This window comes from Hakea prostrata, chromosome 3 (assembly GCF_041222555.1).
Source record: "Hakea prostrata isolate BN-2017 chromosome 3, UWA_Hpros_2, whole genome shotgun sequence".
Taxonomy (NCBI): Eukaryota; Viridiplantae; Streptophyta; class Magnoliopsida; order Proteales; family Proteaceae; genus Hakea; species Hakea prostrata.
In genome coordinates, this window is record NC_142602.1 from 28,257,804 (window position 1) to 28,318,751 (window position 60,948).

General features: G+C 36.7%; 2 protein-coding genes and 1 long non-coding RNA gene across 5 annotated transcripts in view; 1 reads left to right on the forward strand and 2 right to left on the reverse strand.

Moving 5' to 3' along the window:
* Nucleotides 1-3,151, reverse strand: part of LOC149021979 (uncharacterized) — an 8,699-nt gene extending 5,548 nt beyond the window's left edge. For 2 of the 3 annotated variants that reach the window (XR_016172385.1, XR_016172384.1), the window contains exon 1: nucleotides 2,829-3,151. This is a non-coding gene — a long non-coding RNA (uncharacterized LOC149021979). The remainder of the gene's footprint in view (nucleotides 1-2,828) is intronic. The other variant, XR_016172386.1, reaches the window with a different exon arrangement.
* A 26,380-nt stretch (nucleotides 3,152-29,531) lies between these two features.
* LOC149021980 (uncharacterized) lies at nucleotides 29,532-55,014 on the forward strand. Its single transcript, XM_089150188.1, has 11 exons — nucleotides 29,532-30,184; nucleotides 30,319-30,630; nucleotides 30,719-30,827; nucleotides 31,012-31,105; nucleotides 44,530-44,617; nucleotides 44,740-44,823; nucleotides 50,454-50,550; nucleotides 50,672-50,759; nucleotides 50,920-51,025; nucleotides 51,099-51,191; nucleotides 54,031-55,014. Exons 1-11 carry the CDS (start codon nucleotides 30,008-30,010, stop codon nucleotides 54,427-54,429), a joined length of 1,647 nt encoding a protein of 548 aa, XP_089006314.1. The 5' UTR covers nucleotides 29,532-30,007; the 3' UTR covers nucleotides 54,430-55,014.
* Nucleotides 55,015-55,448: 434 nt separating this feature from the next.
* Nucleotides 55,449-60,647, reverse strand: NF-YC10 (nuclear factor Y, subunit C10). The gene is made up of 4 exons (XM_089150189.1): nucleotides 60,165-60,647; nucleotides 59,523-59,607; nucleotides 56,923-56,964; nucleotides 55,449-56,342 (listed from the first exon to the last, which is right to left on the reverse strand). The coding sequence occupies exons 1-4, from the start codon at nucleotides 60,594-60,596 to the stop codon at nucleotides 56,278-56,280; spliced, it is 624 nt and encodes a 207-aa protein (XP_089006315.1). The 5' UTR covers nucleotides 60,597-60,647; the 3' UTR covers nucleotides 55,449-56,277.
* Between the last annotated feature and the right edge of the window lie 301 nt (nucleotides 60,648-60,948).

A 60,948-nucleotide genomic window follows, 5' to 3' on the forward strand; every position in this document is an offset into this window, starting at 1 on the left:
ATCCTTAAATGAAAAACACAACATTGGATTCCAAGTTTGCAACTTCAATTGTCGGATAAGGGTCGAACCAGATGCTAATACATGAAGCTCAGAAAAAGTTCCAGAGGACAAAACTGTTGAGCATCAACAAGGATACTCAGCCCCTTTAATGGAGCCTTCTTACATGCAGCCTTCTTTAGTACATATTCATTTATGATATTATTGCCTTGTAATATTCATGTTAAAGAGAAACTTAGGCAAGACAACAACAAAAAACAACAATAACCACAATCATATGTATAGTGTACGACCAATCCCACCTTGTAGTCTTCATGTTAGAAGAGAAACATGAGTAAGCCAACAACAAACTACAATCACAAGTTTTACCAACTAAATGAGGGGACCTAAAATGCATAGGAGGCCAAGACAATACTAGAAATGGATAAGACAAAATGCAAAAATGGAAAAGGAAACCAAATCAGCAAACTACTATAAGGTTCTAAATTACACATTCAAATTAGTCTAACAAGTTGTGTAAAGGAAATAGGAGTCCATTCTAGATCCATCAGAAAAATAAGGCAATATCTATTTCTTTTCCTTTACTTATAAGGATAGACCACCTAAAGAACTCCAGTAAGCTAAATTACTTAATAGCTAACACTAACATGCTGTCTTTCCTCCCCTCCCCCCCCCCCCCCAAAAAAAAAAAAAAAAAAAAAGAAAGAAGAATGCTTTAACAAAGTAAGATTTGCTGAGCAACAGTTAAAAAGGTTTATCCATCATTACAAGTAGTATCCCAAGGGAGGAAATTTGTACTTTGGAGGGGGCAGTGATGTGAACCTCGCCAAAGAATACGAGACCCGACGATCAATAAAGGACCCCAAGACCCTTTTTCAAAGGATTTGGATGTAAGACCTCAACCCTTCGCTTATAATTAAGCAAGAACCTCAGTATGTAAAGTCGCCATAATCAGTTGTGGAAGGCTAATTGATAAGTCTTGATTTGAACGCCACGAAAATCCGATAAATTCAACAAGTTTGGTCAAGAACCAAAAAGAATATAAACTCTCAGATTTGTATTAAAATTGTTGTGTCGTTTTGAGAATTCCAAGTATATTATATAGGCTGATAGCTAGGAAGATAGGAAAGAAAACCTTACCAAAAAAAGAAAAAACATGATCTACAAGAGAAAGGGAAGTAGAAATTACATAAAGGGAAATACCAAATAAAGGAAGAGACAAACAACAACTAATTGCCATATTTTGGGAAGTCAACCATAGCCAATATATCCTTCCACAACTGATTGTGGCGTCTACACATATTAAGGGTTTGCTTAATTATAAGCATCAGGTCGAGGTCTCACATCCAAATCCTTTGAAGAACGGTCTTGGGGTCCTTAATTGATCATCGGGTCTCATATTCTTTGGCGAGGTTCGCATCAAACAGTGAGAATTAAATGAAGGTAACAGATTGCCAATTGGAAGGGGGGGAAAAGAGAAAAGGAAAGCATCAAGAAAGAAAAAAGGAGAACCCAGTGCATATTATGGGGTCATTATGCACACAGCCTAATCCTTACCTTAGTATAAAGGTTGTATCTAGACTTGAACCCATGACTACTTGGTTAGATTGAAGTAATCTTACCATTGCAACGAGGCCAGCCATCCTCTTACATCCCTAGCCAAAATAAATATATCCATTCACAATCCTAATAAGGATCATTTGGGTTTATTTTTGTTAAAAACCAATTAGGAGAGAGAGCGTTAAAAGAAACAACAAAATTAAGTTGAGTAATCATGTGTTGATGTTGCTAAAGCTTGTACATGGAGAAAGACTAAAGAAGATAAGCCAAACTCAAAGCTCCAAATAAGGAGCTGCAATAGAGCCACAATGGAGGTTGGAGAGCCTCTCCCAGCAAGCTGTCCTCTTTATATTCGACGGCAGTAGACGTAGACACACCCTCCCCTCACAAGAATTTTTTTATTAGGTCATAATATTAATTACTAAAACAGTATCGACAAAGAAAATGGTCATCGGTACAGTACGGCCATGTTTAAATGGAAAAAAACATGGGGATGGTCAAAATATGGTTGAACTTCCCAAGAATATAGGGAGTGAATAAAAACTAAACACTAAAAACCGAAAACTGTTGGCGAGAAGTCAGACGGTTGCCAATGGAGAGTTAGTGTAGTGGTTGTGAACTTCACCTCTCCTCTGAGAGGTTGTGGGTTAAACCCTTGCCAGTGGCATATGTAGCATCCCATCCCCAATTTCCCTATATAAAGCGCTTTTGTTACCAAAAAAAAGAAGAGAGAAATCAGACGGTAGATTCAAACAACAGGGGACCAACAAAGGCAAAATACACACATAAACTGGGTAATAACATAGATTCCTGCACCCACAGTTTAAAACAACAATAAGTGCCAAAACAAATGAGATATTATCCACATTTCCAGTACATGGAACAACATGCAACCTAGCCCCCCTCTCACGGACAAAGAAAAATTAATACAAGAAGCACATTTTTAACTTTGCATTACCAATCAAAACTAGAGAAGATCAAGAAAAATGGCCGCAGGTCGCTATAATCCAAAAATTGATGGAACCTTTGTACGCAGAGACCGAAGTACGCTTACAGTTGTTTAATAAAATTTAATATTATTAAAAATTACAAAGTTCAGAAATGCGTGGTTTTGGATTTTCAATTTCAGATATTTTCGGTTTTTGCTTATCAATTGGCCAAAGAAAGAGAAACATGCACCATGTTCAATGAGCTATACAAAGCTAAAAAGATGAGTATGATAATGCATCGAAGAAAAACCGTCATCTATAACGGAAGTGGGAACTACAAACCTGCAGGTACCCGTATCTGTGTAGCCACACGCAGAGGGAGAGGCCTTTGAGAATTTAACAAATTTCCAGCAGACGACTACAGCTCGAAGGAATCCTAAACCTGGAAGTATTAAACCGATTGCTGCTGCTCGTAGGTAATCTGGAACCGGAAGAAGCCTTACCGCAGCTGACGCTCTGGCAGCGGGGAGAGCCGCGAGATAATCTGGAACCCAAAGAAGCCTTACCGCAGCTGCTCTGGCCTTTGCACCGGGCGTCACGCTCTGGCAGCGGGCGAGAGCCGCGAGAGCCGCGAGACCACAGCCACGGCTGCTTTAGAGTGGTTGTGTGGGGGAACAAAAGGTTGAGAAGTAAGCGTAGTTTGGATTTGGATTTATTTATTTAGAGTTTCCAGACATAATTCATTTCAAGGGTATTATTTATTAATGATGGAGGCAAAATTACCATTATACCCTTAATATAAAAATTGAAATTGCAATTGTACCTTTACCCATATTATTCAAACATTTTAATTATATCCCCACACCCAATTCTCAAAGAGCTATAAGTGGGGGAAGGAATTTAGTTCATCCATTTGTTTCCTTCACCTTGCTGGAAATCACTCTCCCTGCCGCCATAAACCATCCACCTCACATAAAAATTAAAAAAATAGACACAAAACACCATTATTGGCCTTGCAAAAACCTCTTACAAACACAACCTATAGATTTTTGTTAGTTTTGGTGATTTATAAGGGGGTGGGATGTCAAGAGATTTAGAGATCTAGGTAGGGGAAGGGATGTTACGAACGATGGCAATTAGGATCCGTGCTTCATTAATTGCATTAATTTATGAGAAGTGCCTCGAGCTTTCAAGCCAATCAAAGCAAGTCCAAACTGGTGGTGATGTCATTAATTTGATTAGTGTTGATGTAGAAAGGATTGCCATCTTCAGTTGGTACTTGCACGCCATATGGGGGGGGTGCATTTGTACAGATTGCTCTAGCATTGTTAATTTTGTATAAGAACGTTGGGATGGCTTCACTTGTAGCCTTCGTTGTCACAATGATTTTGATGTTGATCAATATTCCGCTGGGAAAATTGAAAGAGAAGTTTCAAGGGGAATTGATGGACTCAAAGGATGAAGATGACATCTGAGGCTCTAAGGAACATGAAGATTCTTAAGCTTCATACTTGGGAGATGAAGTTCTTAGATAAAATAATTGAGTTCAGAAACTTTGAAACAGGATGGTTAAAAAAGTTACTTTACACATCGGCTATGAGTACCTTTATCTATATATATGCTCCTCTATTTGTGTCTATGGTTACTTTGGATTTTTTGTGTTTTAGGAATTCCTTTAGAGTCAGGTAAGGTTTTATCTACTATTGCAACATTAGAAATATTACAAGGGCCCATTTACACTCTCCCATAGACAATCTCTGTGGTCGTTCAAGCTAAAGTTTCCCTTGATAGGATATTGTCATCCCTTTGTCTTGATGATACTGATTTGAATAATGTAAAGAAGCTTCCAAGTGACGGTGTTGAGGTTGCAGTATAGATAGTTACTGAAATAGTTCCTTTGCACGAGTAAGAAACCGATGTATTTTTACTGGTCGCCCTCGATCCATATATAAGTTCTTTTGAATTTCTTGTATCCTTTTTAGTGGATTAGCATCTCGAGGTCTTGTGATGGGCATAAAGAAATCGTCTTGGTAGCAACCACCATGAACAAGGGTTAAGGAGAATTTCTCATGGGACATTCACAATGCAGATCTGACATTAAAAGATTTTAATATCCGAGTGTACCATGGTATGAGAGTGATTGTTTGAGGGTCTATTGGTTCAGGCAAGTCAAGTCTACTTTCATACATATTGGGAGAAATGTTGAAAGTGTCTGGAAGCATTAGCGTGAATGGAATAATTGCACAATCACCTTAGATACAAAGTAGGAAGATTGTAGACAATATATTGTTTGGTAAGGAGATGGACAAGAAAATATATGAAATGATTCTTGAAGCATGTTCATTGAAGCAAGACCTAGAATTTTGTGCTTTTGGGGACTAAACTATTATTAGGGGATAGAGGGATTAATGTAAGTGGTGGCCAGAAACAAAGAATCCAAATTGCACATGTTGATATTTATCTACTTAATGATCTCTTTAGAGCAGTGGACGCTCATACATGGGCTCATTTATTTAAGGTAATAAATTTTGACATATCTTCATAGCTTTCATTGCTAAATTTTTTTTTTTTTTTTTTTTTTTTTTTTTCTTAAAAACACATTTTTTTTAAAAAAAAAAACAAAAACAAAAAACAGTTCTAAAAATAATAAAATTGTTATAAATAATATTTATTATGGATGTCCATTACCCCAAAGAGATTGTACTTCCAATTGAAGATCTCAATTACCTCAGGATGCAATATTGGTGAAGATCACAACCATCTCATTACACAATATTGGCAGTCAATATTTCCATTCTATGCACCTTCTATCTTGGGCGACAATCTATGTTTCCATATCAAGAATATCTTATTGTGTGCAAGAATCATATATTGTATTTCCATATCAGAGTAGATGCTCCTTCTACTATAAATATGTAATGCACTCAACTGAATGAATAAGTTCTGATTGAACTCATCTTGTCTTTCTTCTTTGTATCTAATATATTTTCTCTTTATTTTATAACACGTTATCAGCACGATTCCGCTCGAAGAACGAATCCGCTCGAAGTATTGCGTTTTGAGAAGAAAGACAGCAGACTATGTATCATTATGTTTTCTATTCCAAAGTGAAAAGAATGATTGACCTCCTCGCACGTTTTGTAAACAATGGAGTTTACCTTGTCCATCTTGAAATGTAAGTGCATCATGATAAAAAGGTATGTGTTTTATTGAATCTAAGAATCAATCAAATAATAAGATATTATGTTGCTTTAACAATTGTGGTTTTATTTATTGTATATAGTGGTTGCTAGCTTTGCACCACAAATATTGTTAAATGCATCTGAAGTTGCAAGATTTGAAATTGTAAATGAATACGGTTTCTGAGGCGCTCATGAAGTTGCAAGATTTGAAAGCGTAAATAAGTACGATTCTGAGATGCACTTGAAGGTGCAAGATTTGAAAGCGTAAATGAATACGATTCTGCAAGATGCACATGAAATTGCAAGATTTGAAACGTAAATAAATAAATACGGTTCTGTAGTTTTTTAAATTAATTCTCTTTTGAAATTATAAGGAGAAAATATTATTCATGAAAATATCCCAGCAAATTTTCAAGTTTCAGATTTTTTTGTTACAATAGTAATATTGTAAAATGAGTTTTAAGAAATACTTTGAATGATATCATGCCTATTTGTGGCTGAGTAAAATAATGGATTATTAATGAAAAGTCATGAAGCTCGTCTTATTGGTTCTGTTCCATTCCCTGAAGTGAATGCAACAATTCATGATATGCCTGAAAGAAGGCAAGATTAAAATTATGGTCATGACTGTGGAAGAGGATGAGACAAAAGACGGAATAATTACCGTCATTATTATGGAAATAAATAAGAGAATAATAAGGATTCTCAATATAACAATTCAAGGAGTGAATATAATATTTGTTACCAATGTAGTATGAAAGCCATTAGACATGTATCTGTCATACTCCACAATATTTAATTAAGCTTTGTCGAGCCTTAATTAAAGAAATAAAAATAATGTGGAGATAAATTAGATTTTCCAAAATCATGATACTTGAGCAATTTTTGCCTATAAAAGGAATGATTTTGATGGCCTCACAGATACTACATATCTAGATGCTGCAAACTTCTTTGAAGATAATAGTTGAAGATTTGATTATGTAATTATTTTCTTTTCAAATTTCATCTCATATGTTAGTTTATCTTAAATTTAATATTTTTCTCCTATAATTTGTTTTTATTGACTTTCTATATATTTTTTAATATATTTTGTTTCATTTTGATGAAGAATGTGAATATTCTCTTATATGCTGTGACGCATATTATACTGAGAGAAAAATATACATATTTCTCTTATTTGATGATGCGGAAGCCAATGTTCATATAAAATCGATAGTACAACATTGATTGGAAGCTCCGGAAAAGCTAATCTATTATTATCTGGGAGATAAAATTGGTTATAAATAATTCATTATTTTGTAGTAAGTCTCAAAGAAACTTATTAAGTTTCAAAGCTATTTGCCAAAATTATTATCAGATTGAGACTACAAATAATGGTATAAGTAAATATCTATACAAAGTTATTAGATATTTCTTCCAATTTGTACTACACGAATATCGCATGGTTGAAACACATGCTTGGGTAAATCAAATGAACATTGATTCCAATAATTTTATTATTTGGCATGACCGGTTGGACCATACCGGATCAAGTATGATGCGAAAAATTATTGAAAATTCAATTGTCATCCATTGAAGAACCAGAAGATTCTTCAATTAAGTGAATTTTCTTGTATTATTTGTTCCCAAGAAATATTTATTATTAAATATTCACCAGCTAAAGTTGAGATTGAACATTCTACGTTTTTTAAACGTATAGAGGGTGAAATGTATGGGCCCATTCACCCATCATGTGGACCATTCAGATAATATATGATTTTAATAGATGCATCTATAAAACGGTCACATGTATGTTCATTATGAACTCGCAATTTGGTGTTTGCGAGATTGTTTGCTCAAATAATGAGATTAAGAGCATAATTTATGAATTATAAGATAAAGACAGTTTTGTCTTGATAATGTTTGGTGAATTTATATCTCGGGCTTTATGATTATTGTATAACAAGCGAGATCACAGTTGAATAGCTTTATTACTCATGTTTATATCCAAAATGGTTTGGTAAAATTATTTATTAATTGTCTCCAATTAATTGCTAAACCATTGTTTATGAGAACAAAGCATCATTTGTACGCATCAGGCCAAAAGGTTGTCATAAATTCTCCCTATTACAATTGACTTATGGTCAGAAGCCAAATATTTCTCATCTTAAAATTTTTGGAGGTACGGCTTACGTTCCAATTGCTCCACCACAGCGCACAAAGATGAGTCCCAAAATAAAGTTGGGAATATATGTTGGATATAAATCTCCTTATATAATTCAATATATTGCTAAGGATAGGAGATTTATTTAATGCAATACTTGCTGAGTATTATTTTGATGAATTAGTTTTTCCAACATGAGGGGGAGAGAATAAATAGTTGGAAAAAGAGATTGATTGTATGCATTATCATTATCTCATTAAATCCTGCATGGCGAAACCTTTGTGAACTTGAAGTTCAAAGGATAATGCAATAAATATTATAAATCAAGCGCCAGTTGCTTTGACACTGCTAAGAGTTACTAAATCTCATATTCCAGCTGCAAATGCTCCAATTAGAATTGATGTCCCAGCAGGACAATCTATCAGTGCAAATGAAATTAAATCACGTTTAAAACGTGGAAGATCAATCGGTTCCAAGGATAAAATTCTAGAAAAGGAAAGGAGCAAATGATCAAGATGGTCATAATATGGAGACAATTGATTATGAAGATCCACGAAGACATAACTTTCTATAAAACCCCGAGAAGAGGTTCGGTACCTGAAAAATAATGAAGAGATCTCGATTAATTATGTCATTGCAGGAAAAAGATGGAACCGAGAAGATAAAGTTGTCGACAACATTTTTGCATATTATGTTATTGTTGAAATAATACATCAAGACGAGGATCTTGAATATAAATTTGTTGATGAATATAAATCAAGAAATGATTGGCCAAAATGTAGAGACGCAATTCAAGCAGAATTGAATTCGCTTAAAAATTAAAGTTTTTGGACTTGTAGTCCAACATCTGAAGGTATAAAGCCAGTGGGGTACAATTGAGTTTTCTGCGAAAAATGAAATGAGAAAAAATAATAAAATCGTGATATATAAAGCATGAATTATGGCACAAGAATTTTCGCAGATGCTTGGCATTGATTACATGGAAACATGTTCTCTTGTGGTGGATGCAATTACCTTCAGATATCTTATTAATCTGGCAGTATATGAAAATTTTGACATGCGTCTAATGGATATTATTACAGCCTATTTATATGGCTCACTCGAGTGTGAAATATATATGAAAATCCCTGAAGGATTCAAAATGACTGAAACATATAAAAATTCCTAGGAAGTTTGTTCAATAAGGCTTCAAAGATTATCAAGGCATATATGGTAATCTCCTTAGTGGATATTTACTAAATGAAAAGCACAAAATGATCCAATTTATTACTGTGCCTTTATTAAAGGATATGGATCTAATTTTAGTAAGTATATATGATGATGATTTAAATATCACCGAAACTCCTGAAGAGTTTCCAAAATCAGTAGATTATTTTAAGAAAATTGAAATGAAAATCTTGAAAAGACAATGTTTTGTCTTGATTTGTAAATTGAGCATTTGACGAATGAAATATTCGTTCATCAATCAACTTATATAGAGAATATTTTAAAGAGATTTTATTTGGATAAAATACATCCATTGAGTACCCCAATGGTTGTGAGATCGCTCAATATAAAGAAAGATTCATTTCGACCCCAAGAAAATAGTGGAGAATTTCTTGGTCCTGAAGTACCATATCTTTAAAAAAAATTAATTAATTAAGCGATGCATGTTTTGCGTAGAACCTATAGTTTGTTGTTACATATCATTAAGGGTAAAAATTTATATTAGTGTTATGATTCTTGCATTTATTTTATTTTTAAATTTTCCTAGTAGGAATGTTGGCTGGGAATTTTTTTATTTAAAAACAGTAATTTATGTTACTCACCAAGTTGAGTTTTTACCACCTGCTAACCTTATCCTGGTGAGACTATATCATCTTTGTATATTAATATTAAGTCACTTAATTTGGTTTGAGAATAATTGTTTATCTTTCTTTTATTTGGTAGTTCATAAGAGATGGAAGAATTATTCAAGTAAGAAAGTATGAAGAAGTTCTTAGCTCAAGATCTGATTTATTGAAATTGGTAGGTACACATAAAAAAGCTTTAGTAAACCTGAACTCCATCAAAGATGGGGACATTTTGGATGATTTAACTAATGGTGTGGAAGATGATGATAATATATTATATAGTGATAAGACTACTCAAGATGATGAGAAAGGGGAAACAAAAAATTACAAAATATAAAAGTTGGTTGAATCAGAAGGACAGCTTGTCCAAGAAAAAAAGAGAGAAAATGGTAAAGTTAGTCTTTCAATCTATTGGAAGTATCTTACTACTGTATATAAATGTACCTTTGTACCATTGATTTTATTGGCACAAATTGTTTTTCAGTTTCTCGTGATAGGTAGTAGTTACTAGATGATGTCTACTCCTATTTTAGAGGATGTAAGGCATCATGTTAACGGATCTACGTTTATCTCTGTTTATATTGCTTTAATCTTAGAAAGCTTCATTTGTATGTTTATATGGTCCATACTTGTTATTACCATTGGATATAAGACAACTAATCTCTTTTCAACAAGATGCACAAGTGTATGTTTCATGCCCCTTTGTCATTTTTCAATTCTGCTCCAATTGGAAGAATTTTAGATCGGGTTAGTTGCTTTATTACTTTTGGTCTTCAAATGTACATATTTGGTAACCATGAGAGTTAAAACAATTTTAAATAACTTTAATTGTATGTAAGCATTTATAGACCAAAGTGAAGTCAACTTCTTATTTCAATAATATAATTATTTGGAAGTGCTACAGCAATATCATAAGTTGCATGACATATGTTAATAATATTTATTCCATATAGTGTGAAAAATATAAATGTTTCATAGTAGAAGTGGTAATTGGTATTGTTTTTCTTGAATTTATGAAAAATATTGCATATGAGATGAATTTTTTTATCACATGCATTCATTTAAATTAGATTCTTCTTCCATGTTTGATCTGAGGATTTTAAGCTTGATAGTATCGTACATGTCATTAGCTAAATTCCACTCTAAAGTAAGTAATAAACAATAAATGTTTAATCTCTAATTTAAAGTTTTAGTAAATTACCACAAAGCTATCAATGGAGACAAGTATAAAATAAAAAAAAATGACAGCTTTTGTAATTTTAACTACTTTCTGTATCCATTTTAATCAATATTGTATCTATAAGATACTTGCTTGATTCTTTATCATACAAACTAACTCATTTATTACCATAGGTCAAATAATGGAGTTTTAAATTTCACTATTTAGAACCTTTAAATTAATGCAAAGTTCCATTTCATTAAGAAATGTTTAACTATAACATTTCATTATTTATGCCACTAAATAAGAAATGTTTAACTATAACCTTCCATTTCATTTTTTAAAGAGAAAGAATATTGGTCTTTGTTTTAGATTTATCTGAATTTAGATTTCGATGTCACAAATTTTAGTTATGTATGTTTATTAGTTGCATTTGTTAGGATTTCTCTTTTGTTTCAATGTTGGATTTGTTTAGAATGCCCCTTGCTTCTATCATTGTTGGTCAACCATATTGTATTTTTAAATTGAAAGATAGAGCCTTTTGTTTTAGATTTTGTAGTAATATATTCATTTGTCTCATTATAACAGAATAAGTTAGTATTTATGATAGTCGACTGGCTAGATTTTGATTATTAGTATGCCAGTAATTTTTCCCCACTAACCATTTTGAATCTTTTAATAGTAATGGTGGAATTCAAATGCTTGGGATCATTTTGATGCTTCTTATCCTTTATAGCTTTTACACATGCTTCTTCATAGAATTTAATTTCCAAAGTATGATAAACCTAATAAAATGTGTCTAAAATATAAGTGGAACCCATTTTTCATTGTTGCATTCTTCATTATTAAAACAACCACTAGTAGAGGTATAATTAGAGTTTTCTTTGTTTTTTTTTGAAAATTTTGTTAAAAGATGGATAGATCAAAGCTAGCAAACATTGGCGAGCCCTTAAAAACTAATAATGCTACAATGAGTGGAATACTTTGTGGAACCTAAAGAAAATACTAAGCTCCCCCATTTGAATTGAAGATGATTGATGAAGCTATACTCGATAGCATCAAAGGGCAAAATTGGGGTTATGGATATATGCTTTGTTCAACAATAAAGAGTTTATTAATGAAAAAAATCACTAGCAAAAAGGTTTAAATATCTTTATGGATTGATGGAGTTGAAAAGCTATTGGTGGTGGTGGTTAGAAAGCAACAAATCATATTTTGTAATGGTAGGAGATGCCCCATGGGTGGAGCTCCCTTAAGACCAAGGGGACCATGGCCTTGCCCCCAACTTTTAAAAATTTCATTTTGCCCCTTAAGACTTTTTTAAAATCTTTCTTGAAATATCCCTTTGGCATTCTTTTCATGTGTGAAACATCAGCACTTGGCCCCCCTAGAAAATTTTTTCTAGAAAGGTCATCGTGGTTTTTTAGCATTTTAGATGCTCTTGTTTTTGTAGAAAACTAATATTGATTTTTAATTAATACATGAATAATTATTATTTTTTAAATATTAATGATAAAAATTCTGTAATCATTATTCGGCCCTGATGTTAAATCCTGGTTCTGTCCCTGAGTTGCGTATAGAAGCAGGGACAGGAAACGATGATTATGGTGATAGGAGCAAGGAGCTAGAAGGAGGTGGTAGTAGGATGTTTTATATTTTGGTTTGGATTTGATAGAAATTGAGTTGGGAAGAGGGTATCTACTTGCCATCTCTATAAGGTCAATGATGAATGAAAGGCATATATTTCCTAACTCTATGAGGTTAGGGATGAAGGCATTTGAATTTTAAATGAAAATTGCTAACTAAGATAGTATATTTTCACTTAAATGGATATGGTTATTTTTATAAATAGCAAGATGGATATATTTCATTATCAAATTATGATGAAGAGAGGAAATTATGCATTAAGTCACATACGAGGGAAGGGATCCTTCAAATAGGTCAAGTTATATCAAACGTACTCAAAGTGACACAATTATGCTTTTAATATGCATAAATTATATTTTATATTTATATTTATGAAAATATAAGATTGTGTATTATGTTTGTTTTAGTTTTTTTTTTCATGTGAAAGTCATGCTAAATAGAAGACAATAATTGACAAAAGCCATTAAATCTCAAGTTGCTAATTTATTATGATTTTTCATCCCTAAAAGCTTAAAAGATATCAATAAAGAAATTTAAATTATTTTAAAATAATAACCAATTTTTATCACCATTTAGCATAGCTATTCCATCCTAAAGCGTTGCATTACTAATCCAAAATTTTTTGGGTTTGGACTTGCTTTAATCAGATTAATTATTGGTAGTTGCTCTACCTTTGGATTGATTATATATCAAGCTTTAGACGCAATTTGCATGTATGATCTTCTATATTTTCACTTTTAACTAAATATATTTTTTAATTGTTTAATTGCAATAGCATTGATGCATTTTAACTAATTAAGGCTCACATTTAATAAATGAATTTATGGTAATTTGGACAATTCATCTGACAAACTTTGAACCTTAATAAAATAATCATGTGACATATTTAGGTAGCAAGAGAAGCCTATTATTGATCACCTAATATTTCCGACCCCCTGCTCAACCATAAAAAATGAAATAAACAAAGCAAAGTCAATATTAGTGTTCCTCCACAAAATTAGTATGTATTATTTAGTGAATAAACGTCTATATGTTTGTACTTCCTTTATTGTTTTATTTTGTTATTATTGTTTAGTTTTTAATTCATTTTTCTCCTCCATTTATCTTTCTTTACTTAATGAAGTATGACCTTCACATTATGATAAGTATGCAAATACATTGCATTTGGTTCAAATGTAGTTTCCAAATAACACAAATTTGCAGCTTTTTTGCTAAATTGCACATTGATGTGCTTTTAGATATTTTGGAATAGTATTATAGAGTCCATTATCATTTGAAACTTTTCAATTATACAAAAAATGGACATGTATAAAATTGAATTTTGGTTTAATTTGAATTTGATAAAATTGTGAAAAATTGAATACTAAAGAGAAACATTTGTCATGAAATTAAAGATGCAATAAGGTCATATTTCACAAACTTTTAGTAGTTATAGGACAAAAGTCTTAAAGATACAATCAACATATTAGTTTTGTATATAATTGAATCGATGTTTAATAAGATAAAAAATACTAATTGATTGAAGAGAATAGTTGAATGAAGTAGATATTACCAAACATTGTTCTACGATTTCTTTAATGTTAATTTCCTAGTTTAGAGGAGTAATCTAACCTTGCTTGAGGGAATCAAAACATCTAGGATACACTTAAGAAAATCATAGGTGAAGGACATCTAGCTTACGCTAATGAACACAAATTGAGTTGGATGAAAAGCAAATATCTATGTGGTCATTGCCAATAAATCAAGCCTAGAGGACATTGTTGGGTATTTGTTAGTTAATATATTGTATATAGCTAGGAATGGATATTGCCTTAAGATTTGGATATTATATGTTTGTTCCCCTGCTTTTGTTTTATTTCTTAGTGTTGTTGTATTGACCTTTCTAGGATCCATGTTATTTACCCCTATCAAGTTGCTACAGGGCAACGATGATGCTATTATTTAACTTTTTTTTATAAAAGCTTATATCACTTCTATACATTATTTGTATGATCTAGTTTTTTTTATATTTTACGCAACTTTTGTTTTAACCTTGTGTTGTAGCAATGCTACATATCTACGGCACGAGAACTATCACGATTGGGCAAAGTATGCCAAGCTCCAATTATACAACATTTTATTGAATCGAGTTTAGGTTTAATTACAATTAGGTGCTTTGATCAATAAGAGACATTTATGGAAACAAACTTCAAACTGGTGGATGGGTTTTCTCGGCTCAAATTTCATTTTTCTGGTGCAATTGAATGGTTATGCTTCCGCATGGATATGTTGGCATATATAATATATGCCATTTGTTTGGCTTTTTGATCTCATTATCAAAAGGAGAACTAAGTCCTGGTAAAAAGTTGAACTTGAAATTCCATGAAGTTACCCCTTAAGATAAGTATGATTAACTACTTATATGATAAAACAATGTTGAGTTTAATTGGTTTTCATTCTCTTTTGAAGGTGTTATGGGTTTAATAGTCACATATGGGCTGAATTTCAATTTGCATGGTGTCATTTGGGATATTAGTAGTATTGAAAATAAAATAATATCCATTGAGAGAATATTGTAGTACACTTGCATCAATGGTGAACCCCCTTTGTTGGTCGAAGAAAATATGCCAAGTTCTGATTGACCATCACAAGGAAAAATTAATTTGATTGACCTCCAAATAATCTTCAATCTAGATTCTTCAAGTTGCTATTCCATGCTTTTATTTGTTTCATGGAACGAACAATCTAAAGCCTAGTGTCCTTATATACTTTAGTGTGTAGAATTCAATTGAGTTATATGTTTTTATTATATAATATTTATGTAGGTTTAGTATGCTCCACACCTTCCTCTTGTCTTGCGAGGTATTACATGCACTTTTTCAGAAGAGATGAATATTGGAATTGTTGGTCGAACTGGAAGCGGTAAATCAACTTTGGTACATACTTTCTTTCGCATGCTTGAGCCTACAACTGGTCAGATATGGATAGATAATGTCAATATCTTCAAGATAGGTCATCATGATTTGTGATCAAAGTTAAGTATCATATCTCAAGACCCAATAGTGTTTGAGGGAACGCTAAGAACCAATCTTGACCCACTTGAAGAGTACAGTGATGAACAAATTTGGGAGGTGAGGGTTTTTATTTATTTCTTCAATTGATGAATAAACGTTAATTATTGCCCAATAAAGTATTCTATCTTTTGCTTAATAATGATTTATGCAAATAACGAACATACTGTATTTGTTTGGTTGGGATATGCATCTCTTTATGCAATTGAAAATATTTTTCTTCTTAGTTTCATTACAAACAACAACAACAACAACAACAATAAGCCTCGTCTCAACTAAATGGGGTCTGCTACGTGGATTCTTGTCTTCCAATCAGTTTTGACTGAGGTCATGTTAGATATAAGACATAAGCTATGCATATCATTTCTTACCATTCCTCCTCTTAAAGTTATCTTAGGTTTATCCCTAGCTCTTTTAATTCCTTCAATCTAGATTATATCACTTCTTCGTACATGGGCATTTATAGGTCTCCATTGAACATGACCGTACCACCTCAAACGACTTTCCCAAAGTTTATCACTGTCGGGAGCAACTCTCAGGCCAATCATAATATGATCATTCTTTATCTTATCCTTATTTTTGTTGGTTTTATTATTTACCGTTAATGATCATTCAATATTTAAGAAAGGTTGATTGTTAACATGGATTTTTCTTTTTGTCTTAGGCTTTGGATAGATAATGACTTGGTGATGAAGTTAGAAAGAAGGAAGGGAAACTTAATTTTAGAGGTTTCCCCTCCTTTCAAATTCATTTAATGCTAAAGTTACTTAACATCAATTTTGATTGAAAAGAAAAAAATGAAAATAATATCTTGGACAAGTCATCTATTGTTATATAATGTTTATCACAGTGACTGAAAAATGGAGCAAATTAGAGCATGGGTAAAAAACAACTAGTTTGCTTAGGTAGGGTACTATTCAAGAAGAATAGAGTGTTGATACTTGATGAAGCCACTGCATTAGTGGATACTGCTACTGATTATCTAATTCAACAAATGCTTAAGGAAAACTTCTCGGATTCTATGATCATCACAATCACACATAGAATAACGTCCATCTTTGACATCAATATGGTCCTCCTTCTCGACAATGGTTAGTATATAGTAGCTAGTGAATGGTAGAATTATATATATCTTTGTATTTTGTTCCTCCCCCCCCCCCCCTTTTTTTCTTTCCTTTGTTTAATCAAATCAATATGTTTTCTTGTCATAAGCAAGCCTTATATTGGAGTATGATTCTTCAACTAAATTGCTCAAAAACCAATCCTCATCATTTGCAAAGCTTGTTAATGATTATACTCGAAGGTCGATATCTTAGATTTTTTTTTGTTTTTACAAAGCAATTGGCAAGGGTGGAATTAATATTCAGCGACTTTCCTAATTTGCATTGCTATTGGCATATAGTTCAGGAATAGAGAAAGATTGCCAGATGGTTGGGAGAGGACAATGTATTTATCATTTTACGTGTCTATAAATCTTTAGAGAACTTTTTGTAATCGACTGGCATTGTTAGAATTCAATGACATTTATTGTGTAATATATTATATTATCCTGAAATTTTATGAAAAATAATTAGAATCCAATTTTTTTTTTCTTTAAAAAAGGGGAGAAGGTAATTAATAAGATGTTCAAACTTAAGACCTTAGAGTGAATAGAAGCTTAAGAATAGATGGATTAAGCCAAATGATGAAAGTAGGCTTGGAAAAATATAAATTTGTACAAAGCAAAGTTATAGCTGAAATAAAAGTGAATATATTAATATGTGGGATAATATGTCTTTTAAGGACCCCAAGTGTTCACATATAAAAGACTTTGACATTTTCTTAATATCTAGATAATCAAAGTTATAGTATCCTCTTCCAATGTGTCGAAATTCAATGTCAATCTTGATATACATTCTAAACCTTGCCATAACTTTTTTTCTTTCTTTCTTTAAATGTCATATGTATAGCTTTAACAAAGATAGAAAATCGCTATAGGTAACTTCTACGGTTTTCCTCCTTTTTGTAGAGTTTCTGTATAAATATTCAGCCATATATATACTAGTAAACTTGCACTTGAAAATGCTCATGTAGTCATAAATTAGAGTACAAAAGAGATATTAGACTAGGAGGGTCAATGGGGATTGAAGTGGAAGAAAAAAGGTTTAGCTTAAAAATTGAAAATTTTGAAACACTGAGACCAATTGATGCATAGGACTCAACTATGTAGATTGAGATAGTTGTCGCACCAATTGCAACCATTGAAGCAATCACTCCATGAGGTGTTTTTATTTTATTTTATTTAATCTTTTTAATTTTAATTTAGAATGTACAACATAGATAATGAGTAAAATAATTATGATTCATGGGTTTGATTAGAAGCAATGTATGTTTTAGGAAGTGGATCGTCATATACATTTGAATTTTCAACATTGAGTGCCCTACCACTTGGGTTTGTTTTTTTCTAATTGAGAATATTAGATTTCATTACAACATTGACAAAGTCCAAAGAAGTAATTAACTTCTCCAACACTCATGGTGTTAAAGTTTTAATTAAGAGTTAGTGTGAAATTACCTTTACACACCCTTGCTTGTTATAGATATAAATAAAATTATATTTCTATCCTAAAAATTTTTTTTTTTTAAATCCTTATTTTGTTTTTCCTCGGCCAACTTCTCCTCCTCCGGTTAGCCAAGGATCTAAAATTCAGTACCATTTTTTTAATGCAAACCCTCTGAATGCAATAAAGGAGGGTGATTATGATTGCATGCAACTTGGATAAAATTTAAAATAGACTACATGGGTGGAAGGGGAAATTTCTTTCCCAAGGAGGAAGGATTGAGTTTGTCAGGTTAGTTCGCAATTCTAGCATTCCCATTCATTTCATTCTTTTGAAGTCTACTGCTTGCCAACTTCAATAATTAAACAAGCAGAAAGTAGATGAGAAATTACATATGGACTAGTAATATTGAATCAATCAAGAAAATTATTGTAAAATGGGGAACTATTTGTAGACCTAAAAGAGAAGGAGGACTTAGGGTTAGAAGATTACTGATGTAAATTTTTCTTATTTGTGTCAATTGGCACAGATGGTTAGACATAAAGACTCCAAAATTTCTAGATTCTTAGAGAGGAAGATTGGTGGATTCGATGGGACTATTGAAACATTTTGTACATAATTCCTCTGTTTTTTTGGGGCTTAAGAAGGTGTGAGACTTTGTTAGGGAGAGGGAGCATTGGACCATTGTCAATAGGAAGAAGGTAAATTTCTGGTTGATCAATGGTAGGTCAATTCTCTATTGTTGACTTCCTTGTCCTTGATCAAAGTTTCAATAGATTCTTAAATTTGAAGGTGCCTGATTGTTTAATGCAAGGAAAATCGGTGCTGCTAGAAGGGTTTTCAGAAGGTTTCAAAATGTCATGGAGCTGCTGGTGCATTTGATTTCCATTTCAGATTTAGTTCACAATGATGTTTGCAGCTTGATAGGTAATGTGATGGGTGATTTTTCTATCAAATCGGTATGATAACTCTGTAGGTAGGAGGCTTCTACGCTTGGGTGGGCTTTCCTCTTATGGAAAACACTGTCGTTACCTCGTCAACATGTATTTTTCTGGCGTGTTATGCATGAGAAGATGCATGTCGATGTTGTTGTTCAAAGTAGGGAAGTTTCTTTGGCCTCTCATTGTGAGTTATGTTTAGAAGCTTTAGAAAGCTTACCTTTCTCTTCAATGTGGGGAGGAACTAGCTCTGTTGTTTGGCTTGAATTTGAAGGTGGGAGCAACCTTGGTAGAGACACTTACGGAGTGGAAATTGTAGGCAAAAAATCATCCCTTGGGTTTGGCATGGTTGAGTAGTTCTCTCTTGCTGCTTTACCACATATGAATGGTTCATAATAAAAGAAGATATGAGGTGTGTTAGTCCTCCCCAGGTAATGTATGATCTTAGCTCTCAATGCATATGCAATTGAGGGTAAAACAGCTATCAACCAGATTTTTTTCTCAAGCTAAGTCCCTGGGTCAATCTGAAAATTCAGAATACTTCTCCCCCTTTAGAGATACACTAGCTTTCCCCTAGCCATACGTGGGTAAAAGTTAAATACATATGGGAGCTCTTTGGGTAATCTAGGAAAGGCAAGGGGTTACTGGAACTTTTAGAGACCACAATGCCAAGGTGCTGAAATCTTATACGTTGTTCTTGGGTGTAAAAACAAACTTTGAGGCTAAATTAGAGGCCATTGTGATTGGATTAGAATGGTCAGAAACCATGGGAATACAAAGGTATTAGATTGAAATTGATTCAATAGCAGTAGTGGTTTTTCTTCGAGGTTTAAGTGCATACTTACTCAAGATTCAATTGAAGATCTCACATTGCTATAGGGAACCAACTAGGGTACTAACTATCTGGCAAGGTTGGTAGCAAGTACGGAGACCTCAAAGGTGGATCAGCATTGTTGGCCCCACTCACTACTTGGGGGGTTGGGTTGGGATGCCTCAAGAAGACTTAGATTTCGGTTTTAAGGTGTCATTTTATCTCTAAAATATGTACTACTAGTGGTGATCTTTTCACTCCAGATTTAATTATTCCTTTACTTGAGAGAGGAACTAGTGAGGTTGGGCACAAGGTGCAACTAATGTTGCGGGTTGAGTGTTTGGTTCCTTTCTATGACATGACTCATCTCAAATGTTGTACTATTTTTTGCTTTTAATATAAATGACCTTTTAGCCAAAAAAAAAAAAAAAAAAAGAGGGAGGAAAACATGCACCTGGGAATCTCCATGGTATATTTTTGTATAGCATAAAATCCTATACACTTACGAAAAAAACCTACCATATAGTCATCTAACTAAAGTACAATAACTTAGATTGATCAATAAACCTCAATATAACATTAATTTAAATATCAAGACAGGTTTTATTCATAATCTCTCATCCTGTCGCTCAAAACTTCTTTTTCGGGAATTCATCTTATTTTATATTAAGGCAACAAGTTAAAGTTTGTTCATTCTTGGATCTAAGATGCATGAACCACTCAAATGGTGGCCATTATAGTCACAAAGAGATGTAGACATCATCTTTTCAGCATCCCTTCTTCCTCCTCTTCCTTCTAGCCCAACGTTTCATTGCATGGTAGAGCAATCGAATGAAACTATGATTGGAAATGATATGTCCAATAAATTATAAAGAACACAACATTAAACACACGCACCAACAACTAGATACATATAGCAAGTCCAAACTATGCAACAAAAATAACCATAGACACCAACAATTGTTACATCGGGAAAATGAATGAAACAATAAATAAGCTTTCCTCCAACTCAAGAAATGCTACTAGCATGAAGTTAGCTGGTTATCCTTATTAGCAATAGAAAGATACTCACCACCAAGTCAAAATGCATAAGAAACAAAAGAAGAAACAATAGAAGGACAATATTTCCTTTAGTATGTGATGTAGAAATAAGAACGGAAGGAGATGGATGTCTGGGTTTGTTTTTTTTTTCTATTGAGAACACAATATTAATAGAATCCAAATAACCAATTTAACTTCTCCAGCACTTATGATGTTAAAGTTTTGTTGTCGGAAAATGACCTTTGTAAATTGTTACCACTAGGGGATTCAATCCTCTGCGGCCGTCAAAGGAGCGGCCATCCAGCGGCCGCTCCAGATGGCCGCCACATGTCATCCTAAAAAATCAAAACCATTGAAAGGTTTTCCTCTGGTTTTCCATTAAACCGGCTACAAAAATTCAGTTCGAATTAATGAACCGGTTCGGGTTACAAAAAAAAAAAAAACTCAATCCAACTGCATCGTGGTCTTCGTTGTTCCGTGAAACCCATGTTTTCTTTCACCTCCCCTACCAAACCGGCTTCTTCACTCTCTCCCCCTAAACTGGATTCTTCACCTTCTTTTGTTTCTCGGCCGTCCTCATCGAGCAACACAATAGCCAGGTGAGCAACTTGGATTGCAGTTTTCGATTCTGATTATATAGGAAACTTGAAACAGGGGCTGATACTTTGATACTCTTGCTTCCCAATTCTTCAGGCGTAAGTGTTATTATTATATTAGGACTTTGCCGATTATTTTTCTTAGTTTCTTTTAAAAAAGGCTGGTGTTGGCCTTGACCCGTGCTTTTCTTGACTTGCTGGGTGATGATGGCACAACCAACAAAACCCCGGGAAACTTATGACAAATCCAATATGAAGGCAGCAAAAAATGCACTACTACTTGTTCTAGTTTGTTTTTTATGATTAAAGTTCTCTTTGGTTGCTTGTAACGTTACCCTTCCAGGAGTAGGAACTAATTCAAGGGAGAAAATGGGGATGAAATTCTTTTTGGGTAGAAGAGAAGGGGGTGCTTCTGGTGTTTGAAGCCTTTTATACATATATTCTTTCAATGTAAATAGCAAGTGGATGTATATTTGGGAAAGCATTTTTATGCTTTAGTTACCACCTCTTGTAAATAATAGAGATATATTTAGTTATTTACTTCTAATTCATTTGTCTTCATTCTTTTGGTTGGTCATGAAATCTCGGTTGTCCATTGTTCCCCTTTATTGAAGAACATGCTCACACCAGGGAGTAAGACATCACACAACACCATCCTTCTCATGACCTTCTGTTGGACAGCGGAATGGATTCAAATCCATAATAGCATCGATTAGAACGAGAGAACTTTGTTCACATTTCTTCCATTCAATTTTAACGTCTTGCCTCCCGATGCATCCAATTCCATCGCCCAATTGTTCATCGGATGATGCATTCTCTTTCCTCCAGCTCGATAGTGATGATTGATTAAAAAGACAAAAGCGGAGCTACTTGCCCAATCAAAGAAAGGAATGCCAACAAAATCATTTACTATGCTTCATTACCCTGACGATACAAAATGACAGTTTTTGGGTATCAAAACCCAAAAGGGAAGGTGAAAGAAAACATGGGTTTCACGGAACAACGAAGACGATGGATGTTGGTTTTGAGTTTTTTTTTTTCATTAGTAACACGGGTTCATTAATTCGAATCTAGATTTTTGTACCGGTTTAATGGGAAACTTCACCAAAACCTTTCAATGGTCCGATTACCGGAATGACATGTGGCAGCTACCAGCGGTTGTGGCAAATGACCCTTTTTGATGGCTGCAGAGGATTGAATCCCTACCACTAGTGGTTTAGTCCAAAATTTACGTTAATTACAAATTTGAAATTTAATTGTACAAATTCAAACATGCCCACAACACAAGAATTTACTGTGGCTCGACTTGAAAAGTATGTGTCCACTCATTTCTTAATCTCAAGAGAGATTTTCACTAGTGATTCTCTTTCAATATCATAGGTAGAGAATCTAACCCTTATAATTATGTTCACTAGGGTAATAGTACCCTCTTACAATCTTTGTTTATGGGCAAGAACTCCCTCTTAAAATCTTTTTTTCATGGGCAAGTGCACCTTCTTACAATCTTTGTTTATAGGCAAGAGTATCCTAACAATCATAATCCACCTAGACTAAAATTACAAAATGAATATATACACACACACACACAAACACAAAGGTAAGATTTTACCTATCAAGGGGTGTGACACCTTACTTCTTGAATGAGTGTTATGCAAGTGAGAATGTATACCCAAATAAAAATACTCTTGCAACACTTGAGAGTTGATAGGAGAGTTGATGATCCTAAATAGCCTATCAACTTAGCCTTGATTAATAAGTTGAAAGGCTTGAATTCTTAGAATGATGGTTCAATGTGCATGCAAGGGTGAGAAGCTATAACCCTTGGATTTATGAGTGAATGTGAGATTTGATTGCTTTGGAGAGTGGTGGTTAAGAGTACTTGGTAAAGTTGTTCAATAGAAGGGGTTTCAATATATATCATGTTCTAAACACCTCTTTGGTTTAAGTCCCAACAGCTAGAAAATAGTCACCTTTTGACTAAAATTACGAGCTTTTTTAGGCCAAATGGGAAGTTGTTTGGGAATATAGTTGTTAGAATATTACCCATGGAACCAAACGCCTTGCCTTTTTGTCTAAAATGGATTGCCATTTCAAGACGGCACGTCGTTGCTCAAATGAACCAGGTCCATTTGGTCTCTATGATGCATAGGTTGCTCTAAGGCAAGCTATTTGGCTAAAACAGCCTTCCATTAAAAAATTGATTGTTGTTTTAGAAAACAATGTACCATTTCAAAGGAAACGTCTTGCCATTTGGGACAACAACTTGATACTTGGTTTTTGGATGGGCTTTTCAATCCTTCTAACCAACCCTATGTCCTAGTTGACTTTACCTAGCATTCTCTAGGTTAGTCTAATGATATGATGAGTATGAGTAATGAATGAGTTTAAATACACGTGTGTGTGGTGTCATAAGTTCAGTCAATCTCTCGAGCTTAATTTTCCTTTCTTCTTGGTTCTTCAATTCTTCACATGGTCTTCAAACATCAAGTCTTCATACTAAATCTTGGTTAGGCCTTCACTTGTGTCTTGGTCATCCACTTTGGGTTAGGTCTTCACTTGTGTTTTGATCATATGGTGATGTGATTGGAAATCATATTGTAATGTGAATGCTTAGGTTGTGATTGTGAATTGGGGAATGCCATTTGGGTATTTATGTCTTGGGACATCAATGGAGGTGGTATGGGACACAATCCTATGATGCCCCTTGGTGCTTTTCATGATCATTGGATGTCATACCTAGGATGTCTAGAAGTGTTTGGTTAGAAATCCTATCATATCACACCCTATCGCCGTGGGCATTGAGGCCTAGTGACCCATGGCAACAATGGGGATTGTGGGCGCTCAAAGACCGGTAGCCAACCCGTGAGAGGAAACAATCAAATTGTGGGGGCCATTCATTGGTAGGGCTGCATTATAATAAGCTTGGGCTCATGGGCACTCAAGATTGGTAGACAACCCGTGAGAGGACATGAGAGTATCCCGTTTATTATATGTGGATGACCAATAGGGTTAAGAGTCCGTAGTCCGAGCTGGTTGGTGCCATAGGATACAATGACTATAGGGGGAAGGATATTGAACTGATTGTGAGAGGCATGAGGGGAAGTATTTGACCCTAAGTTTATGTGACTCAGTAGATGACTTGCGTTGGGCTAGATATAACCCTGACACGCACCAGTACTCATACCAATGATGTGGTGAGAGAACGGTGACCTAAACCCCAGTCATGGTGATAGTTCGAGAGGGATGCCTTGACCTCTTACGTGGGATCCCAAAAGAGATAGCCAGTCCGTGAGGGATTAGAGTGACGATACCTTCCCAGAGGAGGCTAGTGTTCCATCTTAATGCGTGTCCGCCATTAGAGACTAACATCTGTTAGAGTTAATTGCATTCTTGCATATTTTCTTATTTTATATTGCATTATGTTATATTCTTCAATTGGATTGTAATTGTTATTTGTATGTAAATTACTCGTTGAGTTCTTTTGAGCGCACCCTTCGAGGACGATGTTTGCTTTAGACTTTGTTGCAGAAATTGATGACATCGAGACCTAGGAATACGAGACCTCGACGAGTGATCCATACGGTATACAAGGTGTTGGTGGTCATGAATATCACAGTGAAGAATGTTCATGTGTCGATAGCGCATACCAGGATTAGCCCGACTCTGGAGCTGGTCTATCCCTTACTCTATACGGAGATTTTTGAGTTTAGACACTACCTTTTTGATAAGGAAACATACTATTTGTAACACTTAGAACAATTTCGATTTTTCGTCATTCTTCTTAGTTGTAATACTTTAGTTTTGACTATTCTTCCACACTTTGATTAATTGAGTTTACTTTCGCACACTGTTACTCCGATTATTTGACATCACTTTCCCACTTTGATATTGTTTTGAGATCCTTTTGAGATTCTTACTTTTGGTTTCATTCTTTAATTACATTAATACAATGATTTATTGTTGTTCATGATTGTACTATTGTGTTATGTGGGATGATGATTGTCTAAGACTTGATCGATCTTTGGGGCTGTGGATCACACCTTCGAGTACTTCAGTTAGGTACCGGTTGGGGGGATGTGACACAATTGGGTTCTACAAGTGAGTCCATAAAATGCTTTGAAATGAGTAATGCTTTGGGATTGAAAGCGACTAATACCATGTGGAAATTGATTTTGCATTAAACTCATAAAATAATAGAGATACAATATTTATAGATACATCAGGTAATACAAGGAAATTAAAGGACATGTCTCATATCCTTGTTAGGAGAACCTATGGTCCATCTTCTCAATGTTCAAAAGTGGACCCCTCTTCTAAACATGTGGTAGAGGAGTGTAAGGGGAGCACAAGGGGTGGAGGATCCAAACTTCGATCTAAACCGCAACTTTTTTTAGTGTTAACTCAAACTTGGCTTCAAACCATTTAATGCTAAACGCGGTTAGCACCCTTTTATGTGAAATAGGCATAGGCTTATTTACTAGGAAATATATATAGCTTTATGAGCTAAGAATTAAAATGAGACCAACTTGGGTTTCTTATCTTTAGAAACCTTAAGCTTATCCATTCTCTTTTACATTTAAAGTCACTCCATTCATACTTTATTTTGTTTGTGGGGAATAAACCCACCTTATATGGGAATGATTTATGTTGCGTCCAAGACAAATCAGTGCGATAGATCACTTCGAGTTACCAACAAACTTGTGAAACAAGTAATTGTATTGAGTGCGGATTAATGGATCTTCGATGATCAAGTTGGCAACAATGGATTGCAACACTATTTAGAAGATTGGCATAGGAAAGGCTCAAAGTTGTAGGAATCTTAGAGCCAAGTAGGAAATTAGTGTTAGGTTCCTTGAGTGAGGTGAGTGAAGGGTTTACATAGTGTTACCTGCTCATCTAGGATTGTCAGATGGCCTTGCTTAATGTTATCCAATTTTGGTGGTCTCGCTATTGGATTGTGTGCCCAATCTTGTAGGTTTTGGGCAATGCCAGTTATGCTGCCATATCTTGTGTTAGTTGGAGAGATACTCTGCCATTGATCCAATCCCTCTTGATCTTGAATATTTCACCTAGTGTAGGCACCACATTTCATAGGATTAGGTATTTGAAAGCTTTGATGGGAAAGGAAGGATGTATCACCCGACGTTATATTTCTATACTTTAGTTCATGGGGTCGAAACCCGCGCTGACTTGGTTTAGTTTGGTTCGGTTAGTTGAACTTTTTCGGGATCAAGTTGGTTCATGTGACTCAACCAACCACTGCAATTTCCATTAATAAGCATAATGCATAAAAACTTTTCTCCCATTCTTAAAATGGTTGAAAAACATATGCAAAGAATGTGGCTTATGTGCAAAGAATCTTTTGTCATTATTTGTTCATATTTTTTTTTTGGGGGGGGGGGGGGTAAATATAATATTCTTTTTTATCGATGATATTTTTTGAATATTTGCTATGTTTATTTTTAAATTTTGTATCAAGGATATTTTTTGTGTATTTGCAACGATTACTTTTACATATCAACTATTTAATATTTGGTCAACCAAGAAAAGGTCCCCTCACACCCCAAAAAAAAATGAAGAAAAGGTCCAGCATACCACAAAGGTGACTAACATGGATCATCTTTTGTCCTACCCTTTGAAAAACAAAATCCTTGCCTTCTTAATTATACTTTTTCCATGCACCAAACAGTGCAACGAGATAATCATAGATTACAAACCTTTTGGATTATTGTCTTTTCCATCCTACCCCCATCCCCCAACAAAACTCCCAAAATAACCCTAAATGGTGAGAACTGACTATATGAATAAAGACAAATAAAAAATAGTGAAAATTTTAAAATAATTATATATTTTTTTTTGTCATACAACTTTCTTTGAAGTGAGAAATTGAACAAGTAATTGTCAATTGAGAAAAAGAGAGATTTGACTTTGTCCTATGCAAACAGGAAAGAGTTATCTGAGCCAAGGAGTCAATTAAGTTGTTAAGCAACCTAAGAATAAACTTGAATAGGAAAGATTATCAAAGTTCTAACACATGCGTTCCACCTTAATTTTGATAGGGATTTTTTTTTTCTCTCTTTTTTGGTTGTCACTAAAATATGGTGTATTTAGAGACACAAGTATTCGGTTATTGGGGGGCGGAGGGGGAGATATCAATGTACTTCTAATGTTGAATTAGGATCAACTAGGACATAAATAAAACATTGGGTTAAACTCTTCTTTGGTGTCAAGGTAATGGCTATGAATCATCAACTCTTGGAAAAGGTCTTATTTAGGTTATAAACTAGACTTAATTTGAATTTATCCTTTTTTGGTCAATGACCTGCTTATTCTTTTTGAAAACAATTATATTTTGTGAGGTTGTGATTCAGAGATTTGGTACAGAGTTTGACTTTACATATGGGAGACAAATATCAATAAGGAAATTGCATGGCTCGTGCACTTAGATATAAGAGCTCACGAAAGGTATCACATTGTCGATGTGATAATAAAAAAATCACATCTACATTGATGTTCTCATTGACCCCATACTGGTGCATTACATGGTTATACCCAAAAAAATATTATCATCTAAACTACTCATCATCTACAATTTTTTTTTCTTAATACCAAAAAATTGTAGGGTAGATTGAGTTTTGTGGAAAACTATGACCTTTGTAGCATAGGACCTCATTAGGGTTGCGTTGATTTGGGCTTTTTAAACTCCTTATTATGAACCCTAAATACCTGGACCCTAATTGTTGGCCCTAACTTGACCATAAAACAATCTATATTTCCATATTGTTGTCCTACATTTGTTAAAAACATCCTACAAGATTAGGTAGATTTGGCCTTGGTTGTTGCCAAATTTTGGAGGCTTTATTTTATTTGGGCTTTGAACATGCTAGGGTAGTAAGGGTGTTAATCGGTACGGTACAACATTTGAATTCCGAAAACTAGAACCGTACCGTACCGAATTTAAACGGTAAAGTACGGTTTTGGTATTTACAAAAAACGGCTCGGTACGGTTTCGGCATTAAATCGGTACGGGAAAATAGTTTAAACACGGTATCTAGTGCGGTACAATTTTGGTACGAATAAATTTGTGCCACTTTTGTTATTAGTTCATTAAGATCTTAATGAAATTGTGTTCCACCAATCCATATAATTTGAAATTGACGTAGATAAAGCAAATAAATCTAATTAATAGATACAAAACAAGTAAATCTAATAAGAGGAGTGAATGATGAAAGGAAAAATTGAAATAGGGAGATAGAGAAAAGGTAAAGTGTTTTATTGTAAAATTACAATTTATATTTCTTAATTTGGTACGGTACCAATTCGGTACGTACCAACGGTATGAGTACCTAAAACTGGAACCGTACCGAAGAAATTCGGTTTTGGTACGTACCGTACAGAATTTTGAACGGCATAGTATGGTGCGGTTTTAGACGGCACGATTTAGTATGGTTAAACGGTTTCGGTACGCAATTGACACCCTTTATAGGGTAGTTGGGCATTATGCCCAAACTTGCACCTCTCCTTGTAATGCATATTGCCAAGGATCGAGTTCCACTAGAAAACCATTGCTTTCTCGAATTTGGATCCTCTCTGTGCTACCCCGACGGGTTCCCGACCACAAAAAACAGTGGGGCCCACAGTGAAAAACACTTTTTAAAAAAACAAAAAAATTTTTAATTTCATCAGTGGACCCCACTGTTTTGTGTGGTCGAACCCGTCGGGGAGCACAAAGTCGGGGGAGCTGATCCGGACTATGCTTTCTCTACTAGGCTATGCCACCACATAAAGTGAGGAAATGTGTGCAACATAACCCATCCATGGGGTATATCCCCTAGTGGGTGTTGGGCACAATATAGTGGAGTCATACCCTAGTAAGTGGGTGTACTAGAGCAGCATGTGGGTCGGATTCCCATCATCTACATCTATACACATCCACAAGGAATCAAAAGTCAGACATGAAAGAGATTCCAGCCGTATCAGAAGTCAAACGTTGGAAGAGACTCCAGCGGTTGATTTGTCTTACCAAGCAACACAAACAAATCAAACGTCGTTAGCCAAATCATCATCATCATCAAGTCTAAAGGATAACACAGACCCATTTGCTTGGGTTTCTCATTACGCGCGAGGACTCCGCGAGATTGAAAGCGCAGAGAGAGCTCTCAGAGAGCGCGCACGCACACAGACGCGGAGGGAAAGAAGTCACCCTAATACCAAACAGTTAATTAGGGAGCAAAGAAGCAGAAAGATTGCGACAACGCTGACCTGGAATTTGCAATCCTTCTTCGAATCAGATCGTTGAAAATTTGAACTTCTTTGAGCCTCTTGTCGCTGCATCGCATTTACAGAATCTGCGCATTGGGTATCTATAGATGCTTTCCAAATTCCAATTTACAGGAGTCATAGAGCAAGAACAGGAAGAACAACGAAGAAGAACTGGTTAAGAAAGAAATAGTTGCAGCTCCAAGAAGGAATCAAGCATTGGTCGTGAGTTTAAAGACGAGGATATAGAGATACAAATACTGAGGGATAAGGAGAAATTGAATTTGTCATGATCTCATGTGTCGAGACCAATCGTAGACGGGATGATCCACAACAGCAGCAGCAACAGCAACGGCATGATGTCTTCGTCGTCGGCGAACGCGCAATCTCCAGGGTTGAAAACCTATTTCAAGACTCCAGAAGGCCGGTATAAGCTCCAGTATGAGAAGACTTACCCAGCCGGTCTCCTTCATTACGCCCACGGCAAAGCTGTTACTCAGGTCTGTTAGCAATTAAGGGTTTTCCACTTTTATGTATTGTTCATGTTTTCAGCTTATAAGTTTTTGAGAAAATTTGGGGAATTCGTATTCGATATCATCTTTTTGATAATCAAATCAAGATGTTGTTTATCCAGGCAACCCTTGCACATCTCAAGGATAAACCCTCACAAGTATCACCTGCCCCGTCTTCTAGCTTGGGCGCCGGGAGCGGTGTGAGATTAGCGGCAGCGAGGTTATTGGGTGCTGGGAACGGCAGCCGTGCACTTAGCTTTGTAGGTGGGAATGGTTCCAGTAAAAGTCTTTCGGGGAGTACTAGGATCGGTTCATTGGGTGGTTCCAGTACCAGTACTTCTTCGATTCTTCCGAATTATGATGGCAAAGGGACTTATTTGATTTTCAATGTGGGCGACACCCTGTTCGTCAGCGACTTCAATTCTCAAGATAAGGTAATTCTTGGCTTCTTCTGGATTTGCACTTTCTTTCCTCTTGTTACTGCTGACCCTCTATCTTAAGAAATAAACCTTTTGACTGTAGGATCCTATCAAAGCTATCCATTTCAGCAATTCAAACCCGGTGTGTCACGCATTTGATCCCGAAGCTAAGGATGGCCATGACTTACTTATTGGATTGAATTCTGGAGATGGTAAATAGTTTTAGCTCTTCATCAAAAAAAAAAAAAAAAAAAAAGAAAGCACAAGAAAGATGAAATAATTATTTGGAAAGAAAAAGAAAAGGACTTACTCTTAAAGATGAAGAGTGTGGACTATTTTACTTCTTGTGGTAGTTAGCTTTATAATCCTATCTTTTTCTGTCTCTGATTTCTGTAGTCTATTCGGTATCACTGAGACAGCAATTGCAAGATGTTGGAAAGAAGATAGTTAATGCCCAACATTACAATAAAGATGGATCCGTTAACAGTGGGTAAGACAAAGTTTATCCTCCTTTTCTTTCTTTATAATCCTCTATATGATGTAGGTAGTGTTTAATTTTGTAAATAATGTTGTCTTCTCCCAATTGTACATTTGTACTTATGGTAATGCTGATGTTACTTTATCCTATAGAATATCCTGTTTTCTTAAGTCTTCTGTCTGTATATTATTCATATTCTTTTTGATGCACTGGCCATGCACTCAACTAAACTCAACTTGCTACACACACACACACACAAAAATTATTTTATAAAGTAAAAAAAGAAAAAAGAAAAAAAATCCCCCTTAACTAAGCCTTTTCCCAGCTTGATGGATTTGGGTCTAGAATCTTTGTCTCGTCATTTTAATTACTTTTTAACTGAGTTAATTTCAACCCAAAAATATTTCATTTCTTGTATAACCACGTCTTTACCAATTCATTCCTGGTCATCAACTGACCATTAAGGTTTTTAATCTATGCTTGATGACAATGTAAAAGCTTATTATATCAACAAGGTAGGCATTGAAATTTAACTCAGCTGAACTCTGCAAACTGCTATCTGAATTAAATCATTGGCTAAATGAAATTATGAATCCTGCTTAGCATCCGTGTTAGTCTGACATGTCAAAATATATCACGTGGGTGCTGGATAGCTTCCATTTCCATGAGGCATGCATGAAGTGGTAGGCATTGGTATGGCTCATAAGTTTAAGAGGCAGACTAACACAGTGAGCCAGTCAACTCTTCCATATGTCATATTAGTTGTTAACCCGAAGGCAGACAATGTCTCTTTTCACTTATTGTCCCAAGGTGATTTTCAGTCCATCTCTTCTGCTTTTAATTTCTCTTTCTACACCTGTAACTCCTTGATGTTACATTCAGTGGCCTTTATTTATGTATGCAGTCTACTTCAAACAGCTTTCCCTCAACTGGTCAGCTGTGGGAGCCACTCTTCCATTACCTTGAATGTGCTCATTTCTTATTTTTGGTGGTTTAGTTTTTCTGCTCATCAATCCAACATATTATCGATACTTTTTTTTTCTTTTATAAATTTTTTAATTGTTTGTTAGGTAATCAGTTTAGTAGGCACTCCTTACCAGCCCTTCATTGGATGGTATATAACTGACCTTGGTTTTTTAATTGGTCTGGTTTGTGTCTTTTGTTGAAAACGCCTGACCAATGTTATTCGATTTTTTTTTTGTTGAAATCACATGATAGAAGAATATGATTAATTTTGCTATTGAGGTTTTGGTGTCTAATTGGTCACTATTTTCATGTTTTTATGCTTTAGTGAAAGACACTGGAGCCTTTTATCTATTTTTCTTTCTGATAGGTGGGTTTTCTATATCGTTTTATGGTTCTCCTTTGATGTTTTGGGTTTGCACCTATAATTTTAATGATTCTAAGCCAAAAAAAAGGGTTCCATGGGAACATTTTATATCCTTAACACCTTGGTTCAAGGATGAGTCTTTTTCTTTTGGTTGGGGTTTTATAAAAAAAAAAAAAAAATCCAATAACATTGGTCAGGCGTTTTCAACAAAAGACACAAACCAGACCAATTAAAAAACCAAGGTCAGTTATATACCATCCTACGGAGGTGGTGCTAGAGAAATTAGATAAAGTCAGAAACTCTAAAGATTGTTATGATAAAGATCACTTAGCCAGAGAGCATCACCAAAGAAGGGGAGTTTGCTGTCCACCACATTCACCAACCAACTCCTGACAAAGAGACCCCATGGCCACCTCTGAGGCAGCCTAGAAGATTCCATTGATAAGGTAGCACCCTTGGACCAATGCTGAGGTCTTAGCGAGATGACAAAAGGAACAAAGCTGCTGTCCATGTCCACTGCAACTGTGATAGAAGAGTTTGATGGTGACCTTAAGGCTAAAACCGTGGAAGACAAGGAGGCTCAAGTCCTTGCAATCAAGGACATAACAATTGATGAAGGTGTCATCACAGAAGGCAGAGGCATGGCCAAATTAGCAACACCGGTTAGAGATGTAATTGATGAGGTACCCACCCCACTGGAGATTCCATGTGCCCTTGACCCTAGTTGAGTCAAGTTAGGTTTCCTTATTAGAGTCCAAGTCCTTTCCCTCCACTTGTAAGACTATAAATAGCCCACCCACCCTACTTCATTGTAAGACAAATTGAATTTGATGAATAAAATTAGAGTTTGGAGGCAAGTAAGGTTGTGGTCTTCTTGGGAGGGCCACCGTGGATTTGAGCGTTCTTCATCTTCAAGTTCAGCCATTCTTCTTCAATTTCAGCGATGAACCTTCAAAGTCCAACCCCAACAGCAGCCTACCTTCAGCTCCAAGTGAGTTTACAACAACCCCAGCCCCTTCCCTATGCATAGCCACCCTCCCAAACCATAAAACTATGACCCTAATGTCCTTTCACCCCTTTTCTAATTTTCTGCAATTTTCGGGCTTTTTCCTAGACCCAAAATTCATGGTCAGAACTTGGCAATCTAACTTTTAGATCACTACCAAACTTTAGGAACATCATCCCCATAACCCTCGTGACCTTCCTTTCCAGTTTCAGCCCGATCAGACCAACCCAAACCCTACTCTAATCCTAACCTTAATTCCACTGAAACTCACAGAACTCCCAAACCCCTCAACCAAACTCTAAACCCTTTTCGGATTAGGATCCCCGCTCCTTCTCCTACACTTGATCCCTGCCCCAGCCTAATCCAAGAATCCCAAACCCTTTAGGACTCTTCAAGCACATCCTAAACCATCTATGACTGACCTAAACTTATTAGACTTAACCTGAAATTACAAAACAGTAAAAACTGCCCCCTCCCCCCCCCTCCCCCAAGCCTAACCGAACCCTATAACAGCATCTCTTAAAGCCCTAACCTGGAAATTCAATTCTGGAATTACATTACAGCACCCACTGAGACCCTAAGACCCTTCTATTCAGCCCTAAAACCCTGAAACCTAATCCTATACTTAATTTCCAGGTCTGAAACCCAGTTACAGCATAGTATTATCCCCTAAAACTTACATTCCTTCAACCTTCAGCCTGGCCAAATCCTTCAGGACCTAACCGTAATCTTTGCCAACCTAAAGAGCTCCTCAATCACAAGTTTCTACAACCTCAGAAGACTGCTGAAACCTCCAACACCTAACCCGAATCTTTGCCAACCTCAAGAACTCCTCAATTACAAGTTTCTACAACCCTAAAAGACTGGTGGTTCACAAAAAGAGGATCCTAGAGTGACCCAATTTTATGGTTTAGTTTCAAATCTCAAACCTTGAAATTTGGGTTTACATCAATCCAATGCCATTACGATGCTTCCCCCAACCTAAATAGCTAACTAATTGCTCCACCCGATGGTCTTCCCCTCCTCGCAAGAAACCTTTCCCAACAAATCTCTATTCCATCCCTCCTTTCTCTCTTCCCCCTTCCCCTAATATGACCTAAAGCTAATCATAAAAACTAACAAACCTCCCTTTCCACATAGGACAGTGTGGAGTGTTGCTCCCAAATAGTGTTTCTCCACCTGATCCAGCCGCTCAAATGTTTGGATGGGCTTGATCCCCTACAACTCCGTTGTCTTTAGGGCACTTTTCACATAGTGTCCTAACAATACTTACACCCCTTCAGTTTCACCTTGCCCCTTAAGGAGAAATTGAACATTCATCCATAAGGTAAGGTAAGGTTCTTACTTACACGACCATGTGAATTCAACATCCTCAAAGACAAACTTCCTAGGAGTTGTCCCCTCCCTGAGGTTCACCATGTCAGCATAAACAGGAAAATTTGTGGTACCATCAACAGTTTGAAACCCTTTGCATCAAGCATGCTCTAGACCCTTTGCATCGAGAATGCTTTAGTTTGCAAAAGCCTCACCTACAGGAAGGAATTGGCATGCCAACCTTGTCTGCATAAGCTCACATTTAGAGAGAGTGCTTGCCTCCCATACTACCAGCTAAGGGACAATTTCGTGCCCAATGCCCAAGATGCCCACCCTTGAAGTAGTCAGATCGTCCTCCACCTCTATCTCCACCCCCATAGTTGCCCCTACCATGGGATGAGTAGCCTTCACTGTAGCCATACCCTTCATCATCACTTCCCCTCTTTGGCTGGGCTTTGTTCACTATAATTATCCAACCTCCAAACTCCCTTCCATGCATAACTTTGATTGCCTTTTCCATTGCCTGATGATCTACAATTGTCATAAATCCAAATCCTCTAGTGTGTCGTAGATCGCTTTCCAATAGGATCTAAGAGTCAACAATTCATCCAAAGGGATTGAATGCTTCTTCAACCTGCCGCTTTGTGGTGTCCAATGATAAACCGCCAACAAAAATACACCATTTCTGACTACCAGACATCCTCTCCAATTTGCAGAGCTCCAAATTCCTGCTATCAATCTCCCCAAAACAATCCCCATGGCCACCACCACCAAACTTAGAACATAAAGAGAATTGGCCACCGCTATCGGAGTCGATGCATGTTCCCTTGCCATCGTGAGCTGCCTCTAGTGGCTCTAGTTCGTTTTTGATCGTGGTAAAGGTGTTTACTCATGCTTGGGAGGTTGAAGATAACGGCTTGTTTGATTTTTGATTTGGTTGGACTGCTGCTGTGGTGAATCCCTGGTTCGAATTGGTCCCTAAGTGGCATTGGTCTAGTTGCATTAGTTGGACATTGGGTCTGGCCTTGGTTCATACATCGATGGGCTGCGCCATCGAGGTTCGTTTGGTTTCTTGATAGCCAAGTTCTGGGCTTCCACGGATTGGGGGAAACCCATCACTTGGCTCAGTGTCAAGGGCCTAGTTAACCCCATTTTTGCCCCAAGGTCATTGTGTCGAGCCCTAAACTTCCCCATATGCCATCCTTCGTTCCCGCCCCTTGCTTTGTAGTTTGTGGTGGTGCCCTACAAGTGCTTTCCAGCGTGAAGAAAGATCCCTTGCCCATTCTTCTTTTCTTGGTTTGATATGGGTTTAGCTTTGTATTGTCTGTGAGTTTTGGCGATTCAGAAGCTACTATACTTTCTCCTCTTGGAGATGTAAGGTCTCAATTCCTCTTTGAACTCTTGGTGAGCCTTTTCTTCTCTCTCTATATGCTGCGCAGGGAACCCTATTTTGGAGTTCATGCTGATACCTGGCCTTGCAAGCCCTTCATGATGGTTTCCGAGTCTGCTAGCCTGCTCTCCATTAGATTCCTTACCTTCCCTGGAGTTGTCGCTGCTTTGATCCAGTTGTTAAGAACCCCAAATCAATCCCTAGACTGCATGGATGAAACCCCTACAATTATCTCTTGGCAGTCGTCATTGGTTTCCTTTACACGCCACTATAGACACACTCACATTTACAATCCTCAGATGCACACATTGCAAATGGAAAGGTAAATGAGGCTTGAAGGAAACTCCAAATGAATTAACAACTGAACACTGAAACTGATGAACATCCAATGCCCATTAGAATGATTCCCCAACCTGAATACCTAACTAATTGCCCAAACCAAGGGTCTTCCCCTCCGTTTGAGCAAGCTTGCCCTGCAAAACTCTATTCAATTCCCACCTTTCTGTTTGCCCCTCTTCCCTAATATAGCCCAAAGCAAATCCTAACCACTAACAAACCCCCCTTTTCACGTAGGGCAGTGTGGGAGTGTGTGCTCCCAAATAGGATTCTACCTCCTGTCCCTATAGCTGACCTGCCCACATGTTTGGATGAGTTTAATCCCCTACAACTACCTTGTTCCTACGGTGCCTTTTCACATTAGTGTCCTAGCAGTTTTTAAATTTGATAGTTCATTTACTTATGATATTTTTCATGAGTAAGAAAATGTGCCTCTTCAAATCCAATAGTAATAGTAGTTAAAAAGGTAAATCCCCCCAAGGTGGTGTATTTATGTTAGAAAAGAGGGGGAAAGGGGATATACACTTGAACCACCATACTCACGTCCTCGGCAGGCATGTTATCCCCTAAATTCTTTGACTGCCTTAGATGCCTTGGATTCCCTTGGCACCATAACAGTTATAGGTGCTGTTGACCACTGTGCATGGGATGGGAATGGCATCCCTTACTTTTAGTTTTCTCCTGCATTCTCTTCTTCTTTTTCCCTAGAAGATTGACCTTTCATATCTCGTTCTTCCCTTACTATAATCTGATTTCTTCCCTTAATGCCATAGTTGCTTTCTTTATCCAGTTCAAGAACTAAGTCCGGGTGGCCACTTGGTTTTTGAGGGACCAATTTGGACCAAGATCTCGATGAGTCAGGATAATTGATTTTCTTTTTCCTTGTAGGAATTCGTTTGGCCATCTTGGTGGGCTTTTGACTGAATATGATCTGAAACTTGGTATACAGCCTATTTTGGGCCTTTTGAATACATTACACTGTTATATTTGTACAACCCATCTCCAAATACGAGCTTGATTTTCAGACCATAGGTTGTAATTACTATGAGTGATTAGAAGCCATTTACTACTGCACACATAATTTAGTAATAGAAAGCAAATCAACTCATGCTTTTGATGTAAAATAACTTCAATAATCACTAGTAAAATGTAAAAATCAACAACCTTGCCACAGTTTACACAAAGTCAGAAATTGTTGGGGTAAGAATGCGTAGGAAAATTGCCCCCCAGACTTTGCTTGTGTGGAAGCTTTTGGCACCAGGTTCGCTCTTTTTTATGCGTTAAATATCAAAGTGTTCGACTATTAATATATCATTCTACTGCTCAAATAGCAAAAACGTGAAACACAATTAGCATGCAAATATTTTGAAAAGAAATAGGTTTGGCAGTAAATGGTTTATCTTGGCTTGGATTTTTTGAAAGCTGACATGTTTTGTTGTAGATGTTGCACGAAGCAAGTGACAACGCCCTTATCCAGCTGATTGGCAAATATTCTATTAAAAACCGAACCAACGGCAGAATTTCTGCATTCTGGGAGCCAAAACCACAGAAGCAATGCCTTTGTCAAGATCTTATTTTTCTTGGCTGAGATTTGGACTATTTATACTACAGATGGGATTGAAATGTTGGTTTTCACTGAGATCAAGATATTGTATTTTTATAACCTGTAGGCCATCTCATCTCGGCCCTCTAAAAACTAAGACATTACCAAGATTTCAAAGTACGCCTTTATGTCAGATCTGATCACAGATGTGATTATTTGATCTACCTGCATTGAAAACCCTATCTAGTGTTCAAATAGCATCAATTGGTATCAAATCCAAACTCGAGTCTATAATGGAGGTTGATCACTATGATTTACTTCTTAGAGATACAACGACAACAACAATAACAATAACCCTTAATTGACATGATTCGGTGAGCCATTTGCTTATATGTTTTCCCCTAGGATTCAGTCTCTCCCAGATTTCCTAGTTTTGGACACCCCAAGGAACTGGTGAATTGTTGTCTGGGGTCTTGATTCTTCTTTTTTGCCCCCTAGTGGGTTTTACCCTCCCTTTCCCCCTTCTCCTTTTACATTCTTCTTTCCCTTTGTGGTCATGGTAATGAATTTCTTTATTCATCAAAAGTAATAATAATAGTAATAAACCTTATCCCAACTAATTAAGGCAGGCTACATGGATCCTTGTCTTCCAATCGACTCTATTTGAGGTCATACTAGATTTAAGGCCTAAGCCATGTATATCCTTTCTCGTCACCTTTCCTGGGCTACCATAAGTTTGCCCCTCGCCCTTCTAATTCCTTCAATTTGGATTAAGTTACTTATCTGTACAAGGGAATTTGGATGCCTTTGTTGAATGTGCTCGTGCCATCTCAGTCGACTTCCTCGTACTTCATCATTTATTAGAGCCACTTGCAAACCAGCTCTATGTGATCATTCCTTACTTTATCCTTCCTAGTTTTGCCACTCATCCATCTTAGCATCCTCATTTCTGCTACCTGAGTTTTTATATGATGCTTCTTAATAGCCTAACACTTTGCACCATGCATCATAGCTGGTTGTACAACAGCCATATAGAATTTTCCATTGAGTTTTAAAGGAATACGCTGATCACACTAAACCCTAGGTGCATCTCCCCACTTCATCCACCCTATTTTACTTCTTTGGGAAACATCATTCTATATATCACCTTCTATACTTGTGGTTGAGTCAAAGCACCTAAAATAATAGCTTTGTGGAATCTCTTTGTCATCAAGTTTTTCACCACCTCATCATCCGTCCAATCATGACCAAATATACTCACTAGATATTTCGTCTTTGTTCTAATAAGTTAAAGCCTTTTGATTACCAAAGTTGCTCTCTATGATTTTAGCTTGGTATTAATCCGTATTTGTATCTTATCTACCAAAACAATGCCATCAACAAAAAGCATACACCGAAGAACCTCATGTTGAATGTCTTTTGTTAGAGATTTTACACATACATTGCAAAAGTAACCTTTTATTTGAATAGGTTTTTGGGAGCTTGTCAATATTAACAACTTAAGAAGTCAGCATGATACAATCTTAAGAAGGCAGATTAGATGTGAAAGAAAAAGGTGACAATGAGAGCAATTGCTTCATCCATCTCAACATTCTCATCCTCCCAGCACATAGCTTATGTATGGGGTGCTTCTTACCTGCCCATTGCTTTGTAACTGGTACATCATAGCCTAACATATGCTACTATAAGATTTTCCTTATGAATTTTTAAGATGTTGAATCATTCATCACTCCAAACAATTTTCTCTACAACATTAATCTAATTTAACTCTTTGGACAATGTCTTCACCATCTTTTGGACAATGGAGCCCAGTCGAACCAAAAGCTATCCCCTTTTACGTATTACCGCCTCCACGAAATTTATCGCATGCTGACCATGGTGATATAATGATGTTGCAGCTGTTGCCTAGGCGTGCCGGTGGAGTATGGGTTGGGTCGAGGTAGTTGTCCTCAGCTGACCGTAGTGATAATGATATTCCAGCTGTTGCCTAGGGGTAGTGGCGGATTTTGGGGTGGATCTAGGCAGTTGTTGTCTTGGTGGTGTTAAATGCCTTGGCCGTATTGATACTTAATGTCATTTATGTCAACTTAAGATATTATTCAAAAACAAGCGAATAACACCATTTTATCCAATAAAGATAGTAAAGAATAAATTTTCACAAGAAAAAAATTTAAAAGTGTTAGTTCAAGAACAACTGGAGTTTCTGAAGTAGCTGGAATTTTAAACTTTCTAATTCTTGGGCTTTTCTCAAATCTAAAAATTCCACAAATCTTAATGTGAAAAAAATTGGTAAAAACCATTGGGAAGATAAAAATTTTCATTTGTTTTGATATATTTAAAAACTATATTTTCATTTAGAGTGATTGTTTGAATATGGGTTGATGGTTTAACCAAAACCTAGATGCGTCAATATAAATCAAATTCAAACAAACTTGAATTTGCTGGAAAACTTGTTTTGTGTTCAATCTAAAACAGAAAGTCTCATGTACTACTTAGAGAACAATAAGAATTCTCTAAATCGAGAGCAGCTTAAATTATTTATAGATAAGATCATATTTTTTAAGAATAGTATGAACCAAATGAGAGTAAGTTTGACAATGACCAAACCCAAGAATAGCATAAATCAATTTTATTCTTTGACTCTTTCAAACTTCAATTTGCTTCTTCATTTCTGCTGTCTTCTAGATCTATATTGATTTTGATGACTTGATGTAGTGTGATATTGTTCTTGGATGACCTTATGTAACCAAATGGCTTAATGTTGAATTTTGATGATTTGAAGCAGCTCAGTGTTGGGGTTTTGATGATATAAGGTATTGTATGTGTAACATGCTAAATAGTGGTAGAAAAGAGGAGTGAAAAATAATACTTGCGTGCATTGGTAGTCTAATTGCTCAGGCACCTGTTCACTGACTTTGGTTGGGTTGCCTCTTCAACTACTGTGCCCATAACTTCAATTGACCCCTTTTTCAGGGTTCTGCTGATTGGGGGGAAAAAAGTGTGTAGAGAAACAAGTGTGAGATAGAGATGGAGAGAGGGAAGCAGAAGTAGGAATCATACCTGGATTCCTTGAAGCCACAGTTCCCCAGACCCTTTTTAAGTCCCAATATCTATTTAATTGGAATTATGCTGGTGATCTTCTCTACTTCAACTGCTTCCACTACCAGAAGGAAAACAACCATCCCTCTGATATTTTACAAATACTCTTTATTATATTGCCCCTTCTTTCAAAGTAGTCATTTCATTCTTTTGTTTACATTATTTTCAAGTGACTTAGATACCCCTTATTCCTCTGGTTATAATGTTTTCTTATCTGTTTCTTTTTTCCTAATTCCAGAATTGTCTTCAACTGTAACTATCTTCTCTCTAATCCACCTTACCCCCAACCCTCCCCACCCCACCCCCCCAAAGAAAAAATGGGGGAAAAAAAGAAAAAGAAATTGTCAATCTTTAATTCCACTTTGCCCTTAAGTTCGTTTTTTGTCTTTAATTATTGTAATCCATATATTATCCTTCTTCAGCCTACCTTTTAAGGTTCCTCTTAGTTAAACACCCTTCCATGGATTCCTTTATGTTTAGGTTTAAAGTTCACCTGTCCAACAGAGAGCTTGCTAATCAGTTTACAGATGGAAGATGATGTAGCATGTTTGTCTCATGATCCGTCATAGAGATGCTATCAAATACCAACCAGATCATTATTGAGATTGTGGACTATCTGTTCATCAAATTCTCTTTTCTTAATATTCTGATGGTGCTTATTGAAAAGTGTCAGACTCTATTGCAGGGGTGTTCACATTGAGTTGATTCATCCATATAATCTTCTATAATGGATGAGACCCCAAAGCTTCATTAGATTCTCTTCAAGTTGCAGACAATGAGCAGACAACCCCAGTTTCTCTGCTTTTGTCTCTACCATTTCAGATAACTCATGATTGGATTTTTCTCAACACTACGGGAGTTGATGCTAGTGCACTACCGTAGACCAATCATACGCATTTTGGGTATCCAAATGTAGATGAACTAGGACCACTATGGGTCTTTAGTTAGTTGAATATGTTAGGATTTTTATTTATTTCTATTTTCGGTATTAGCATAAAACCTTTTATTTTGGTAGCCATGGTGGGAGATCTCGCGACATATCTCAGTTTTTTCATGAACCGAGATGAGATCGAAATCGAGTTCTACGAAATGGGATATCTCGCTTGAGATTTCGTCATATCTCGCCATATCTTGCCCCATATTTCATTGGAACTCTCAATTTTTGCAGGATTTTTTGTGAATTTCAGCTGGATTTTCACTTGCAACTACTCTTAGGCATCTACAACATTAAAGGAAGATCAATCATTCTTTGCTTGCTTATGAACTTATGAGTTAATGACTTGTATAAAACTTCTAATGGTTGTATAATTTTATTATTCTATTCTCGAAAGCCAAGATTGTGATACTCATATGGATGGAATTTTGATGACATTTAAGTTATTTGATGTATTTGATACGCTTGCTTTTCATTTATGTCTTAAAGGTTCTATATTGCATGTTGTATAACCTTGCATTCCCTAATCCTACAACTTTTCGGTTTCACACTATGGGTAGACTTAGAAATCATACTTAGGGTTGTTCTAAATCCAAGGCCACTGGTGTGTTTAAAAGGCCTTAAATAGGCTAAATGCCAAGTTTAAGCCCAACTGGGACCTTAAAACCCATTGAGATGGGCCACCGAGTTGACAAAAAAAAATCACACATCTCGACCGAGATCTCTCCAAGATGGTTGAGATCTCCTATTTTTAGGGTGGCGCAAGCGAGATCTTCTATCATGTTGGTAGCGTAGTTAGGAGATAGATACTAATATCTAGTTCCCTGATTAATTTGAGTTTTTAAATAATAGGAGGTTTTGGTTTTCATGGTTGGTTTCTTTTTTATTATTTAGGTACTCGTAACCATGCGTATGGAACTTTAATCGAAGAATGTAATACTGAAATGTGTGCAGGTGCTTGTGTGGCAAGAGTGACTGCAATCTCATTTCCTCTTCCCTTTCTTCTAATAGGATTTCCCCTCCCTATAACACACACTGCTTCTCGGTTTCCCTTGTACTACTCCATGCTCCGTCTTTTTATTTTTCTTTTTTGTTGGGGGGGGGGTTGTCTCTTCTAATTGTCCAACAATACTCTTTTTTTTTTTTTGGGATGAATTGTCCAACAATACTTGTTAGCAAAATCAATACAAGTTGATTCCATTAGTATGTTTTCAATGCATAATTTATGGTATGTTCTATTATATGGTGGTAAGTACAGCACCAGAAGTCCTCTGTCTCCTTTTGTCTTCCAGTTTTCTTAATTGCCATACGTTTCTGAGCCCTTTCCTTGTTTCTATCTCCCAGTTTTTCTATTCACTCCCCCTATTTTGCTTTAAGCCCCTCAGTGTTTGCCTCTCTATTACTGTATATCTCCTCCCTCCATCTCGTTGATCTCTCAACTACCCCCACAATTAGGAAAAACTTATTTAATCTAAAACTAATAATTATGTTCTGTTAACTCACCGATTTCCTCAATCAGGTTGCTGATCTAATAGGATTAGTGGGCCACTGAGTGAGTTGATTTTTTGAGTTCTTAAACCGTGGCAGATCAGAGCTACAATGAGTCAAAAGGGTGTGTTAATATTTTTCTTCTCGTTTTTGTTAATAATTATCTTAGTTAACTCACCGATTTCCTCAATCAGGTAGCTGATCTAATAGGATTAGTAGGCCACTGAGTGAGTTTGTTTTTTGAGTTCTTAAACTGTGGCAGATCAGAGCTACAACGAGTCAAAAGGGTGTATTAATATTTTTCTTCTTCGTCTTTGTCTTCACAGTTGTGTTCGGATATCCTACTGCTGGATGTATATTTTACATGTATCCACACCTCTACCCATATCCATGTTCTACTGTGTAGCATCAACTGGTGGGAAGCTCATTAAGTGCTGTGCCCAAGTTAAGAGAGGATCTACCATACTGGTGAGTCCATAGAAAATAATCTTAACCTTAACTAATCAAACTACTATTGAGACTTAGCAGTAAACCTACAAGATTCAGCCCTTACAGTAAACCAGTAGAACGTAACCTAAACCTTAACCAAAATGCTGACTTTCACATCCGAATTCCCAACCACATTTTTTTTTAACAATCTAGTTGATCACAGAAAATCATCAAAAAGAAGCAGTAGTATACAACGGAGTGCAAATTATATGAGGTAGGAGTATTGGCCATACCTCTGAATTCAGTTATTGACTCTTCGTAATCTATTTCTGTTTCCTCAAAATTGTGCTCATAGTCTAAAATACTGTCTTTCAAATGCTAGCATAATTTAAGTCTCTACCCTTGAAAATTTGTGCTCCAAGTATCACCTTGTTATAAAGTCAAGCTATTCAATTATCACGTTGTTGTTTAGCTCATGAAATTTTAATGATATCTTTTTCTCCTGCTGTTTTAACTTGATTTTAGTGACTAGTCTTATGATGAAACCGGCTTGCTCTTTGTCAACAGTCGATGCACTAGTATCACATGGGTACCTGAAGGTGATGGTGCTTTTGTTGTTGCTCATGCTGATGGGAACTTATATGTTTATGAAAAGGTACTTCCTTACTTTCACTTTGAACTATTGTGCTTATATCTGCCTTCAGATAATTTGTGATGCTCCATTTACTGAATAATTTGTATAATGATTTACTTGATTTTTTTTTTCATTTGCCCTAGAGTAAGGATGGCGCTGGAGATTCTTCATTTCCTGTTATCAAGGATCAAACTCAATTTTCTGTTGCACATGCACGATCCAGTAAGGTAATTCTTTCTGGAATACCTTATCTGATCTGGGCTATATTTTCATTAAATGGTACATTCCATCCTCTGTTTCTTCCAGTCAGATGTTCAAAATTTCAGATAACCAAGTGATCTGCATCCTCTATTTCACTCTTTGAATTCTTTTTCCTCCCAGTTTCTTTTAAATTTAAAAAAAGATGGTTACTTTAGTAGAGAACCAAAAGGAAGTTTCAGTTTCATTCCCCAGACTGTTAGAAAACAGACTTAGCCCTTTTTCCTTGCTTTTATATTTGGATCTCTGTAGTGCTATCATAGCTTAGATCTACTCCACTTCTCTCATAGGGATAAATTTTCTATTCATAGTTTCAACAGGCTTATTATTATTATTTTTTAAGTTGCAAATTTGATATTAAGGCAAAGAATGAAAATTTTGAAAACCAGGGCTTCTGTTTTTAATATTCCTGACAAATGTTGACTGATTTATTCTACCACAACAATTCAGAGATCAAAAGAGAAAGGAGTGGACACTGATGATTTTAAATTGGAGAATGTACATTTTACTTAGTTCCATGTATGCATCTTATCTATCAACATTATATAGTTGAGATTTGTTTTCTTCTGGCTTACAGGTTCAGTATTGATTGATCATTGTCCACAGTAATGCCTAAATTGTGTTAAAAGAATATCTTAAGGTCTAGCGTTTGAGGGTGACATAGGGCACACAGAATTTGAAAAGAAGGTACAAGTAGAAGAACAAAAAGATTTTACAGATACACACCAAATAGCAAGAACCTTAAACTATTCTTTAGAGTGTTTTAGAGTATTTCTTGTGTAAGCCAGTTCTATTCTGTTGAAGGAGCATTTCTTCTTCTTCTTTTTCTCTTTCTTTTTATGTTTTATTTCCCCCCTTGGGGGGAGTTTATCAATCCTCTAAACAATTTATTGCTTCAAGCAAATACCTGTTGCACCTTTTTTATAGCTCATTTCAATTCCTCTACACTAATATGTGTCTATGCTACCCAGTCATTGTAGAGAGCATCAATCCTTTGGTAATTAATACTTATAGTTTCCCTTACTCTTTTTAAGACCCTTGTAATCTTTTGTAGTACCTTAGTTTTTGAACCCACACCCACAGCCCCCCATCTGTCACACCTTTTGCTTCCAATATTCCATCTTTGATGAAGGTTTACATCTTATGAGTATTTAGTCTCTTCATTTTTGTTAACCATTGTATGAGTTAACTCTGTTGGCTCCCCCCCCCCCCCCAAAAAAAAAAAAAAAAAAACCACACTGTTTTCTATAATAATTAACTAGTCCTTGACGCCGGTCTTGATTGGGTCTTTAGTTTGTATCTTCTAAGTGAAACATATGCGTCCAGTGTTGGGTAAAGGTGCAAAACTTGTACTTATTTCTCATATATTACCACAAATATGACACTTTGTCTCTAGATGACTCATTAAATTTATTTATTCTTGTTTGTGAGGTGGCACCCCTTTTTTCCTGACCCTATCCACTTTCAAAATCCTACCAAATGGGTGGCACGTTGGCACTGTTCATGGAAAAGTTACTTTTTAGCCTTTCTCTCCCCTCCTTCCATTTCCTTTTTTTCCCATATAATCCCATCCCATCTCCATCTCCCACCAATTCCCACTTTGCTGCAAATTGCGTATTCCACAATTTCATTCCCATCATGTTTGCACCGTAAGAGATGAAGTACAAGATGAAAAGATGAAACTAAGAGGGAATAGGCACAACCTAAGAAGTTAGAAAGATCACTACTAGATGGAGTTGGAAACATGGATCCTTGCCCTCCAATAAGCTATTGAACTAATCTTTTGGACATATCTGTGATGAATGATGATGTAGCCTAAGATTAGAGGACCAATGCTGTGGGATCTGTTACAGGCCGAATTTGAATATAGGATTAGGTTTAGGGTTACAGATTTGGGGAAAGTGGGGAATTCGGGTTTTTAATATGAATTGGGGCTTGAGGCTTGGTTCAAATTTCAAGGGGTTGGAAGGCTGTTTTCAATCCAAAATCAGAGAGAAAAAAAGGCCGGAAGCATGGATTGTGATGGGGGTAATGTTTGTGCTTGCTGGAATTTTAGGGTTCTAAGGGTAATAGAGGCTATAAAGAGGATCGAGTCTTAGTACTGTATGGTAGCTGATGTTCTCAAGATATGGTTGAATTTGGATGGTTAGAACTGCTGGAAGTTAAGAGTTGTAGGTCGTAGGGTATTAGAGGGAATTTATGATTTGATGGATCTTTTGGTTAGGGCTGTAAGAAAGATCTAGTAGGTTGTATGTAGAGTTAATCTTTGGATGGAGTTACCAACAAACTGATGAGATGGAGTTACCAACAAACTGATGATTGTATGGTCTGCAATTTAAGACTGACTGGTTAAGGCTTAGGGAAATTTGAATTCTGTAAAATGGGGTTTCTTTGGTTTTAATGGAGGGATAAAGGGGCTTTTTGGATCAAACGTACAGAAGGTCAGGGGGTGGCTCGATGGAGATTTGAGCCTGTTTTAATTGGGGTGGGGTATTTGTCTGGTAAGCTTTGGAATCAGTCAGGGCTTGAAAAAAAACTAGAAAATTAAAGGGAAAGCTGGGGTTGGGGTTTGGAGGTTTAGATCCTGTTAAGAGAACCCCCTAATGTCACTGATCTTCAATGGCTTGATCAGAATACTTGTGGAGAAGATGAATCATCAACTTGAATTGAATGGGAGCTTATGTAGAATCTCCAGGCTTCTCACTGTCAAGGGGTTGACTGATTATGCAGTCTGAACAGGAACTTGGGCTTCAAACACCAAGAGGCTAACCAGCTTAGTAGACTCTAAGCACTAACAGAAGGGGATCAATCTCACACTGGAGAAGAAGGCAATGGCAGCAACAATTTACAACCCAAAATTTAATTTTCAAAGTTTGGTCTACACTTCCCACAATAGGTGTATTAATAATTTTTTTTCTGGATTCCCGCCCCCCGGGGGGGGGGGAGGATGTGGGGGCTTAGAGCAAATTATGAAAGTTCAACTGTGCGAAAAGGAATTAGTGCAGAAATAAAGCACAGTTCCTTTCAGAAATCATGGGGGATGTGGTAATTGATTACCTCTAAAAGTTACTGTTAACTCTCAGCTTAAATTGGATCTGGACTTGAATAAGATTGAGCATAATTCTATCAAACTAACCAAGAAACTCTAAAAGAAAGCTATTGAAATTTCTGTACTTGATAATAGTTTAGAATCTTGTTGAGATCTCAATAGTCTTAATGAATATTGTCTTGGCTGTCTAGCTATGACTAAAAAACCTACTTGTGACAACTCGACACTGGAAGCTTCAATTATACTCTTTTTGCCAGCACAAAGAAATCTCAGTGAATCAAGACAAGATGTAATATGAAACACATGAATATCATAGCCCTGCTAGATCTTGAGATTTTTCAAAAATTTCTCAAGATCTTGATATTTTGGGTCAAAATGCCTCCCAAAAATAAAAGCCAAAACTTATACCATGACTTAGAAATTTTGACATTTTGGGCCCAAACTTGCTCTGCAGCCCCATTATGACCAAACAGACTTGATCAGCACCCACTGCTCTATCTATTCCCCTAAATGCTAATCACCATCTCCATGTGCAACCCCTGCAACTCACCATTGCTCTGGTTCCCTTGCTTGCGTACATTACTAGCCCAGGTCTGTGTGCAACACCCACTGAAACTCACTCTTCCCTGACCCTGTGCTCCATCTCGCTGCTACCTGCCTGCAATTTACCTTCTGAAACCCATTTCTGCATCTTCTTCGGATGTAATTTTGATTTGTCCATGTTAAAAGTGTTATCAAGTGAAATTACATGGTACCCATCTTTGGAGCTGTTGTAAGATGCATGCTTTTAAGTCTGGCATGAAACAGATTAGAGGCAGTTTCAATTTAAATTTTCGGAACTGGAAGAACTCTTCGCCTATTTCACAATTTAATGTAACTGGATTTCATTTTCCCATAAATAATGATTAAAAGATCAATCCAGACACCTCTTTTATAGCCTCAAGAAGTCAAAATAAAAACCACACGAAAACAGGCTTGATTGATCATGGGTTAAAGTCAAAAGCAGGTGTCAGGCTGTGTACATTGTGACCCTCCCAAGACTCTGGAATGCCCAGAGCTTCATGTATTGAGTACCCCTGATGTGAACCAGAACCCAGGGTTTGGTTGCTTGAGGTAATGCGCTAGGTCTAGGTCCACTCCAGGGTCCTCTTCCTGAGAATCAGCAGTCTTCAAAGGCTGTAATACCCTACTGTTGAGGGAATAAGCTGTTTATGGTGATTCTAGGGTTGAGAATGGGGTAGGGCTAGGTTCAGCTACGGCTGGACATTAGGGATAATGGACTTTGAACCTTGAACCTTGCTGTCTCGTTAAATTCAGAATTGAAATTTTAAGTTAGGGTTTCGAGTTCTAGGGTTTGGTAGGAACTGGGGTTTTTTAATGGGATGCTTAGGTCTAGGGTTATAGTTAAGGTCTAGGAGAGGTTGGGGAAGGTAATCCTAAAGGAGTTAGGGTTTCTAGGGTTTTCAGGAATCTAGGGCAGCAAAGAAATCAGGGTTTTATAAATGGGTTTGGTTGGGCCGATCAGGCTGTAACTAAGAGGGAAGGTCACTGGTTGGGGGGATGAGGTTCCTAAAGTTTGGGACAGATTTAACAGTTAGATTGTTGTAGATCTGATCTTGAAATTTAGGTCTTAGAGAAAATCCAAAAATCCCAGAAAATTCCCAAAAAAAATAGAGAAGAGGGTGATATCGGCATTACGGTAATGGTGTTAGGATTTTGGGGGATGAGGAAGGAAAAACAGGGAAGGGGTTGGGGTCTTGTACTTGGAAGTAGATGGAAGCTTGAATACTAGAAATTCTGCAAGTTCCCTCCAAGGGAACCCACAACTCCAAACTCTTTGTTCCTTCAATTTTCAATTTCATTCAATAAATATCATCTGATTGTTACATTGTAGAGAGGCTTATTTATAACCTTTAGAAGGAACTCACACGGACTCTTAACTTGGAAAACAATTGAAACTAGAACTCCTATTTGACTAAAGGCTCTTACTCACACAAGGAACCGTCATATCACACTCTACAAGAGTTCAAATTGGATCTTAAGAATAGATATGGGATCCTTGCAAGAAGTAGGACAAAACTAGAGGACTCCACAGCCTAGGAATCCTACCATAACAAGGAAACTTTAACTTAACAAATATGGACTCAAATTAAAAAACAATAGTAGATCTAGGTCCCACAAACATAATGGACCCAACTAAACCTAATTTGGACTCAACAAAGAAGCGTAAAATTATTATTATAATACCCCCTATACTTGGACAGATTTGCCTAGATTGGTTGTAGTGCCGTAGTATACTGGTAAACCCCTTGGGCTTTCATTAGGTGTTCCTGGATCTGGTATGCATCAACACCCTTGTTTATTAGGGTATAACATAAATATTGGATTCACCTTTTTCTAAATGTCCTCTGTTGTTGAACTTTGGAAATAAATATATCCATGGGCCTTTGTCCAGAAAATGTTGGATGCTTATTATTTGGAAAATGATAGTCATTTTGTGATTCACTTGCAGAGCAACCTTAACATAGTTATTTTGTGATTCACTTGCAGAGCAACCCAGTGGCCAGATGGCATATCTGCCAAGGTTCAATTAATAGTATAGCTTTCTCAGCAGATGGGGCATATTTGGCTACTGTTGGAAGAGATGGTTAGCACATCAACGAGCAGTACCCTTAGGTTTCATTGCCAAGTTACTGCTACATGTTTAAATTCTGATAAACAGATTAGTGTTGATTTTGTAGCATGCTAAGATGAAGAGCCATTTGCAGGTTATTTACGAGTATTTGACTATTCAAAAGAACAGTTGATATGCGGTGGGAAAAGCTATTATGGTGCTCTACTATGCTGTGCTTGGAGGTACTATGCTTTCATTGTCTTCTGATAGTGTCTTGGTCATGCATTCAACATCTGCTGATCTTTTTTTTTTTCCCTTTTTTTCCAATATTTCAGTTCTTTTATCATTCTGATTTAATGACAAAGAGATTGCTGTAATTGATTTCAATTTGCTATTTCTTAGTATGGATGGAAAGTACATTCTGACTGGAGGTGAGGATGATCTAGTACAAGTTTGGAGCATGGAAGATCGAAAAGTCGTGGCATGGGGTGAGGGGCATGGCTCGTGGGTAAGCTATCGTTCTTATACTTGTTGTTCTTTTGTTTTTAGGATCATCTCATTTTGGACTTGGTTTCTGGCAGGTTAGTGGAGTTGCTTTTGACTCTTACTGGTCAGCACCTGCTTCAGATGGTGCAGGCGAAAATGTCATGTACCGTTTTGGTTCTGTTGGTCAGGTGTGCTGTTTTTCTCTGTTGAATTTTCTTTTCAGGAAGCCAAGTGCTTGGGTGATGATTTAATTAAGCACTGAACCTGTATATGCTATGTAATAACATCAGCACCTTAGAAAATCAAATGAAAGAGAGGGAGAAAAGAGAAGGTGATGAAAACTGAAGGAAAGAGAAGACTGGGTGATAGAATATGAGTATGCTTTTACACACATCAGTCTAACTTTACATTAAAGCTAGAACAGTATTAAAATTGAATAGAACTTTTATCTAGCTAAAATTAAAGCATTATGGAAACTGAGAATTACTTACAGTGGGAACAGGAAATGGTAAGAATCTTTTTGCTATTTAGCTTAGAAAATGATCTAATAGCATAGAGTTTCATGGACAACACTACAGGATTATATTTGAAATATAAACACTCATCTAACTAATGGAAAGTGTAATTACAGTTAGTAACTTAGAACTACATTCAAGTAGTACAGGAACAGTTAGAGTCTAACCTAAATTACTTTGCTGAGAATATAACCAAGAGTCATGCACTCTAAAAGGTACACCTCAAGCTGGAGTGTATATGTCTGCCATAGGTAGCTTGGAAGTTGGAAAAACAATTAAGAAATGCAAGTTAAAACAGTATTTGTTTCACCAAATTGATTGCCCAAGTTGACGATGGAGTTGAAATAATACTTTGCAAATTTGCGTTTCAAAATGCTTAATCCTCATGAATAACTGGATTGTTGGCAGTGTAAATTGTAGTTTGATAATCACAATACATCTTCGTTGGTCTAGGAGCTAAAAACCCCAATCCTTGTGGGAGAGAGTCCAGCCACGTTAAAACTGCAGTATGAGTCGCAATTCTGCATCAGTTTCTGCACTCAACCTTACACACTAACCTGCTTCCTACTACTTCAAGAAACAAGATTGCAAGCCAGAAAATTTTAAATATCCAGTTGTCAATTGATTATCATTGGCAACTCAACCCAACAAGTATCAGGATCTATTATTCAACGACAGAGAAGGTAAACGCTTAGTTCGACCTTCCAACCTTGCTGAGGATCATGAGATTGACGATTTCGTACGAATCGTAACTCCAGGTGACCTGATGGCGATCATCACTTCCAAAGAGAAGCAAGATGTGCCTGTTGACCTGCAACATGGATCAGGTGACCATGATGACAGTCGATATGTTCTTTGCCAGGAACCCCTATTAACTTACCTTAGAATGTGACAAGCAGCATCCTTGTGAAAATGTTTATGACTCTCTTGGCTTATTGATGTAGGAAAGTTTTGAAAGCTTCAAATTATCCCAGCAAACCCATAAATCAGGAAATGAGTCACACTGGAGAAAAGAAATTAAAGAAATTCATAGGCTGTGAGAGGGTGATGGAAGAGAGTATGAATCGAACAGAGGAAATTCAGATTGTAGAAAGAATTTTAACAACTGTGAATAGGACAGGCATAGAGGTTAGGTCTGAAACAAATGGTTAATTCCAAAATCCTTTTTCAACCAGCAGCTTTAGGTCTTCCACAGAATTTCTTTAATTGGCTGGAGCTGCAGAATCTCTAATGAGAGGTTGACTGATAGGTTGTAGATGGTTTCAAGAAACCAGGAAATTAGGTTGGATGGTCCTCTAACAGGAGGGAACCTGATCAGGAAAATGCAAGGGAGTTGATGGTTGTATTGACATGCAAACAGCAGCGCTGCTTTTTAGGCAAAATTTGTGGATCCTTGGCCCTCCTGTGTAGTAGAAGAGAGCAGCAATGGTCCAAAAAAAAGTTTCCCAAATCAGGAAGTTTCAGTTTGTTCCTCTACTTGGAATGCAAGAAAATTAATTTCTTAACTGACATGAACTAATTGTTGACAATTACTAAGTAAGAAATTAGAAAGTAAGCAACTTCAACTAGACCACCAAACTGGATCACAACAACCGAAGACCAGAACTCGTGGCTTCTTTGGCGGCAGATGAGAATATGGCTGCTTGTGCAAGCAGTAGCTTTCTTCTTCCTTAAATACTCTTCAGGATCTGCATTGCTTATTGATGTAGAGGGCTGACAGAGCCCATACCCCTAACTCCCCCCCCACCCTCCTATCATTCTTCTCCTTTCTACGCTACTCAATCAACTTTGTTGTGCTGTCTTTGTGGCTGCAATTAACCATTGTGAGGTATACGTCGAGGACCAGAATCAAACCATTGCCAATTCCTCAGCAGTTGCTGCTGTAACACACCTAGAGGAAGGTTGTTTGAAGAACCTTGTGACTTCCTGTTCCTGCTTTTGGACCTTGCAGCAGTTTCAGGCCTGCATAATTCTTCATCTGACCATCAGAAAGGCTGCTGGGTTTTGGAGCACAAATAACCTGGACAAGGACCTACTACTATCAATCCTGACTTGGGAGTTCAAAACTCTCTCTTGTTTGCGAGATCTCCATTTCTAATTTACTGGTCGTAATTCTGAGCAACCCTTAGTTGGAATTGATTTGAGTTCTGGAGGGTTTTCTACTACTCGTTTGACCTTCATTTGATCTCAGTTTCATCCTCTACTGGTGGCTGGGTTGTTTATCGAGCAACTTCTATTTCTGAGCCAAATGTTCTATTTTCAAAGGCCAAGTCAGATCTCCACGTCTGACCATCATAGTTGAACTAGATTTTGGCATTCCCACTACCGACACACACTACTGTAATCTTATTGCCATATGGTGAAGATCTCAGCCCTTTGAATCATTCTAATTTGTTCATTCTGTGAAGGCTATGATGTATTGGTCTCAGTTCCCAAATTTTGTTTCTGGTTTTTTACATGGATTATTCCAGTAATAACATTATTGATACTGTTTCATACATTTCCTATGCAGGACACACAATTGCTTCTGTGGGACCTGGCAATGGATGAAATTGTGGTTCCTTTGCGCCGAGTTCCACCTGGTGGATCCCCGACCTTTAGTGCTGGAAGCCAATCAGCTCATTGGGATAGCATTTGCCCAGTGGGTACTCTCCAGCCTGCTCCAAGCATTCGAGATGTGCCCAAGCTCTCTCCCGTAGTGACCCATCGTGTGCATGTGGAACCCCTTTCAGGGTTGTTATTTACTCAAGAGTCTGTTGTCACCGTTTGCCGAGAAGGACATATAAAAATCTGGATGAGACCTGGAACTGCAGAAAGTCAGTCAAGCAACTCAGAGAATGTGCTAACTTCCAGTTCAAAAGAGAAGCTACCATTGTCAGCTAAAGTAGGCAATGCATGTTACAAGCAATAACAGTATACGAAATTGTCATGCAAAGTTGAATTTTTTTTTTTATCCTTCTCTATTTTTGCAGGATTGCATCTCCATTGGTAATACGACTATTTAGTGTATTGCCCACTAATGAGTGCTCTTGAATTAAGCAGGTTGTAAAATTAAAGGTCATTGGGTTCATTAGCCGATGTTGCTTGCAATGAGATGAAGAACCAAGCTCCATTGTATATTTTCTAAGGATAAAGTACCGGCAGTGAGATAAAAGGAGAGTAGGGGGGAGGAGCTTGTTGATGTTGTAAGGAAAGAATGCGTGCTATATACTAAAGCCATCAATTGCTTTAATATTTCTAGCAACTGAGAAATAATCAAAATTGATCTTGTGCAATTTATTTCGTTTGGTTTAATTAACCTTTATCCTCATCAATTATCACTGTGAATATTGGAAAATGGGGTTTTCAAGCGTCCATGTCCATCAAAGTCTAGATCTAAGGCCATTGAGGTAGCCAAGGAATAATATGAGAAAAAGACTAAAAAATTTCCACATCAATGAAATCCTTTGGGAATTTCGAGTGACCAAGAATTTTTTCCGTGTTCTGAAATAGAGAATCTCATGTCTTCTGCAGATGAGCGAAAGAAAGCTATATGTTCTCCAGTGAAGTAGAAAAGACAGTCTCTCTCATAAAAAGGCCTCAAGCCTCTTCGAGCAATGGTGGATTTTGAAGGTTTGGCTGCAAGAAGCTACCCCGGCTTCACCTAGTGATGAATCTCAGTTTCTACCTGCAATTAAATGAAGAAAGAAACCTGCTTGTTCAAGGCTGGCGGAGGCATCCAAGGATCTTTCTATATGCCAATTGAAGAATTAGTTCCGACCTTCACAAGGTGGAGATCCCCTTAATTTTTCGTGTAAGCCAGTTGGATTGTTTAGCAATCACCAGCTAAGAAGCTAAAAGAACTTCCATCATAGACACTGTTTTTTGCTCTTTGAACCAGTTGATGCTTTTCTTTCTATGTGACTGCATGTATAAAACAAAATTTATTTTCCATGGGCTACCTAATAAGTGATCAGTCTTATTGTGTCAATCTGCTTTTATGAAGTGATGGTCCTAAGTAGGCACTGGTGCATGAAGCAAACGTTTGTATCCACTGGATGGAGACCAGATGTTACCCTTCTACAGCCACAACCATGATCAGATCATTTCAATTGTCTGAATTCGGAATCATCATTTTCTGAATCCCACCCCAAGCATCAGAATCCATGATAGAAAGATACTATTTTCTCTTCATGCTTGATGGAATAAATAAAATCAAGGACAATTTCATAACTGTAGCTGTTACAATATTAGCACAAGAAGACTGACTAGTGTATATCTTGGCCATGCGTATGCATGTGGCTGTTAGGAAGGCATAGTGCAAATTCACTATGACAGTTGCAACTCCAAACCATTGTATTGAGAATATACGAATCATGCAATAATAACAAAAGATCTTCTTGTTGTGGTTAAAATGGAATCATTCCCATCATTTGCTCCTCTCACTTCTTATCTTTTCATAAGATTAAATGAAACCCTCAAAATTCATCTAAGTGGGGAAAAGAAAATGAAACTATCACCTCCTGGAGATCAACTGAACCTATTACAGAAGGTGCATATGCTCCATTGAATGGTTCAGATGAAACACCATGTACTAGTCTCATAGCTGCAACAAACCCTATTTTAATCACCTCCCCTTTTCTTGTCAGTGGAATATGAAGTCAGTACAAGCATCCACGAGCACTTCATACTCTCTGCTTATATAGGATGACGATCTGATGATACACGAGTCAATTTCTTATGCTACAAGAATGTATCTGCTTAGTAAACTTGCTTGTTTTTATGTTGCCGCTGACTTCCACTCTTCCAAAGCATCTTCTGCTCTTACCTTTTCAGGCACAAAATCTAGAACATAAACAAGAACATCAAGTAAGGTATGAATGCCACAACTGTAAAATAAATAGTTAGTGCTTAGCATTCTTTTCTTTTTTTCTTTTTTTAGGGGGTGGGGGGTGGGGGGAGGCAAGACTTAGCAGTTACGCCATATGGAGAGGGGCAGGTCTACATGCTACAGCATTTGGCATTTGCAATTGGAAATTTATCAATAGGATCCTCATCCAACCCAAATTTATGCAAGAAGAATGTAAATGATGGGAGGGCATTGTTTGGCAAACCAAGATGGATGGGCTTTTTTTTTTTTCTTCTTTTTCCCCTCATGATATATAGCCCTTCCACTATACAATGTGGAAAGAAAAGCTCTTCCAAAGCCAGAATCTATCACACCACTATAAAGGAAAAATCAGCTCAACCAAAAAATTAATTTAACTATATATTAGCATCATCTCTGAAGCTATTTCAATCTTCTCAACAAAAATCTTACTTGAACCACTTTGATGAGTTAATATGCAAATGCCTTGTATTGCACGTGATCTTTATGAGTTCTATCATACAGGGAAAGGAAACAGGGAGGAGTGCAAGAAATTACCTGAAAGGAAATCATATCTCTTCGTTTTACTAACAACTGATGCTGAAACAACAGAAGAAAAAAAAAAGGGTTCTCAATGATTTGCTGAAAACATATAAAATTAGCACTCACGTGCTACTTGATATCAACAAACTCAGTTGAACGAAACCATGATATTCCTTTCTTTACAGGGAAAACAGTAAACTTTTAGAGGATTTAAATATAAAATAAAAAAGGAAGATGAAAGGAAGGTTTTTCCTATGACATCCTGTTGAGTGATTTTTTTTATGAGTCTATTTCAGGTATTGATTAAACATTCAAAGTTATGAAACAAGGATATGGATCACTAACTCTCATACATGGTTCAAAACACCTTTAAGAACAAATAAACACTGTTTTTGGATGTCACCGGGAATAACTTCAATGCTACTAGTAATGAAGCATGCAAACTGCAAACATTGATGACACTAGGAACCGTGAGAATGGATTCCCAAAAAGCATGGTAGTGTTGTTTAATGAGAATAGCCTAAACATAGTTAAATCATAAGATTTTCTAACACAATCACAACAGGCTAAAACATTTGGAGAGAAGGTCAAATAAAAGCATCCTATAGATAATCTCCAGGTAGAGAATGCTGAGATGGATGAGTGGCAACATTATGAAGGAATGCTTCTATCTGATTCTCCCACCTCCACTTTTAGCAAGAGTCCAAGTCAACCTGTCTGTCAACTCTCTTAGCACACCACAACAACAACAACACTAAGCCTTGTCCCAACTAAATGGGGTCGGCTACATGGATTCTTGCCCTCCAATCAGTTCGGTTCGAGGCCATGCTAGATACAAGGCCTAAGCTATACATATCCTTTCTCACCACTTCTCCTAAGGTTATCTTAGGTCTACCCCTAGCTCTTCTAGTTCTTCATTGGATTATATCCTTCTCCGCGGCTTTATAGGTCTCCGTGACGGGCCGGCCCCTCAACGACTTTCTCGCTTATCACTTATGGGAGCCTCCCGCCCACTCTTATGATCGTTTCTTATCTTATCCATCCTGTTTTGCCACTCATCCATCTTGCTCCTCATTTCGCCTTGAGTTTTCTATATGATTCTTTTCGGCCAACCTCGCCCGTCTCTGCTGGTTGACACGATCCTATAATTTTCCTTTGCTTTAATGGTCGGTCCATAGACCCCGCGCGCTCTCCACTTCATCCACCCTATTTTAATTCTTTGGGAAACCTCATCTTCCAAATCACCTCTGTCAACTCTCTTAGCTTTGACAAAATTGATTCTTGAAATGAAGGTCTGAGTTCTTCAATAATTCTGTCTCATTGAATTAAGCAAGATTCTGAACTCTGGGTAGAAACGTTCTGACTTTTGCTACAAAATGTGATCTTGTCTAAGTAATTTTATCTTTATACACCAATTCTAGAGTTTTTTCTCCAACATAAAACTCTGCACGTTCCCGTGTTTGCTTCATTAGAGTGCATGCTTATGAACCCTCAGCAGCACATAAATTTACTTGGAAAGAATAACTCCTTGTTTTGTGTAACCAATGATTTGAGTATTAAAATAAGAGGAAACGAATCAGACTTCTTACTGCCTGACTACACTCAGTTTACCCAGCACATAAGCAACTATTGTAACTTAGCCTTAGAAAAAAGAAAAACGTATGCACTTATATGCGCATAGATTAAATAGTGTCAGCACAATGGTCCTAACTTAGACACAACAACGTTAACTCAGCTTTACCCCAACTAAATGGGGTCCAATACATGGATTCTTGCCCTGGTCATACTTGATACAAGGCCTAAGCTATGCTTGTCTTTCCTAACCATTTCTCCTAAGGTCATCTTAGGTCTGGCTCTAGCTATTTTAGTTCCTTCAATCAGAATCAAATCACTGCCCTGTATTGGAGTATCCACAGGCCTCCACTGAACATAGCCATGCCACATCAAACAACTTTCTCATAGCTTATCATGCACTAGGTTTGGTGTTAACCCCAAATCAGCTCTAATAAACATACCTTACTTTGTCCTACATAGTTTTTTCACATCAATCTCAACATTCTCATAGTTTTTTCACTCATCAACCTTAACATTCTCATTTCCACTTTACTAACATAATCTCAAATCATCAATTGCACAATCAATGAGTAATTGTCCTTTTTCGAAGAAAATTGACACTCATATAAGGGCCTGGAAGACATTGCATTGTAATGGAAACAGGGGAACAATTGGGGTTTGATGATGGAGAAAGAAAATGGATAGTTATCGTAAAGGTAAAATTTGCTCATACCAGATCAAATCTTGTAGCAGAAGACAGGATGATTCCACCCACAGTTTAATAAGATTACTTAATTAAATGGAAAAGAAGTAATGAAGAACTCAAGACTTCATTCCAAGCATTGTCAATGCTAAAAGAGTTGTCCCAACAGGTTGACTTATCGGTATAATGGACTCCTCCTACAATGGAGGTGGGAGAAACAAAGAGAAGCGTGACAGAAAGAAATGGCTGAAGTCACAAGCCTTTTTTTTAATGGTTTATATTGGTAAGAGGAATGGAAATTAACAAGCCTGACAACAAGTATAGATTACACAATAATAGAATGATATAGGTCACTTACACAGGTGCTTGTAATTTACAGTTTTCTTGCGATCCTTCACACAGGAAGCATACGCATCTTCGGCAAGCGTTTCAAGGAACTTCTCCTGCAAACATCAGAGAAAAAGATTTGTAAACATAAGAAAACAATTAAAAGCTTTCCTCGGTTTATAGATAAAACGAAGAATCAAAAAGAAAAGAGCAAAAATAAAACGTGGGGAAGAGGTTTACAGGTAAGATGAAATTGATAAGAACTTAAACCTACGAAATTAGGGTTACAATTTTCACAAATCGAATTAGAATGTAATGGGGGGAATGAGGAAAATGAAGTTACAAATACTAAAAATCCTGCCCATCCAAGAGGTAAACGAAGAAAACAATAAAATTTTTATATGATGAAACCCTAGTAGAGAAGCTGAAAAACATCTGGAAGGAACATAAGATGTAAAAGATACAATGCTTATTAAGGATTGGTTTTTTTAATTGCAAATGGAGAAACCGAGCAGGGAGAGAAGGAATGCCCAAAAGGTTGAATGAAAAAATATATGTTTTCGGATTTTATTTAACAGATAAGCTCTCTGGCGTGAAACAGGAGAATCTGAAAGACAGTTTATTTCATCAGAAGAAGAAGAATTGAAAGTAGAGAACAAGGAATCAGAGTTACCGTAGCTTTGTTGATAAGACAAATGGCTTCTCCGGTGGTGCGGAAGTCTCCTTCGCTCCTTATCATCCGTTTGAGACGGTGGGTAGGGAACGAACCTGACACAGTCACCCCATTCGATAAAGTTTTTCTTCTCTTGACACCATTCTCCTCTTTGGCAGCTTCTTCTTCTTCTTCTTCCTCCTCGTCCTTGGGAACTAGGTCACTGTTTTGATTGGAATTGTTGCTGCTCTTGGCTTCTTCTTCTTCTTCTTCTTCTTCTCGTTCTTCGGAATCTACCGAAGATGACTCAACAACCATAATTTCCGGCTCTCTTTTCATGGCAGTTTGATTCTTTCGCAATTCCTGCTGGTTCTGCTGCTTCTTCTTCTTCTTCTTCTCAACCTGCTTCTCTTCCTTCCCGTTAGCAGCTTGTGTACTTCTGTTGCTCTTCATCACTAACGGCTTACCAAGTCAAACCAAACGAAAAACAAATACTGCCTTTTGTCTTCCTTCGTTACTCGTTTGAGTAGTTTCTTATTTGAAGCCAGAGGCTTGGATTGATTGGACCAGGTTCAAATAAGGTTCGAGTAAAAGCAGAACCGGAATGAACCCGAACCCGATTTTGTAAGCTCTAGTTTCAAATCATTCCAAGTTTTTTTTTTTTTGATTGGGGGCATAGTTCCTCGTGTCGGCGATATAGGCAACATTTCGATGTGTCGCTGGGGGGCGACACGACACCCCCCAGCGACACCGATAAAACAATAAGTCGGCGACAGATCGCCCTGTGTCGGTGATATATTGCCGA

Coding starts and splice junctions, on each gene's coding strand:
- NF-YC10 (XM_089150189.1), bottom strand. CDS start 60,596: ATGAAGAGCAACAGAAGTACACAAGCTGCTAACGGGAAGGAAGAGAAG. Junction 56,965..59,522: donor TGTAAATTACAAGCACCTGT/GTAAGTGACCTA, acceptor CTGTTGTTTCAG/CATCAGTTGTTAGTAAAACG. Junction 56,343..56,922: donor GAGATATGATTTCCTTTCAG/GTAATTTCTTGC, acceptor TTTATGTTCTAG/ATTTTGTGCCTGAAAAGGTA.
- LOC149021980 (XM_089150188.1), top strand. CDS start 30,008: ATGATCCACAACAGCAGCAGCAACAGCAACGGCATGATGTCTTCGTCG. Junction 44,618..44,739: donor ACTTATATGTTTATGAAAAG/GTACTTCCTTAC, acceptor CATTTGCCCTAG/AGTAAGGATGGCGCTGGAGA. Junction 50,760..50,919: donor CTACTATGCTGTGCTTGGAG/GTACTATGCTTT, acceptor GCTATTTCTTAG/TATGGATGGAAAGTACATTC.